This window comes from Pelodiscus sinensis, chromosome 1 (genome assembly GCF_052426305.1).
Source record: "Pelodiscus sinensis isolate ZL-2025 chromosome 1, ASM5242630v1, whole genome shotgun sequence".
NCBI classification, from domain to species: Eukaryota; Metazoa; Chordata; order Testudines; family Trionychidae; genus Pelodiscus; species Pelodiscus sinensis.
Genome location: NC_143052.1, coordinates 250,176,481 through 250,248,569, shown reverse-complemented (window position 1 = coordinate 250,248,569; position 72,089 = coordinate 250,176,481). Strand labels below are relative to the sequence as shown.

Here is a 72,089-nt window from a genome sequence, read left to right as displayed (position 1 = left end):
TGTTCTGTTTTTAATTTTTCTGACTAAGAATTTTTGTGTAATGTCAATGTTTGATAAAGTTATATTTATTATTTATACAATGCCTTTAATGAATGAATCATAGATCATATTTAATTATTAGTCCAAAAATGACAAGAACTGAAATTCATGAATGGCGAATTATTTGACCCCTCTAATTATAAGTAAGAAGCACAACACAGGTGTCTTCCTGTAACTAACTCTAATACTCCTGAGAACCTGAATATATTCCAAGTTACAATGTGTTTCTACTCAAAAAATAGTTTGTGTAAAGTAAAAACACAACTTCACAGCACAGTGCTTATTCTAAAATATAGCTGGGTGCTTACAATCACCTACATGTAGAAAGATGGTTTATGTTGTGTTTGATGTTGGTAAGGCACCATAATTGGCCTCTGCAGGGTTTTGGCTAACAGGAGTGAAAAAAGTAAATATAGAGCTTAGTACATTTTCTCTCAGGATAGGACACTGATTATTATATTTGCTAGGATCAAAGACTGAAGATGAAAAAGAGCAAGGATGTCACCAGCCATTTACAAAGGCGAAGCCATCTGTCATGATCAGGAATGCTCTTTTTTTGCTGTTTGCTATATGGGGGGAGGGGGGGGGGGGAGTGAAACCAAGAAGGAGCTCTGAATTTCAGATTATACTCAAATAATTTTGCTTCATCTTGTGCATAACATGAACAGTTAGTCCTCTCTGCACAGTGACTAATGCAGTATACCTTGGATTGCTTTCAGTCAGCACGATGATAGTTTTGTCTACTTGTTGTATCTTTAAAAAAAGAAAGATTTCTGTATATCATGAAATTTCCAGAGCTGGCTTATTCACCTACACAGTCTTGATGAATACTATTTTCTCTCAGATGGCAATATGCTGGTTTGATAGAAAAACTGAATTAGTTTTTTAATGCAGTATCTTTACTATTTTTTCTGTTCAGAAAGGGGAAAATGCAATGATTTGCCTGTAAAAGTTAGCTTGTGAACTCTGATCCTGTAAATGTTTATGCATATGCCACACTTACTAGTCTAACTGTGCCTTTGAGCCTTCCTGGTCTCTTTGAGTGAATCCCCACTAAGATCTCAGGCCTCAAGCCCTCACCTCTCTCAGAAGAGAATTATACAACCAGACTAGCCTTGGGTTGCACTCCCTCTGTGTATCAACCATAATTACCACCACTGTCCTGACTTTCATTCAGCACCATTTCACTCGGGTAGGACCACATTTCCTGTAAACCACCAAGACCTCAAAGCTTGTCTCCCATAGGCCATTCTCTTAACTCACAATCCATTACCCCTGTGTCTGGAAGAGTCTCCTTTAAAACTGCTTAATCTTTTTGATCACTCCACTTCCCAGAGACTGTTACTTTTTAACTGTTTATAGCCCCTTTATCTAACTGCCAGAATTGGCAGAAAATGTAGGTTGACCCGGACAGTCCGGTATTTGAGAGTTCTGTCTGGGAAAAAAATTAAGAAAATACTGAACACAAAAAATGTTCGGTATTTTTTAATTAGGTAAATTTTATTATTATTAGGAGTATCAGTATGTAGTTGCGAACTGCCTGGCTGGCAGACATGCTCACGCTGCGTGAGGGGCTGGACTCGCTCGTGCTTCACTGGGACTGTGCGCAGGATGGCACCTGGATCAGTCCTGCTCCCTGCTGGCTGATTCTCTCCCGCCGCTCCTCCTCTCGGCCAGACCCTCTGCCTGGCCAGCACCATTGCCCCTGATCAACCCTGATTTCCACCGGCCAGTCCCCCCTATCTCTCCCAGACAGTCCCGCTGCCCCCACCAGCCCTGCTTCCTGTCGGCTGGTCCCCCACACCCGATCTCCCCTGGCCAGCCTACCAGCCCTGCTTCCCACCGGCTGATTCTCCCCCTCTCCTCCTCCTGATCTCCCTCGGCCAGCTCTACTCCCCTGACCCCCTCGCGGCCCGACCTGCTTCCTGCCAGCTGGTCAACCCCCCATCTCCCCTGGCCAACCCTGCTGCTCCGGACCCGCTCCCCCCCGCCAGCTGTTTCCCCCCACATATCCTCCCAGCCAACCCCACTCCCCTCCCAGCCTGTCCCTCTTTCCCCCATCTGAGATCAAGTGTGTCCGGTATTTTTTTTGAAGCCACCTGGTAACCCTAAGAAGAATACTTGCAATGTCTTGGAGATGACAGGTAAGGTCCATGAAATGGTAGCTTTTCCCATTGGCTTTCAAGGGTGTTCTGGGATCACTGTTTTCCTCTTTTTTCTTTCCACAACCCCCTATCCAGCTAGATCAATGCATTCATCCAGAAAAGTCTTGTAATCCATTGTGACATCAGCTAGCGTAGAATCTATACTGCATAATCATTGTGCTCCTTTTAATTCTCCAGTATGGTGTGCAATATGCCCTGCTTTGCTGTGTGAGCTGACATCCTGCCACTCACCCATCTCCAGCATGCAAGCCACCATCAGACGTGTATCAGAGTGCTATGCCTAGCTGCTCTTGAATAACATATGGGGGCAACACCCGTATATCCCAAATGCCAGCCTTGCACCCCAGAAATGTGCTGTCTTGTTCCATTCAGTTACTTATTGAGCTGTACAAGTTTATAAGGTTTGGCAATTTAACGAAGAAGTTGACCATGTACCAGCCATTGTAACCTGAGTAGATTTCCCCAAACTCTTCAGTCAAAAGCACACTGGTGTCGATTAAATATAAAACAGATTTACTAACTATAGAAAGATAGATTTTAAGTGATTAAGTGCTATTGATGTTGAAGAAGAGAGCTGATATAGAATACAAAAATTGCAACCTAATTCTTAAACTTTATCATGCTAATAACTCTAAAAGCATAAAGATTTTTCTCATCCAGAACTTCACAGTAGGTCTTGCTAATGTGAATTCCTGCTACAATAGTTTGGACCAGCCCCTCACATAATCTCAGTGGAGTTTCTTTGCCTTCACAAAGATCTTGCTTTCTCAACATCAAGTAAAAATGGGGAAAGATATCACTAACCCTTATCCCGCTGTACTCTTCTCTCTTTCAGGAGCACCACCCTGCAGACACTCAGTTTGTGGTGCATGTGCAAAATGGAAATGGTCTCCCATGAATGCAAATTCCATGCTCCCCTTTTTTGTCTACTGGAGACTAGAGCCATCTCTGGGGATGGCATGCAAGTCTTTTGTTCATAGTCCATTTGTTATTTTGAAGGGACCAGTCTGTGGGCATTTCCCAGACTAACAACGTTTCAGTAACAAATATATAATAAAACATAATTTCATATATATTGATCATACATACATTTAAACAGGACAATAAATGTCAACAAATCATAGCTTTTCAACTCACAAGGCATACTTTGTATAAAATATTATAACCATATGAAACTGGTGAACATGGGAATACAGACTATTATTTTGAGGTATAATGTGTTACACACATTATCCAATAACTTCTCACTGAGCAGGTCACATACAATATTCATGAAATTATTACATCTGAGTATTTCTAGCTTATTACATAGGAATTGCACTTTACTGAGTGCAAATGAGCAGTTCCAGTTGAAATCAATGGGGTTATTTACATGAGTAAAGCTAAACATATGCAATTTTTGTAAACTGGGGCATAAATTGCATATATACCCCTAGCTAGAGTTTAGATCACTTCATTATCATAATATATTTGCGTTGACATGTTGACTTGGAAATGTTAAGTACAGTTCCTGCAAATAATTGCATGTGTGTTGAACTTTAAAAAAAGCTCCATTGAAGTTTGTAGGTCTACTCACCTGTGTAAAACTAAGCCTGTACATAAGTCTTTTCAAGATTTGGATTTCAGCCTTTCCCCATGTCAGTGACAAAAGAGCAAAAGAAGAAAGTTTACAATGATAGTTTATTTTTAGAAAAGTTATCAGTTACAAAGTAAGGTCTCAAACTGCTCCCTTTGAAGTCTGTTGTAAAACTGCGACTGGCATCCATATGAGTAGCATTGGACCTCATGTCATCTAAAAGAAAAGAGAGAGCTGCTGTTTTTTCCCCTGCTGCAGTTAATTTTCAATAAGAAGAATCAGCGGGACTCAAAATAATTCACTACTCATTTTGGTGTTATTCTTCTCTTCCCTTTTCTCTTCACAACCTTGCCAAACTAAAATCCCTAAAAACCTCGTCAGAGGCGGCAACAGAAAATGGGACATGGATTAGGTTAAACATTTCCAGCTGGAGAGTGTGTAGCTATAAATTAGTCAACTCAAAGAAAGTAGATAAATGCCCACAAACATAAAATCCTCCCAAAACACAGTGCTCTTCATGACATGATATTCAGTTATGTGGTCACAGAAAGAAACTAACTACTGTTAGTGCTGAAGGCAGATTTTGCTTTGCTGTGAAGTACCCACTTGTGGTACAGAGGATATCAGTTACCAAAGAGGGGAGGCTCTTTTAGACATGTGTATAATTGCTGCTATCGATTTCAAAGCTTTTGGGGCATTCAGTAGCAGGCATTTTGTAAAAGACACTCAGGGTGACATTTGAGTTACTGCATGTTTGCAGATACTGAATAGTTTGAAATCTCTCTTTTACAAAAGACTGGTAGCACTTGTCTCTTAGCACCAATCCAGGAATATGTGATTCTAGTTCACAGGACAGAGCGAAAGTCATAGAGGTACTAAAAATGTTTCTTTGAGCTCCTCACCATGACTGGAGAATATGTGATAAACGTATAGTCTCTGAAAGATATGAATCCATATAATATTTTATGTAAGAATTAGTGCACAAAAAGATGTATTTATATAACACCTTCCATCCTCAAGATCTTCCAAACATTTTTCAAAACAACTGACACACACAAACTAGTCTTCCTCACTGAAATGCAGCCACCTCAGTGAAATATGGCAGCTTTTGGAACAGACTGCAGCTACATCATATAATAGTTTGGGGTAGGAAGTAAAGGCCTATCAAATTAGACTATCTTATGGTGATTTTCTGAGTCAGAAACTAACACAATTAATTACTCCCACTGGAACTTGGCTAGAACATTGGGGAGAATACATTTACTGCTGCAAAAAATGTGCCATGGGATCTTTAAGGTCTGCCAGAACTTAAGACCTTAATTATATCTCTCATCCAAAAGAACAGCACTGATATCTCCTCACAATGTCCTCTTGTACTCCCTTAGTTGGGCACTGACTCAGAGAGAAAAATATCACTTACTGGTATACCCTTGGCTACCTTTAAGTGTCTCTAGTTCAAGGACTGATCTAGTTCAGTTCTACTCTTTTTGAAGGATCCGATAGGGTGAAATTTTCTAAAACACATTGGTCACTTAACAGCCTATGTGCTATGGAAAATCAATGGGTATCAAGGCCACATAAGTGATTTGATAGTATTACCCACAGTAAAAAATGGACTATATGTTATGATAGGAACATTTATAACATTGATAGTTTCATGCATGGTAGAATAGCAATCTACTATCTGAACTCCAGAAATCACATATAGCACATATACCAAATATGCTCCTATCTTTCTAACATTACTGTGAGTCTCAGGGCTGAAACCATAGCAGTTCTATGTATTGGGTTATATAGAGCTAAATCATCTCACAAGGAGCACTTCAGAGTTTGTATCCCAGTCTCTCCCAGCTTTGCTCATTACATATGAATGCAACCAGGCATGGGTTTTAGGAGCACAAACCTATTCATTCCCATCCTCCTTCTGTTGTATCCTCCTCACTGGGAGAGGAACAGGAGTTGGTAGATCCAGTGTTAAGAACATAAGAATGGCTATACTGGGTCAGACCATCTAGCTCTGCACCCTGTTGTCTGAGCTAATGCTAGGTGCTCCAGAGAGCATTGACAGAACAGGTAATTATCAAGTGATCCATCCTCTGTTGCTTATTCTCAGTCCTGATAAACAGAGATGAGGGACACCAGATCAATGGGCAGTGGGCATAAGAGGAAGGGGAAAGTAATGCCTGTGCTCCCAGGTGGCAGAGGGAATAGTTAGGGCTGGGCACCACCCACTGAGGGAGGGGTGGGCTGCCTCTACAGTGTGGGGAGCACTTGGCTCCCTTAGGGCCCTGGATGGCAGAGGTGGAGTGTGTGTGTGGGGGGGGGGAGTTCTTTCCCCAGACCTAGGTTCACCCACTGCACATGACCAGATCATTTGGAACTCAGGGGCAGCAATTGTGAGTGGACCCTGTACAAGACATGAGCAGGGGAAAGCAGCTTCTTCCTCACCCTATAGCTGCTGCATGGCCAATCGCAATCCAATTACTCTTAGTAAAAAGCGATGGCATCAGCAGAAAGCTGTTATCACTCAGCACAGTGGCACAGGAAAAAAGAAGAAGACAAACAAAGCAAGAGATAACAGGCTATAAGATAAATGATCAGCACACAGCCTACTTCAACAGAAATCCTCATTGATTTCTTTAAAGTTGCACTTGACTTGTGTATGTAAAGTGTGAACAAACAAGAAGGTAAATCAATAAGAGGCTGCAAGTAAAATGTGGAAATATTTTCATACTGTGCAATAGAAAATAGCAATTACCCATAATCTGCTCATGTCTGAATCTATAGCATTACACTCCCTCAGCACCATAGGAGGCAGTGTCCATCAGAGGCACAGTGTCTCTGGCATCTCTTGGTGGAGCAGTGTACCACTCGATAGCCCCCAAAATGGTGGGGGGTTTCAGCCTTAATCTGTCTTCTCCTCATATGCAAAACAATCAAAGATTTACATGTCTCTGTTTCTTTTTTCACAATGGCAACAGCAAATATTCCATTGCTCCCTCAGTACTAGATTCTGCCACCTTAATTTACATGAGTACTTTTTTTGTGTCAGAAGTCCCAAAAGGGATACATTCTCTAGAGCTAACAATATAAATAAAATATATGGTTTTTCGGGTAAGTAAAATATTGAAGAATTGGGCCTCATATTTAATAGGGAAACAAACAAAAACACCCCATTAAAACACTTTTCACGGAATCATAGAAATGTGAGGCTACAAGGAACCTTGAGAGATCATTTAATCCTGCCCCTGGTACTGAGACAATATTAAATATGTTGACATCATCCCTGAGAGGTTTGTCCATCCTGTTCTTGAAAACTTCCAGTGATGGGGATTCCACAGCCTCCCTTGATAACCTGTTCCAATGCTTAACTATCATTATAAATAGACACTTTCCCCTAATATCCAACCTAAATGCTCCCTACTGCAAAGTAAGCCAATTATATCTTGTCGTACCCACAATGGACATGGAAGAATAATTGATAATGTCCTTTATAACAGCCATATTTGAAGACTATCATCATCCTTTCCCTCCAGCTTTATCTTCTCAAGATGAAACATGCTCATATATTTCAACCTTTCCTGATAGGTAATGTTTTCATTGCTCTCTTTTAGACTCCAGATTGCTCACCACTTTCTTAAAGTAGAGGAGGTCCAAAACTGGACACAGCACTCTTGCTGAGGCCTTGCTAATGTTGAGTGGAGCTGTAAAATTATCTCCCATGTTTTACATACGACACTCCTTTTAATACAATCCAGAATGACATTTGCATTTCTCTCAACAGCATCACACTATGGGATTATTTTCAATTTGTGATTCTTTGTAATCTCCTGATCCATTCCTCATGGTAAAGAGCTTCTTAGTTACCAGAATTACTTTTTGGCTGCACTACAATTCAGGGTCACCAACTCTTTCTATCCTTGTTGGTGAAGTATAGCTTCACCACATCAGTTACACTACATTTTTCCCATATCTTGACCTTCTCTTCCAGGACAAGAAGGTCCAATTTGAAGCCCTCATTTCAGAAAAAAGACATAATTAACAAAGTATCCTCAGAAATCTCTTTCAGTGATGCTGATACAGATTCTTACTCTATGGCTACTGCCATAGTTATATGCCAAGCTTCATGGCCAGTATTTCATTTCTGAGGCTGACAGAATCATCCAAGAAGAGGTCTTGTTGTCACAAGAAGGATGTTACTCCCTTCCAGCCCCCATCAGTGACCTCTTCCTAGAGATCATTTGGATCCATTGGATTCTACGCTGAACCATGCTATCATTCATCCACCCTATGGGGATTTTTATCACCCATTTGAGACCTTCTTGGAAGTGTATTATATTGGACAGATGGATACTGGAAGTAATTTTATCTGTCTACACCTTTCCATTCCTCCTCCCACCCTAAACCTCCCCTCCATTTTTCCATAATATATTGAGGAAGACCCAGTTTTCCAAAGTTGTGTAAAAAGCTACAAGGTGAACATATCCAATTTTCTCAGAGGGGCAGCCATGGTAGTCTGTATCTGCAAAAACAACCAGGAGTCCTGTGGCACTTTGGAGATTAACAGTTTATTGTCTAATACATCTGTTAGTCTCTAAGATGCTACATGACTCCTAATTGTTTTATCCTATTTTGATTACCTCATTCTAGGCCCATGAATTGGAGAGGGTGGTTACACAATTAAAAAGAAATGCAATAAAAAACCTTTTATCTACCCACAATATCCACATCAGACACACAGGGAAAAAAATGTCCTTAACACAGATATCTTACAATTGAAGAATTCAAGCAACATATGTAAGGTGAGGGAGAGGGATGTAATTACTTTATGTACAATTTTTCACAGAGTATGCATCTTATTTTGTTTTTATTGATTAAATTAATGCAGACCAACTATGTGAAATTACTCTTTAACCAGGCTATTATTAGTTGTCTTATTTCCTATGGTAATCATTCCCATGAAATTGACTACAGAAAACATTTTTTCTTGCAATAGCTGAAGATACGTAAAACCATAATGAATTTGTGGAGGGGAGTTAGGACTAAATGCAGTTTAAATATACTGCTAGCCTTTGTCTTGGGGCTTCTTAGGGTATGTCTAAACTGGAATGTGAGCCCAGGAGCTATGGGACTTGAGTCAGCCAGTGGGGTCAATAGCCATCGTGTGCCCCAGGGCAAGGTGTGTGTGTATGGGGGTGGAGCTCTGTGCCACCAGAAGGGGTGAGGCCTCAGGCAGAAGGGAGAACAGCGAGTCCTTTGCACTTCCCAGACCATGGCATCCCCTCCCCCCCAACCTTCAGAGCCATGTGAAGCACCGTTCAGCAGCAATTCAAAGAGGCTCAGGACTTGGGCCACCACCACTGCCATAATTGTGGCAGCTGCAGCCAGGAGCTCTTGGCCCTTTGAATCTGCAGGCCCTGGGGCAACTGCTTCCTGCGTTCTGCCCTTGCCCCTGCCCATTGGCCTGGAGTCAACTGATTGGTAACCTCTTCCGTAACATGGAGGACGAGCTTTTGAAGAACCTTTCTTGCTTGCACTTTCACTCCCCGGCCAGGAAATAGGCAGAGTTTCTGTGAGGTGCTGATGGATGTATTGGTGACATTTTTTTTAACTCCCAAAGGCACCTGATACAGGTGCAGGGGGAGGGGGATGCGTAGCCATGGAAGCCTTGAACTGGCTGGTGCTTCCACACTCAGTGTAGGTTCTGATGCCCCCTATCTAGGTTGGTGATTCTGGAGCAAGACTGTAAATAAGCACAGATTGGTGGGTTCACACTGTCATACTGATCATGGACTACCTCTAATTCATATGGACTACCTTTGTGAATGGAGCACATTTCCCTCACAGTTCACTGTTTACAGGTGGTTTGATAGACTGTAGAATGGTTTTGGCAGGGAGTACAGTGGTGCAGTGGGGATTTGGGTGAATGCAGCAGTCTGAGGTTAGTTATCTGTGCTTCCTTCTGCTACCAGTGAATGAGGGGGCAAGTCCAACCCCTGCTGCCAGTGCTCCCCTCTAGTGCCCCAGTCTGTGCAGGAGGAGAACTTGGGTGAAGGAATGGAGTGAGTGTGGAGAGGTGGCAGAGTAGGTAATGGGGCTTAGGGGAAAGAGTTAAATGTGGGTGGAGCAGGATATGAGTGTGGGAACGGTCCCAGGCCCCGCACCTCCCCTAGGAATACCCTTCTGGGTACAGCCCCTAGGAGGGCCAGTTGGGGGATGGGAATGGCTGCCGGGACCTGTAATGCTGTAAATGCAGCATACAGTGGCATAGGGCAAATTACAAAATTTGGGGCAATTTGGTGCCTCTAATTTTAGGTGGCTGCGTATTTTGCATATTGGTAGGTATGGTCCTGCTTCCATCAACATGAAAATATGCCATTGTTTAACTTTTGTCCAAAACCAATCACTTATTAGCAGTGATATTACTTTGTATCTTATATCCCTTTCTTAGGTAACATTATAGACAAGAGCTTCAGAGGGGTAGCCAAGTTAGTCTGTACAGGATAAACTTTAAAAACAACAAATAGTCTGGTAGCACTTTAGAGACTAAGAAAACATGTATATGGTATCATGAGCTTTCGTGGGCACAGCCCAACTTCTGTGCCCATGAAAGCTCATGATACCATCCACGTGTTTCATTATAGACAAGCTAATTCATGGGCCAGCACCAGAAGCATCTTTCTTAAATATCCTTTACCAATAGGCTTCAGGATTAGAGTATTTCTCTCTATTTCTTTGCCATGGAATTGAGAGATGGATCTCCCCTATTTCACTCCTCAGGACTCTCCAGCACATAGCCTAATTAGTTGGGTTGCATTATGGACAAAAGATGCTTCCATGATTAACAGGACAGTTCAGAATTACTTAGAGCTTGATAATAAATAAATCACATGGATGAATTGAAAGAAAAATGTATGTTTAAGGGACATCTGAAATAAAATTAGAGCTACTTCCTGTGGGATACTACATGAGGTTGAGGATGTCTCTGTGTGCACACTATAGTTACGCATCCTACAAAATCTGCTTTACTGAATACTTGAATACATGTTGTAGTGTGTCCTGCTTTGCCAAGTGCCTGCAGGCACAGAATGCTTTCCCCTTCTGCTTCTGTTTTTGTGAGCAGCCTCTGATCAGCCTTGTCAATCTCTTTTTTAGTGTTAGCAATCAGGTGACATTGTTAAAGTGGTATCATTTTAGATGTTGCTATATCTTTCTATGACAAAATGGTCTCATCTTGTCAGTTGAAGATTGTAAAAAGAGATCTGGTTTGACCAGCTAAGCAATAGTGTTCTGGACCATAATTCCTGGGAGTCCATATTACCCCAAAAAGATTTTACTCACCCCACAGTTTTTAGTTTGCTTATTTATTTACTGTTCAGAAAAGAAGTGTCCATTTCAAATGTATCATACCGCACGCTATGAAACAAAAGGAATTCCAAGCTGCCTGTTGGGTTTTCGCAACTGCAAAATCATCAGAGGACTGTTTCTTAAAATGATTTCTGAATAGGTTCATGTGCTTCTTCTAACAATGTAGCTTCAATGACAGTTAATGCCAACTAAAATACTAGTAGACTGCCAAGATTTTGCCTATCCTTTATATCCTAGGTAGAGTATCACAGCTAGATCTTTACAAGCTGTGTGCTGAAATATAAATGCCAACAAGTTTCCATATAACTTAATGTTTTCTTAGTTGTTTTATAGATCCTGTAAAAAAGCAAATTCAGTCTGCTTGCCTTGCTGAGCCGTTTTCATTGTGACTCAACCAGCATCATGCTGTCTTACTGCAAAAGCACTTTGAATATCTATTAGTGACTTCCAGAATTAATCAGTGAGGTTTCCAAGGCTGTGCTGCATCAGTCACAGAGAAGTACCTGGGAAATTTCAAAGACTTTAGGTGGTCAATCATTTAGGCTTTTGGGATTGGTGAATTGAAAGACTGCGGAGACCACACACAATGTTTCCTTATGTTTTTAGTTAGTTGGCTATTATAAGGAATTTACCCCCAAGGCAGAGGGAAAGATTTGCCCAGATGACATTCTCTCACCAGCAACAAAATCCATTGGTCCCTTGGGCATTAGAAATAATTGATGAGGAAGCTAGACTTTTGTCACCTGTTCAAACCTTGAACTGGAGCTCCCTTTCTTTTGTGGTTTTACAATATAGTCTACATTCTAAATATATTTGCTCTAAATTGGAGGAAATAACAGGTAAATATTACTTTGCACATGACCAGTTAATTCTGCATGGTAACGAATGAATTGGAAAATAACATGCTTTCCTTGTGTGCTGACTTGTCACATAATTTATATCAAAGGACTCTATATACTTAAGTACATACATTTTCTTGCTGATACACAACAGCCAGTGAGTACTTTTGTAGGATGGGCCACTGAGATGGGCATGTTGTAGTTGACAGGCTGCTCTGTTGTTGCAGAGAGATTGCTTTTTTTTTTTTTTTGCTGGGCAGGTGCTATTATATAATTTTAATGGATGATGATTGGTTGATTAAGGCTTTAGGTTGTAGATGTCTATTAAAGCCTTTGGATAGATCTATTTTTGTCTTTTATTTGTTCAAGTAAATAAAAATACTTATCCTATTGCCATGAAAAAGTAATACACACACATAGGCTACATCTACACTGGCCCCTTTTCCGGAAGGGGCATGTAAATTTCACTAGTCGTCGTAGGGAAATCCGCGGGGGATTTAAATATCCCCCGCGGCATTTAAATAAAAATGTCCGCCGCTTTTTTCCGGCTTTTAAAAACGCCGGAAAAGAGCGTCTAGACTGGCCCCGATCCTCCGGAAAAAGTGCCCTTTTCCGGAGGCTCTTATTCCTACTTTGCGGACATTTTTATTTAAAAAGCGGCGGACATTTTTATTTAAATGCCGCGGGGGATATTTAAATCCCCCGCGGATTTCCCTACGACGACTAGTGAAATTTACATGCCCCTTCCGGAAAAGGGGCCAGTGTAGACGTAGCCATATTGTAACATGTTGTAATATTTAAATTGTAACATGCTACAAGACATGTTATATATAAATTACAGCGTATATATAATAGCGTAGATTATATTTCTGGATGCACAGGAATATGTGTTCTTGATCTTATAACTCACTTGGTTAGGTCCAATAATGGTATCAGCAGAATGAATATGTGGACAAAGTACCTAGAAACCATCTACTTCAAGACAGACCCAAGAAAACCAACAATAGAACACCACTTGTCATCACCTACAACCCCCAACTTAAACCTGTCCAACACATTATCAATAAACTACAGCCTATATTGGAACAGGATACCATACTCAAAGAGGCTCTGGGAGACAGACCCATAGTCTCCTATAGACAACCACCTAACCTCAAGATGATTCTTACCAACCACCACAGGACATACCACACTAATACCAACCCTGGTACCTTCCCTTGCAACAAACCCCGTTGCCAGCTTTGTCCACATATTCATTCTGCTGATACCATTATTGGACCTAACCAAGTGAGTTATAAGATCAAGAACACATATTCCTGCGCATCCAGAAATATAATCTACGCTATCATGTGCCGAAAGTGTCCGTCTGCTATGTACATTGGACAAACATCTCAGACACTTCGCCAAAGGATTAATGCCCACAAAACAGATATCAGACAAGATCACAAAGAGAAAACAGTTTCTTGCCACTTTAACCAGAAAGGACACTCTCTAAATGACTTAGCCACCTGCATTCTGCTACAAAGACCTTTTACATCTGCACTTGAAAGGGAATCCTCTGAACTGTCATTCATGTTAAAATTCGACACTTGCCAACAAAGACTTAACAAGTCTTTGAACTTTCTCACCCATTACCAAGACAGTTTCCCCAATTATCACCTGTAATACCATTAACTCACAAACATCCCACTCTCCCTACCTTTAATATCAGCAATTCACAGACACTTACCTTCCTTCCTCCCCCTTCCCACCCCCCCGTATCCCCCTTCTGTTCTGCAATGTGATTTGTCCTTTTCATATTTGTTCATTTTTTTTAATTGTATCCTTTGGTATATATGGTTGTGACTACTTTCTTCCACTATTTGATCTGAGGAAGTGGGTCTGGCCCACGAAAGCTCATCATCTAATAAACCATCTTGTTAGTCTTTAAAGTGCTACATTGTCCTGCATTTTGCTTCACCATAGGAAAGATTCTGCAAAACTGACATTTCTTCTGGGACTTTTATTTAGTGCCAACTTTGCATATTACAAAATATCAAGCAAACATTATTTATCGAAGATGTTAGCTTTTTAAATCAATTTTTTAGGGCTTGAAGAATTTCACATGGGGTGTGTCTACACAGCAGGGCTTAACTTGAATAAGCTATGCAAATTAAGCTTTATCAATTGCATAGTTTATTTTGAAATAGCTTATTTCAAAATTGGGAGTGTCTACACAGCACTTATTTCAAAATACAGCGTATTTCCTTTGACTTCTCTTACTCCTCATACAATGAGGGTTACAGGAGTTGGAGTAAGAAGTCCTCAGCTTGACAATATTTCGACATTATTTTGAAATAACTGCCTGCCGTGTAGATACGGACTAAGTTATTTCAAAATAATGTTAGTAATTTCAAAATAACATTGCTGTGTAGATGTACCTATGATGTGCTAACGTGAATTGTTAAGGAGAAAGAATTTTGATTTCTTTCTTTCTTGTTGCTATGACCAAAGAGAAGAACAAAACATGAACCACACACCTGCATTGAAACATGAATGGGAAATAAGTCTAACCCTGTATGAAAAATTAGTAGAGCCAAAAGGATACATTGGTAATAAGGTCACAACAATTCTTGCTCCCTGTCTTGGATAATTTGGAACTAATGCACATCTCAGCTGATGCAAAGAGTATTCTCTTTGATTAAACAGCAGGGAACTAGGTTTGTAGTTTTACATATTATTCTATAGCTGCGTTCAACATGTCTCATCATTAATTGGAAGAACAATATGGCTTGTGCCTACAAGTAAAGCCATGTTTTTACAATAACACTCACCCCATAGAACTCAGTCTTCAAAAATAAATTAATTCATTAGAAAGGATCATATTTTTTCACATTTCTAAACATCTTTGTGATATTGAAAATGAATGTCTGCTCGTGAATTAGGTAGACATGGGTTGGTAAGCATCATTTATAATTTTGGTCCCCTTTCAAGTACTTAAAAAGTCACTGGGAATACAAAAATCATGACAGATTGCATGGAAGTTTGCAACAAACACTAGTTTGAAAAGCCTGTAACAATCTCCATCTGTTCGTTGCACACTTGAAAAGATTCACAGAGCCTAAAGAGTACTACTAAGATATGTGTGATGGCATTGCTTTTCTTGAGAGGATTGTTTAATTTTACTTGTGCTGTTTGGGGAGAGGAAGGTTTACTTCATAAATACTTATTAGGCTTTTATTTTGAGTAGCTACAACCATAAAGATGATGACGAGTCCTTAAGTCCGTTGACAGAACAGTTTTGTATCCAACAGTATTGTAATGTAGCTTCTCAGAAGCAAAGGTATATGAGAAATCCTTATAAAATAGTCATATTAGCTTTTTTTCAACTATAAAGTGTTAGGCAAATGTGATTTACATACTCTCTAAGGCCCTTACCATGTAAAATATGTACACACTTAATTTTAAATATGTGAGTGGACCCATTGATTCCAGGCACTGCTCCTGGGCTTAAGAGTTTGTAGGTATCAGCACCTTAGAGTCTATGCAAAGGTAACAGTTACAAGATTTAAAAAGATTTTCAAATAACTACCAAACATGGGCCTTACCTATCTGACTACTTGGGTACGTCTACACTACATGCCTCTGTCGGCAGAGGCATGTAGATTTGTTTGTTCAGCAAAGGTAAATGAAGCCGCGATTTAAATGATTGCGGCTTCATTTACATTTACATGGCTGCCACGCTGAGCCGACAAACAGCTTATTTAAAAACGAGGAATAACGGGGCTGCCGACAAAGGGCTTTGATGTCGACGGGGGAACATCCAGACTAGCGGCGAGCCGACAAACAGCTGATCAGCTGTTTGTCGGCTCAGCGCGGCAGCCATGTAAATGTAAATGAAGCCACAATCATTTAAATCACGGCTTCATTTGCCTTTGCTGATCTGTCTAATCTACATGCCTCTGCCGACAGAGGCATGTAGTCTAGACACAGCCCTTCTGTTCACATGTTAAGCTATTGTTAACTTATGTGTTTTAATAGGCATCTTGCATTAATCATTCTTCCGATATAGTGGTATATTTTCTGAACTTGAGGTCTAGACCCTGTGACATTGTTCTATATAACATATCTGCATAAACAGAATACATGACTAAAATGAGCCTATTATTATGCTTCTCTGGAAATTCATTTGCTTTTTCCTTTATCATTCATTTCTTAAGGTCTTGCTTAAAAGATACTCAGACATGGATTTTCACAAATGAAATTGTTTAAGAATACAAACTCAGTTATGATTCCACTGAAAATAGCAGAAATGTTAGCCCTTCTGTTGCCAATACAGACATTTAGCTTTTTAAACATTCCGGATTGTGAATTTCATGATAAATAAGCGAATTAGTAGCTTCCTAATATTTAGCTTGTTGATAGCCAACTGACTTTCTATTTGATAACAAGAACATGTTGCCCTTTTCTATTACACTGCATACTGTTTTTAGAGATAAAAATGTCTGGCTTTCAGTAGGCAGGAAATTTAATTACAGTTAAAATGCAACAGACCATTTGCTGCACAAATGTTGAACAGCTGACTTTGCCAGCAGCAGTACCATTATATTTTAACTCTGATACAAGAGTGACAATATATTATCATTTCAGACAGGACAAAATATCCTGCTGTTATTACTGTGGCAAAACTTCCACTCGTGCAAATACAAGATTTTCCTGAATAAGTACCGAGTGGTTTGTTTGAATAAGGACAACGGGATATAACCCAGATGTAATATAAAGTGATAGGAAAATAAGGCATAAGTACAGGCAGTCCCCGGGTTACATGGATCCGACTTACATCGGATCCCTACTTACAAATGGGGTGAAGCAACCCCGCACTAGCTGCTTCCCCCCAGCAGACCATGGAGACACAAAGCTAGCGCCCCCCCCCAGCAGACCAGGGAGACGCGGAGCGGCTTTTCTCAGCAGACACCTCAGCTTGAGAATAAAGGACTGAGGGAAGTGAGGTGTGGGAGAATAAAACTGAGCTCTGGAGAAATGTTTGGCTAGAGTTTCCCCTACAATATGTACCAGTTCCGACTTACATACAAATTCAACTTAAGAACAAACCTACAGTCCCTATCTTGTACGTAACCCGGGGACTGCCTGTATAAGTTAAGGCAGTAACCCAGTGAGCCTACAAGTCTCAAAGCCTGTAAGAAAATAGCTTTGCTAAACCAATCAAGGCATAAGGCCCAGAAAGGCTAAACATAAGCAGCTAACTACGAGTAACCTTAGGTCATAATTAGAATTCTATAATAATTACAATAAGAATGTTATAATAAATCAACCTGCTGACAGGTAGTCACAAAATGTCAGTCAGCTTTAGCTATTTTAAGTTAGTAGGGAGAGAAAATACAAATAAGGAAAAGGGGCTGACACCCTTGCTGAATATGCAGTAGGCCCTGCGGGAATGAGTGTAACATATTATAAAAGCTTTGGGAGATGCCAGGATGGTGAACTCTGGGGATGATGATGTTGGAGAGAACAATGAGCAACACTTCAGGACAAACCTGAAAGATTGGGGGAGGGAGAGTATATGGATGCCGAGATGCTCATTCTAATACTATCTCTACCTTCTTTGCTGGGTTGGACTGTTTATGACTTTGCTAACTGTGCTAATAAAAACATCACAAGGACAAACCACCTTCCCCTAAGTGTGAGTACCTCTCTTGTTCACACCAGTGTCCTTATAATAGGTCTAATACTCCTGGGTCTGGTCCTGGCACAGAATTCAGCTAAACTAGTGTTTTCCTTAGCTAATCAAATCAATCGATGTAACTTATGTGCAAGCAAGAGGCCAGGGATCACAGGGTGCTTTAAATAGTAGTGCTGTTGTGATTTTATCATGAGATCAATGGTATTTGGTGGAGTTCTTAAAGCCCCAGTATCTGAAATCCTGAGAGTACTTGAGAATCTCATCATATTTGTTTTTTAACTGAAAATTTCTAACTTTCATGGTTGTGGAGGAAAGCATGACAGTATGGTTTCTAGATGCTCAAAACCTAAATGATAAATTAAAGAGCCCTGAATTTGTATTGTTTTCTAATATCTTATGATTATTGGACCTATCTCGTGTTTCTGGGGTTTTACCTATTATTTTTGAATGTTTAGTTAGGCAATGCTGAGCATTTTTCACTCAACTGACTAATTACAAATATGACTGGTGACTGATAGCATACAAAGATATCAATTTTATGTACAAAACTGCAGTAAGTTTATAATTATGATCCCATTTAAGTATTTAAACATGTGGAACTTAAACATGGTTAATGGCATGTTTAAGTGCTTATTTAAAACAGGTGGGTTTTCAGTGGGGTTCAATAGGTATTGGTTCTTGGCTATAGGCCAGTGGTTCTCAACTCATTTCAGTCCACGGACCACCAGGCCAATCAAAAAATGTTCGTGGACCACCTCCTTATTGAGACATGATAAAGAACAGACAGCAAACATTTTGTTTGAAATCTATTTCTTACTCTCAGATTTTTGGTGCCTGCCCATGCCTTTAGGCATGTTCCTGTGGACCACCGAAAAAGTCACCATGGACCACCAGTGGTCCATGGACCGCCAGTTGAGAGCCACAGCTCTAGGCTATTTTACAATGTTATTAATGATCTGGAAGAAAACATAAAATTGTCACTGATGAAGTTTGCAGATGACACAAAAATGGGGGCATGATAAATAATGAAGAGGTCAAGTCACTGACAGAGAACACTGGATCACTGGTAAGCTGAGTGCATGCAAATAATATGTGTTTTGATGTGGCTAAATGTAAAGGTATATATCTGGGAATAAAAAATGTAGGCAAGTCAAATTCAATGTGGGATTCTATCCTGGGAAGCAGAAATTCTGAAACTGATTTTGGAGTCATGGTGGGTAATCAGTGGACCAGAAGCTCCCAGGGCAATTCTGTGGCTAACAGGGGAATCTAGTGTAGGAGCAGAGAGGTCTGTATTACCTCTGTATTTGGCACTGATGTGATCAGTGGTGGAATGTGGCCTCCCTCTGGTGTCCACAATTCAAAAAGGACATTGATAAATTGGACTAGGTTCAGAGACATTCCAAGAGAATGATTAAAGGATTAGAAAACATGCATTATAGCAATAGACTCAAGGAGCTAAATGTATTTATGTATTTAGCTTAACAAAGAGAAGGTTAAAGGTGAACCTGATGATGGTCTGTAACTGCCTACAGGAGGAGAAAATATTTAATAATTGGCTCTTCAATCTAGCAGAGAAAGGTATAACATGATTCAACAGCTGGAAGTTGAAGTTATACAAATTCAGACTGGAAAAAAAGGCATGCTTTTTATTAGTGGTTTTCAAAATACGGGTTGCTACCCAGTATTGGGTCATGGAATGTCAGGCACTGGGTCTCATTGCTGCAGGGGTAATCAAGCAACCAGTGGGGATGCTAAGACAGGCTACCTGCTTGTCCTGGCACTGCAAACTGTATTGTGCCCTAGTAGCAGCTGGCAGCAGGTGGAAGGATGGGGGGACAGGTAGGAGAGCTCACAGGGCGTCACACACTGATCCTGCCCCGAGCACTAGTTCTGCATTCCTGCTGGCTGGGAACCTGCTGCTGGCTGCTTTTGGGGCAAAGCATGGTCTGTGGTGCCAGGAGAGATTGGAAGGCTGCCTTAGCATTCCCACTGTATCGCTGACTGGGAGCTGCTCAAGGTAAGCCCCTCCTGCCTCAGCCCTGACCCCCTCCAAGCCAGAGCCCCCTTCTAAACCCCAAGGCTCTCATCCTCAGACCCACTCTAGTCAAATTATGTTGGGTTAAGGGCATCAACCAATCCTCTGGATGCCCTTAACCCATCATATCTGCTCTTTCGCAAAAAAATGTCGGAAGAGCAAACGCGTACCCTAGACGCGGAGGAATTTTTCTGAGGTACCTTTGGTATCCCAGAAGAACCCCATAGTCTAGACATAGCCTGAGACTTCTTCATTTTTTTAAAAAAATCTGCTCTAATGATCTTCTTTTGTCTAATTGTGACAAAATGTAGTATGAGTAAGTCTGTTTCAATCAGACTAATCTAAAGATGCTGGATTTTTTACACCAAATATAACATTTTCATGATAGGCATTTGAGTTCCCTATAGATGTTTGAAAGTATTTGATTATTTATTATCTATAGCTCACAAAACTTTAGGGTTGTAGTATTGTAACTTAACAATTCGTGAGTTGTCAGATCCAGTAGCATGCGAAAGAGCTGGATTTATACTTCAAATGCAGAAGGGAAATCATGAGTGCTTACTAAATTCCACATCTTCACAGAGATACCAAATTTCTACTTTTGCAATAATGAATAATGAAAGACAAATAACTATCAATGGAAATGAAAGTTTCAAAAGTTGGCAAGGTACATGAAAAGCATTTTTGCTCTACTGTCATTTTTAAAACATTTATCCTTAATTAGAGAGGAAAAACTATTCCAGACAAATACTTCTTGAAAGACTTTTGATATTGCTATAAGATTAGCTAATTACAATAATATAATTCTAGGTAACAATTCAGCTCTTTTTTTCTACAATCACTGTCTAGAATTATTTATTTAAACTTGAAACCTGGAGAGACTTTTGACTCCTTAGACATTATCAGTATCTTTGTGCCCCACAGACACTGTATAGTTAGAGATTTCTAAGATTATTAAACACCTAATTCTTCCCCCGGGCAGAGTGATTAATTAGCCTTCAGAAATGCTGCTAACCTGGAAACTTAAAATATACATTAGCCTCTTGTGTGTATTCTTGTGACCACGTTTGATAAATTCCTGACATGCATAAAATTACATTGCTTTGATTTATTGTTTTGTGTGTTTAAAATGTTTTTGCAATTTTTGTTTCTCCCACAAGTATGTGATGAGTGAATCATATGGGATTTTATTGTGCTTCTTTATTTTTCATGTCACTCTTAATGATGATGATAATTAAAAAAAGAAAACTCCCCTGCTTTCTCCCTCTGTGAAATGGGAAACGTTTTTCCTAAATTGAGGCTACTGTGAGCAATGTACTTTGCTGATATATCAAATTGCACTATAAAATACTGACTCTGCAGGCTTTATTATTCCTTATTTAAAGCACAAATGTACACCACTTCTCATATTTTATGGACATTCAGTATTTTGCCAGCAATGTGTCAGATCCATATTTTTATCTATATAAAATGTCATTTTATTTTTATTACAGACTATGGTCATTTTGGACCCAACCAATTTTATTTTTTCTCTTCCCAAGAATTGTGTGTCTACTTGATTAATACTTTTCTTAGTAGATTCCCTTCCTGTGACTGTAAATACAGAATTGTTTTTATATTTATAGACATTTTTAGTTTATTTAAAATCCCAGCAAGAGGTCAAATTCAATGGAATTTGTCATTTTTCTTGATAAGCAAAAAGTAATGATATGTTCCATTACTATCAAATTACCTGTACAATGTCAAGCTGCTTAAGTTAACATTGTCTTTTTCAATATTCTAAAATACATTGTCTGGAAAATAGAGAAGTACACAAGGTGCTACACATCTGCCAACAGTTGCAGGAAAATGTGAATTGTGATTAAATAATATATGCTGTGGCCAATATGGACTGTTGCCAGGCCCTCTCAGAGAATAAGAGGCCCGGACCACTTTGAGTTTAGAGGCCCCAGCCTAGCCACAGGCCACCGACGTATCTAACTTCTCATCCACAGGATCATACTGAAACAAAAATAATATATAAAAATGAATACTTGAGATATTTATTTATTAACAATTAAGTCATTATACCAATAGCATGTATATTAAAAATGTAACTTTAATTTTGTGTTTCCACTGCAAGCAAAACTCTTCCTATTAGGAATGCTTTTCTGGCTTTGTTGTATGCAAACTTGTTTATAATTGAAGAAAAATCTAATTTACTTGCAACATCACTGTTAATGTCAAGCGTTGTGAGCCCATTCAAATGCTCTTGTCCCATTGTAGGACGATGATAATTCTTTACTTGTTTTAACATGTTGAATGGACATTCACATGATGCAGGGAGAGTGACAAAAATACGTAATGCAATTGTGATATTAGGAAATACAGTTGAATATTTCTTGAAGCAGTTCTTTTGGCGTGTAGTCCCATTTAAAGTTGGTAGAATGTATACATTTCAGGAAAACTATCTTGTCATGGAGATTGCTTGAAATTTTGTTGTTGTACCTTTGTTGAAACTATTCAGTCGCTGAATATAGATCTTCATCACTTAGTTCTCTGAACTTCCAAAGGAACCCAAAAAAGAGTACAAATTTGTCACAGTCACTCAAATTGACATGTAAGACCAAATTTGATGGAGTCAATAATAACAAAAAAAAATTGACTCAGTAGTGCCTTTCTGCATCAGATTGAGATGTTAGGCTGTGATTGGTAGAAAACTCAGATGAAATATCAATACACTGTGCTATGATTTGGACTCAGAAAGGATTTCGTCCCATTTATTGTGGATCTTTTGAATATCTTTAAGAAGTTGGTCAATATTATTCCTCTCAACATCTAATATAGCAGTGTGTGCTTTAATTACAAGATTAGTTTCATGGATAATTTTTAGCATCTTTATCCACATGGATGACATTAAAATGCATTCAAATTTGGCTGTATACTTCTGAATTAACTTAAGCTCAGCATGAGCCTGTACTTTGAGAGTAAGAGTTTCAAGTTCACTTAAAGCCTTTCTCGCAGAGTCCAAATGGTGTGCAACTGGTTTAATGCCATCAATTTACACTGACCATCTCATTGTCAACATGCCATGAAGAGAAACAGGCAGATGCTGCTTCAGAATTTCCCACTTTCGAGGCCTGCTACTGAAGAGGTTGTACAATTGCTGGATTGTTCCAAAGTATGTGATTGCTTCCTAAGTATGGGTATGTCTACACTACCACCCTAGTTCAAACTAGGGTGATAATGTAGGCAACCGGAGTTGAAAATGAAGCCCAGGATTTGAATTTCCCGGGCTTCATTTGCATAAAGCCGGGTGCCGCCATTTTTAAATGTCCGCTAGTGCGGACTCCATGCCACACAGCTACACGCGGCACGGACTAGGTAGTTCGGACTAGGCTTCCTAGTCCGAACTACCGTTACTCCTCGTAGGAAGCCTAGGAAGCCTAGTCTGAACTACCTAGTCTGTGCCGCATGTAGCCGCGCGGCACGGAGTCCGCACTAGCCGACATTTAAAAATGGCAGCACCCGGCTTTATGCAAATGAAGCCCGGGAAATTCAAATCCCAGGCTTCATTTGCAACTCCGGTTGCCTACATTACCACCCTAGTTCGAACTAGGGTGGTAGTGTAGACATACCCTAAGTGATTACTTCCTTGCAGGATGCAGCAGAATCAGCACCGACAAGATTTAGTGTGTGGTTGCCACAACTGGAGAAAATACAGTTTGGATTTTGATCAAGAACTGCTTGTACTCTGTTGAAGTTCCCAAACATATTGGATCCATTCTCATAGACTTGGCAAATGCAGACTTGAAAATGTAATGTGAAGTCTTCTAGTATTTCTAATACATGAGTGGCAATTTCTTTTCTAGTTTTTTCATGAGATTATTGAACAAAATGAATCATTCTTCAACTGAAACCTTTGAACTTCCTACAATTTTAAGATATCAAACAGTCATATGAGAACAGTCTGTAGTTGCAGCAATAATAATTGAAAAGTACTTTGCATGTCATATCTCTTCAAGAATTGTTTGCACAAATGTCCCACACAGCTCAATAAACTCATTTTGTATTCTCACAGACAGATAATGGACTTGCATGCATTTTCCTATTTCTTGTGATTCATGAACACACTTAACATGGCTTGATAAAAGTGGTTCAGACATGCTAAGAAGCTCAGGTATACCAAGATAGTTTCCATTTGTAGGGTCATCAATACGTTGACTGGAACCAAACAAAGCCAATTAAACTATCAGCTAGTGTTGCTATCCTAGCTGATGTCCATGTAACATCATTATCTTTGTGCAATACTGAGGTTTCATGTACAGGTATTCGATCTTTCAACTTCCTCCAACCTCTACTGATGCTCCAACCTGATGCTTCTGATGCCACTGTTGTTACACTATTGTTATACTGTGTCTTAAGTTCTTGCTCGTGCTGCATAGCATCTCCTAGAGAGCCTCATTTTCTCCTGCAGTCTCTAACTCTAGAATAGGTTCTGCATCTATCACTACTGTTGACATCTCTATGTCTAGATTAATGTCCTCCTCATTTTGAGGTGGTGGCACTGAAATGTCATTTGTTGGTACAAAGTTTTCACCATCAGAACTGTAAGTGTCACTGTCAATATGGTCATAGTCTAATGCCTGAAGCATCTTTTCTAGAAGAAATGATGTCATTACCTTTAAACTCTTAACTGCTGCTTCACTCTGTATATTTTACCCTCTCTTACTTGCACCACTTTCAAGTCTTCACTTCATTTCTCTAAAGGGGTTCTTTTAAAACAGAGTAACACACAATGAATTAATTCACTAAAGGCTATTGGGTATACAAAATTTTAATTATATATACTTCACAATGAATATTATATAATAATGGTTTGGTGGTGTTATTTACTCCGGCCCTTGTAGCCTTATTTCAAAGTCTTGAAATTTCTTCTGCTAACATGTTCCCAGTATTAAATTCCTCTAATAATTTGTGAGTTATTATGAATATGAACATGGGGTGGTTGCCAGATTAGATAAAAAGTTTATTAAACAACTAGAATTAAAAGTTTATTATCACAAAAAAATCCTTTGAAGGTGAATCTAAAACTGGACAAAGAGGTAGCTTACGGCTGAGCCTGATATGGTTATTGTATATGAAGACACACAAGAAAAAACAGAAATACGAAAATCTCCTATGCAGAGATAAACATATAATTGAAAGGTTAAATTCATCCTCAGACCAAGCAAAATCACTTTACAGTAACAGAATTAATCATGACTTTCAAAACCTTTAAACTATGCAAAGGCTGTAAACACCATTTCATAATGTAGAATCACTAATCACAAAAGCTACTCCAGTCTTCAGTCACACAGATGAAAACTCAGATGTGACCAAAAAATTGACAAAGGCTTGCGGTCCCATAATGATTTAAATCAATTTTTTGTAGGTGCACATATAGGCTACGTCTACACTGGACACCTATTCCGTAATAGGCATGCTAATGTAGCACTTGGGAAGAGGCAAATGCGCGGGGGATTTAAATATCCCCCGCGGCATTTGCATTTTCATGGCCGCCGCTTTTTTCCGGCTTGTAGATAAGCCGGAGAAAAGTGTCCAGACTGGCGTGATCCTCCAGAATAAAGCCCTATTCCGGAGGATCTCTTATTCCTACTTTCAAGGCTTTATTCCAGAGGATCGCTTGGTAAAATCTGTTTTGAATACCAGAGTCTACAGCAGGGGTAGTCAATCATTTTTTATTAGGGTACACATTTCTTGGTCAAAATACAGTTGAAGTCCAAACTCCAAAGAAACATTTTTTCATTCCACAATAACAATGATAATCAGGGCTCGCCCTAACCACAGCGAGCCCCGCTCGCCAGCCGCGCTGTCTGGCGATCTGCGCATGCGCAGATCACCCCAGCCCGGCTCTTCCGGGTTACAATCTAATCGCCATGAGCGAGTAGATTGTATTATTTGTCGAGCCTTGATGATAATACATGATGAACCTCCAAAATCTGGGACTCTCTGGCCCACCAACATCCATGATCCTGAAGACTATGGATGTTACTGGACCAAAGAGCTCCGGTGCCCAGTAGTGTGAAACAGTTGGGAGCCTCATCCCTGGGGAGTCCCAGGCAGATGTGCCAGCAGAGGGTCCAGCAAGCCCCATTCCTGAGGAGCCTTATCTGGGTGTGGCAGCAGTGGGGCAGCCAGTGGCAAAATCAGGGTAGCCAGCAAGCCCCGTTCTGAGAACCCCAGCGGAATGTGGTAGAATTGTGGCAGCAGATAAGCTTTGTCCCTGGGGATCCCTGGACAGACAGCTGGGGAGCTTTGTTCTCAGGGAGCCCCAGTAGGCCGGAGCCCAAGGTCTGCAATCTGGAGCCCAGTGGCACTGGGGCTGGAGCGGAGCCAACTTCAGGGAGGGGGAATATCCTGGGAGGCCACTGGCAGGGGACCTCCTCTGATCCAGCAAATTCTCTTTTTCAGAAAGGGTCAGGTCCTGAGGGTGCCAGACCAAGAAAGTCTGACCTATAAGTAAATACAAAGATTTTGTCTGGTCAAAAATGAGTGGCAGTCTGGATTTGGCCGTGGTTCTCTGATTGACCACTCCTGGTCTTGACTTTAAATATAAAAAAATCTAATATTGCCAATAAAATTATTGCAACTAGGACTAAATGTGAATTCTTTCCAGAAACAAATATGATTAAGGGATACAACCCTAGTCCCTCAGGATATGTCTACACAACAAAGTTAATTCAAATTAACAGCTGTTAGTTTGAATTAACTTTAATAGTCGCTAAACATACAAACCGCTAGTTTGAACTTAATTCGAACTAGCGGAGCGCTTAATTCGAACTAGGTAAACCTCATTCTACGAGGACTAACGCCTAGTTCGAATTAAGTAGTTCGAATTAAGGGCTGTGTAGCCACTTAATTCGAACTAGTGGGAAGCTAGCCCTTCCCAGCTTGCCCTGGTGGCCACTCTGGGCCAAACCAGGAAAACTCTTCTGTCCCCCTCCCGGCCCCGGAGCCCTTAAAGGGGCACGGTCTGGCTACCGTGCCCATGCCAGTTGCAAGCCTGCCAGCACCCAGCCAGCAGACCCTGCACCTGGCACGGGATGAGCCAGCCACCCGCTGCCACCCAGTCATCCGCCTCTTCCCGGGACCAGGCTGGCGGCTCCCAGGAGTCTGCCCGGGTCCGCAAGAGGCGGGCACCCTCCTGGTCTAGTGCGGAGATCGTGGACCTCATCGAGGTTTGTGGGGAGGCCTTCAACATCCATGATCTCCGCACTGGCCACAGGAACGTGGCCGTATACAGCTGCATGGCTGACAGCCTTGCCTCCAGAGGCCACAGGCAGACCCGAGAGCAGATCCGCTGCAAAATTAAGGACCTGCGGCAGTCCTACTCCAAGGCCTGCCAGCCAGGGGCTGACCTGGAGACCTGCCCCCACTTTGAGGCCCTGGACCACATCCTGGGGGCTCACGCCATCCATGCCCCCCGGGTGGTGATCGACCCCGGGTCAGAGGAACCCGTCCCGGACACAGAGGAGGAGGAGAATGCCGAGAGCCAGGAGCCTGCAGGGAGCCTGCCCAGGACCCAGGACCCCCAATGCATCCCACAGAGCACATTGGCTGTGTCGTCTGAGGCCGAGGAGGGCTCCACATGTGAGTACCATCATGCTCCCCTTATGTGTATGGAGAGGTGGGGGGAGAGGGAGCCCAGAGACCATGCGCCTGGGTCTTGCCCACCATGGAGCAGCATCTGGGTGTCATGCAGGGGATCTGGCATTGCAGAGGGGGGCTGGGTTTCACCCACCCTTTTCCCCAGGGAGAATTGACCACTGCTCTTGTTTCACCACAGCCGCAGCACCTGGGACTGCAGGGCACACCACTCCGCCTGCAACAGCCACCCGCACCTGGGCCAGCAGGCATGCCAGGAACCAGGAGGAGTACCAGCGGTGGCACCTGTGGCTCCTGGAGCACCAGCTCTGCACCCAGGACCACTGTGTCCAGGAGGACCTGCTGCTGCGGCAGCGGAGTTTGGAGGCACTGGAGAAGCAGGGCCATGAACTCAGAGGCCACCTCCAGACTCTGGTGGACAGGTTCCTGCCTCCTCCTGCACTGACCCCTGTGGCTGTCCCAGCTCTCGCTCCTCCTCCCACCCCTGCTCCTCCTCCCACTTACTCTGTACCCCCTGTCCCTCCTTCCTCACCCTCCACACCCACTCCCCCCGACGCCCCCGCCCCCGCAGTGCTGCGAGATGGGAGAGCCAGCAGGACCCCCGAGCCTGAGCTTTCCTTTCCCTTCCCTTCCCTTCCTCCCCTTCCTCCCCTTTCCAGCTCTCTCCTCCCAGGTTTCCCCTCCCCTCTCCCATCTTCATTCCTTCCTCCCCCCACCCCAGTTATGTAAAATAAAAAGAGATTTTGGTTGTCAAAACAGGTGTCTTTATTTGACATTAGGAAGGGGGGTTAGGGAGGGGAAAGGGGAATGTGGGGGAGGGTAGAAGAAGGCCCCAGTGGGGCATGCAGGGAGAGTTCAGTCCTCCTCCTCCACCAGGAAGCTCTCCCGCAGGGCTTCCCGGATCCGGGGGTGTGGGGCTGATGTAGTGGCCAGCCATGCTCTCAGCCTCAGCCATCCAGGCTGTCCGGAAAGCCTCCCCCTTTCGCTCACACAAATTGTGCAGCACGCAACATGCTGCCACCACGGAAGGGATATTGTGCTTGGCGAGGTCGAGGCGGGTGAAGAGGCACCTAAATCTGGCTTTCAGTTGACCAAAGGCCCCCTCGATCACGATGCGGGCCCTGGTCCGCCTGGCATTAAAGGCCTGGTGGGAGGGGTTGAGGTGCCCCATGTACGGCTTCATGAGCCAGGGCTGTAGGGGGTAGGCCGCATCCCCCACCAGGCAAAGGGCATGTCCACGTCCCCGACCCTGATGTGGCAGTCAGGGAAGAAGGTCCCGGTCTGCAGCCTCTGGAACATGGAGGAGTTCCAGTACACCCGTTCGTCGTGTGCCTTGCCGGACCAGCCCACATTAATGTCCGTGAACTGGCCCCGGTGGTCACACACGGCCTGCAGGAGGACGGAGAAGTACCCATTGAGGTTGACGTACTGGGAGGCCTGGTGTTCTAGAGCATGGATGGGGATGTGTGTCTCGTCAATGGCCCTCTCGCAGCTGGGGAAGCTGAGGGCGCCGAACCCCAAGATGATGGCATCCGGTTCAGTGAGGCAGACCACCCTGTGAAGCAGCACCCGGTTGATGGCCTTGACCACCTGCAGAGAGACACAGCAAACCACGAATCACTGGGGCGCCCGGGTGGCTGGGAGTGATCGTTCCCTGGCACTGCCCCGTGCCCCACTCCCGGAAGCAACCCCCCCGGGCGGCATGTAGTACGGCTGTGACAGACCAAACCCTCCGGTGCAGGGCACTTTCGCCTCCTCCCCCACGTTTTCCCTGGGGCGGCTCATCCCCTCCTTGCAGCCGCCCTCCCCCCCGGCCCAGTGGCCGGTGAGTGTCGTACCTGCATGAGCACTGCTCCGACGGTGGATCTCCCCACGCCGAACTGGTTCCCAATGGATCAGTAGCTGTCCGGCATGGAGAGCTTCCAGAGGGCAATGGCCACACACTTCTGGAGGGGGATGGCGGGCCTCATGCGAGTGTCCCATCACCACAGAGCAGGGGCGAGCCACTTGCAGAGCTCCAGGAAGGTGTCCCTTTTCATCCTGAAGTTCTGGGTCCACTGTCTGTCTCCCCAGCGCTCCAGGACAATGCGGTCCCACCAGTCGCTGCTGGTGTCCAGACGCCAGATGTGGTGGGGCACGCTGGTGTCTGGGCGCTGCTGCCGCTCCTCCACAGTCCCCAGGGAGGCCAGGCAGAGGGGTAGGGGACTGACATGCACCAGGTGGTGCCAGGCAGCCTCCATCCATTGCTAGGAGGCTTGCAGCAGCAAGTCCAAAAACTGCACCAGAAAGCCCAGGGCGAGCTCTGGCTCCATGTTGCCAACTGCGACGGTATCCCCAAAGGGAACCACTGACACAGACAGGCACAGAGAAAAATGCTTTTCTGTCCCTCAGCGAAATAGGCAAGCAAGCAGAAAAGCTGAGAACCGGCTGTCCAGGGGGTCTCTTTAAGCACGAGCCTCAGATAGCCTCAGACAGCAGACACACAAAGCAACTACTGACCTGATACCCTGCTGGAACCGGTTTCAGCTGCCCTTAAATACGCCCCAGCGTCCAATCGGTGTGGACGCGCTAATTCGAATTAGCAAAACGCTAATTTGAACTAGTTTTTAAGTCTAGATGCACTAATTCGAATTAGTTTAGTTTGAATTAACTAATTCGAACTAAGTTAGTTCGAATTAGTGCTGTAGTGTAGACATACCCTCAGTCTTCTTAAACCTATGACTGCCAGAACTGGGGCTGACAACAGGGGATGGATTTTGTTTCATTTTTATAATCATTCTATTACTTCAAGTGAGGGAGTAACAGTTTGATTTTCGTACTAGTTGAAAAATTAAAAGTAAGAAGGAATATGAATATTTTACCCATTGTTTCATCTGTGTATGCCATTTTCCTCAGGGTGTGTCTAGACTACAGGTTTGTTTGTTTTTTAAAGTGGCCTTTTTTCAAAAAAATTTCCCCTGTGTTTAGACTGATGCCACGTTCTTTCGAAATTAAATTGAAAGAACATGGTGGTTTTTTCGACGGCGGTAAACCTCATTTTACGAGGAAGAACGCCTTTTTCCAAAAGCTATGGTTACCAAGAAGACAAGGTACATATTGTGGTTGCCATACAGCAGGAATAACAGGGAATCAACACGAAGAGGAATGATGCTTTTATTTGTACAATTGACCACAGAAGTCATAGTTTGACATTGGTATTGCCTGGATGGAATAAGGAAAAGAAGATGAGGAAAAGGAGGTAGAGAGTCCAGTCAATTTGCCAAAGGGTACACAGTAATCAGGAATAGAACCAAGGTTTCCCAATTCTGTGGTAATCCGCTGGCTGCAGCTGCCTAATCCAGGGTAGGTAGAAAAAACTTCCTGGGGTGACAGTAGGCACTCCATTGTGAGTTAAAGAAGCAGCCAAAACTATGAGTTTTGTGTCTATCAGCCTGATTGAAGAATCATTTTTGCATTCAACAAAACAGCCTTGTCTCCTCTGTAATGCATGTGAATGCTACACTAATTTTGTGTGTTAACAATTGTATTTTATCACCCCCTCAAGAATAAATTACATTTTCACAAAAATATACAGACTGAAAAGGAAGTAAAAATTTAGCAGAAAAAATAGAACATGAAAAACGGCCTCTTTGTTGAGCATCTGTGTTAAGAAACAGTCTTGAGTTGGGGAAAAAGGTAGAGTATGTATTTAACCATTGGCCCTAAGGTAGTATGCACAGCATGAGATTTAAACATTTGTGTAATGTCTGTAGGTACCTTCAAAACAGGGCCATACACTTCAAGATGAGAAAGTCAAAAGCTAATCAAAGGTGAAATAGCAAAAGCAGAACCATTTTAAACACCACAATTTTGACAAGCTACAAGAAGCAGAGTAATGATGCCAAATAAACAGATCTAAATGGAGAGACATTTAATCCTATTAATCTTCTTGCTTCATCAAGGGAAAAATGTTGGACAGGAGGAAATATTTTCTGTGTAACACTACAGTAAATGTTCCATTCTGTGCTACATGTTGAATGGTGACCTACTCAAATTACTTAGACTAAGAACCATGAACAGAATTTCACACTTTGTCTGTCTAAGAAAACAGCTTTATCAAGCACATGATCTAAAATGTGCTGAGATTTCTTTTCATAGTCTTGTTTCACTTGGACTGCTACAAGAAAAAAACAAATAGCTGTTGTTGCTGCTAATGTAGATAGTGTGGGAGGAGGACAACAGATGAGATTTATCTTTTGCTGCACCACATGTTGCTTTTTGAAAATGTGAATAATTATTTATGCTCTTGAATGAAAATCTTCTTATTTGCACCTGTTTATGCCATTTAAAAAAAATTATATAGGAAAACTATTTAAAGGAAGTTTTCTGGTTTTGCCATCTTGGCAGATCTGGCTTTATATTGGTCAGGTTCATAAAAAGAAACAGTAATGTAGTTTGTCCTCTTTGTCTAGGGCCCAGGAAAATGCTTTCCTAATGACTACAAGTATTTATCTTACATTGTGATGTCACAAATTGTAACAATATGTTACTGTGCTGTCTCTTGGAAAGGATGGAGTCACAGCGTTCCCACAGTCATGTATTACAGGTTCCAGAAAGTCTCTCACACACCAGGCTTTCTTATTCCCTTGTGTGCATAGGAAATAATGGTAAGTAATTAGTGTAGACAGTGATAAAAAGCACACTGCCGCAACTGGCCAGCATGACACAAAATTCAGACCAGAACAGTGCCCGCAAGGAGGAACTAGCATAGAGATTTCCACACTTCAGCAATGAGTTGGCAACATTATTTAGCAGACGGGGATACAGAAAAGAGATTTCAGAGGAATAGAGTGTGGTGGATTACTGGAAAGAATATTCATGTCCTGGAGTGCAGGGCCTAGTGTACTGAAACCCAGCAGCAACATGGGATAAGTAGGACCAAAATCAGACACTTAGGAGAAGGTACATGACTACAAGTTCTACGTATTTCAAGCCTTTTCCCAAACTCAGAGAGCACAGTGGAATTTCAATAACAGGGAATACACCTATAGGTTTTTATAGAAATGTAATAGATATCTATAGCAATGACTGTAAAACATATACACTTTGCTTAAGATTTATAACATTACAATACCCTTTGTTGAACCACCCTGTAATATTTTACAGCAGGGATATGATTCTCTTATAAGTTCTTATACCTCCAATAAAATTATAGAAAGGATATAATTTTTGTTACATACTATATAACTTTTCCATAACGGTTCATGTAATTGGATGTTCTCACTAGAAAAGGGTGATTTTTTTTGGCCTAAAATCTATTGTGTAAAAAATGTGGATTCAGTGACATCCAGACATTTTGCAAATTTGTATTGGTTTCACCAAATCTGTAGAAGACTAAATTAGAAGTATATCTTGTTAGGGAGAAAGGGAAAGGAGGACATTAGTAATTTGGGTAATATGTGATATGGAGAAGAAAATTTTCCATAAAAATAAATCACGCGTATGCGTCCAAGATTAAACCTGTTTTACAGGGTCTCGGGGTTAAATCTTGTGTTCTTTATACAGCTAAAATTCCCATTGAATAAAGGTTACAGAATGTGGATCCCAATTTGTAAATGAAGAACTGTGCTCTTCTCTTTAAAATTCTCCCTGCTTTTCATAATTACACAAGGCCATTTTATGGCTCATGATCACCCATGCATAAAGGAATAAAGTTATATTGGCATTGGCTGATTGATCTGCCCTCACTGATTATGTTTTTAATTGGAAATAATTTTGATTATCCCAAACAGTACTCTATACAAAAAGTCATAAAGGAAAAGAGAAATATACAAAGGACACATTTAGATATGCAAATTCTATCTTACTATGTAAAGATCTAAATATAGGAAATCAAAATTATTTAATATTTTGGCGGCCAGTGGTGTATCATTGGCAAAAGAGAGAAACTCATTTCACGTGATACCAAAATTTAAATAGTAACTCCACATTTTTTCATACATTTTCTTTTTTTTCCTTATAGGGATTGTGGGACTTTCTTTTCAAGTGTCAGCCATGTTAGACACTTTTAATATTGGCTGGATAAATAGTTTTCCATTTATTTTGCATAAATTTCTTGACTATAGCTAGAACAGCACAAAGGTCAACTTAGGACCAATCTGCAGAACATAACATTAGGACGTCTAAATACAAGTTGTCAACAGTTGTGTTTACCAATATTTGCTAAGCATACAACATACAGTTTGTGAAGATGAGGCAGATGCATGTCATAACTTAGTCACAGCTGATGTGACACTTCACTTCTAAACCATCGTCTTCATTCTGCCAGAAAACATGGCTGCTAACAACTGTGGGCAAATATCCTAGTGTAGACCAGGCCGAAAAACAAATGAGGTGAGATGGAAAACAGAATCCAGAAAAAAAGTATGGGGGGGTGCGAGGAGAGGGGGAGAAATAAGCTGTTGGGCAAAGAGAAGGCTTTTATGACAGTGTTAGACATAGGCAAGTAGATCAAAATTTCTCTGATATGTAAAAAGAGTAAATGAAACTAATTTACCACTTTCAGAATCTTGTTTTATATTTATTTTCAGTAAAGCTGATCAGGGGGTATAAGCTTCAGAAAGAAAAGGAACAGATTTTAGAAAATTTGACCAACTTGTACATCAAGTCTATTCCCCCTATAGTTTACTAAAGTTTGTGTATATACAGGCAGTCCCCGGGTTACGTACAAGATAGGGACTATAGGTTTGTTCTTAAGTTGAATTTGTATGTAAGTCGGAACTGGCTCCAGATTCAGCCGCTGCTGCTGAAACTGACCAGGGGCTGACTACAGGAAGCTGGAGGCAGAATGCTCTGCCCCCAGCTTCCTGGAATCAGCCACTGATCAGTTTCAACAGCGGCTGAATCTCGAGCCTGGGACAGAACAGCTGGGCTGCCAGGTAGGTCCCTGCAGGACCAACCCGGCAGCACCCCAGCTGCTCTACCCCAGGGTCCACAACAAAAGCCTGGTCTGCTGGGGGGGAGGGCACACTAGCTGTGCCCCCCCAGCAGACCAGGGACACGGGGAGCAAAGCCACAGAGGCGGCGGGATCCCGCGCCTCTGAGGCTTTGCTCTGGCAAAGCCTCAGAGACGTGGCACCCTGCCGCCGCTGCGGCTTTGCTCCCGGTGTCCCTGGTCTGCTGGAGACAGTCCCCAGCAGACCAGAGGCACCGGGAGCAAAGCGGCAGTGGCGGCGGGGTGCCACGCCTCTGAGGCTTTGCCACAGCAAAGCCTCAGAGGCCCGGGACCCCGCCGCCTCCCCGGCTTTGCTCTGGGTTTCCCTGGTCTGCTGGGGACCGTCCCCAGCAGACCAGGGACACCGGGAGCAAAGCCGGGGAGGCGGCGGGGTCCCGCGCCTCTGAGGCTTTGCCAGATCAAAGCCTCAGAGGCGCGGCACCCCGCCGCCGCTGCGGCTTTGCTCCCGGTGCCTCTGGTCTGCTGGGGACCGTCTCTTGAAAGTAGGAATAAGAGATCCTCCGGAAAAGGGCTTTATTCCGGAGGATCGCGCCAGTCTAGATGCTTTTTTCTGGCTTTTCCCCAAGCCGGAAAAAAGCGGCGGACATGTTTATTTAAATCCGCGGGGGATATTTAAATCCTCCGCTGATTTCCCTATTCTGACTTACCTGCTTTGCATGACTATTCCGTTTTATGGGGTCAGTGTAGACGTAGCCACAGAGTTCTTCTGCAACTGACCCCTACAGAGGCATAACTGCTTTTAGCGCTACAGCTATTGCACAAGAAGACAAGTGTGGATGCTCCAGAGGGGTTTCTTGCACACGCAGTGTGGACACTCTCTTGCACAAAAGCACATCACTTTTGCGATGTGCTTTGAGGTGTGGATGTGCTCTTCCACAAGAAGTTTTTGTGCAGAAAGTCTTGCACAAAAGGTTTCTTGCGCAAGAAGCATATAGTGTAGACAAAGCCTCAGTGTTTACTTAAACTTCACACTTTGATTGTTCATAGCATAAAATTATACACCTTTTGTACGTGTTAGTTCAGTAGAATTACTGTTGAGTGTGTAAGTCTTGTGTGGAAAAAGTCTTTCACAGAAATTAAACAAATAAATAAATATATAATGTCTAGTCCAGCTCTTGTTACACTTTTTAGATTCAATAAAGGTATGTCTACGCTACCACCCTGGATCGAACTAGGGTGGTTAATGTAGTCAATCAAAGTTGCAAATGAAGCCCGGGATTTAAATATCCCGGGCTTCATTTGCATCTTGCTGGATGCCGCCATTTTTAAATCCCCGGTAGTTCGGACTCCGTGCCCGCGGCTACACGCGGCATGGAGTAGGTAGTTCGAATTAGGCTTTCTAATTCGAACTACCATTACTTCTCGTTCCATATTTAAATGGATATTTAAATCCTGGGCTTCATTTGCAACTTTGATTGACTACATTAACCACCCTAGTTTGAACTAGGGTGGTAGTATAGACATACCCTCAGGGACTGTGAAACATCTCTATTGATTCAAGTAACCACTGCTGAATCCTTTGATTCTGTATTCCAAAATTATATTACTACAAACCCATTTATATAGGTAGGTACTGAAATATGTCCTAACCTTCCTGTGTATGGGTAAGAGAGCTGTGGGTAAGAGATAACTACTCAGAATGTAATACCCCAAATAGAAGGAACAAATTTTTCTTCAGATGCTTTCCTGAAAGAGACTTGAGAGGGATCCACTGGTTTTTATCCTTTGTATAGAGTCAAAGAATTTTAAATTTTCATGTATTGCACTCAACCAAATTGCTGGAGCTGAGTGTAAAGAAAGAAAAAAATGCCGTGAACATTTATTGTAATAAATTTACTTTGTATGTATTTGCTTTTCATAATATTCTAGACAGTAAGTTTGATATGTCTCTTTGAAGAAATAGCACATTTAAAGAATTTTTGGAAGAACATTTGTGGAAAGTGGATTTTGAATTTGTAATCAATTCATAGCCAAAACTACAATTCTCAGAGCAAACATAAGCCTTTAAATTATGCTTATACAATAAACTGTCTAAAGTTAAAATAATTTGAATTTTTAAAATCAAATAACTGGTTCTGAAGGAGGTACAGAGCTAGATCTACCTTACAGGGCTGTACATTATATTCATAAATGTATTATAGGGAGCCAGTACTTATCCGCTATATTTAGATAGTATAGTATGTTTAATTACAAAGGAGTCTAATAGTTTCTACATAATCAACTCTAATACAGGTTGAACCTCTCAAATCCGGGACTTTCTGGTTTGACAGCATCCATGATCCAGAACGTGGATCTGGACCAAAGAGGTGAGGCGCACGAGTTACCCAGGAGTCCTGCTGGTGCTAGAGAGCCTCTGCTGGGCAGGCAGGGACAGGGTCTGGCCTATGTTGCGTGGGGAGTGCAAACCCAGGGAGCCTCAGTACTGGCCAGCCTTGGCTGGGAACCCCCAGAGGCAGTGGTGCTGGCAGCAGCCAGGGGGGCTCTCCGGTCCTGGCCGAAACTTTGCAAGAGTGGGGCTGCCGGAAGCTGGAAAGTCCCAGTCCAAAGAGGCTGACCCCAAATGCCCTGGCATGGAGCCAAAAGCAGAATGGGGAGCCCAGGCTCCGGGGACCCCCACAACCCAGAGAGGAGTCTTGACCTCCCCTGATCCAGCAAACTCCCTGGTTTGGGATCTCTCAGGTCCTGAGTCTGCCCAACAGGGAGGTCCAACCTGTATGTCCATGCTTTGCAGCAAGTCTTTGAAATTTGGCAAAAGGAAAGTTGAGCTAGAGATCTGCCTTTTTATTGTTCCTCAAATTTCTGTAAGGGCTTTTCTAAAACTCTGGAAAATCCCCATTTCTCTTCTTTTGTTTGTGTTGTTCAAGATCAAAATTTGTATCATGCCACAATTAATAACTGAACACACAAATGTTCCAAAGTACCAGGATTATGCTGCTAGAAAAGCAGCAGCAGCAACAGCAACACTGGGAGTGCCTGATACCTGGTGGAAATGCAACCAGTTTGTGGAGGGAGAAAGAGAAGAATTGGGATCCCTGCAAACATTTGCAGAGCTAGCATCTGACTTTAACAGTCCCTGATGCCAGCTGACTTAAAAGTCTCTTATGTGGTACTGCAAAATGGAGATCTGGTGTTAGCACTTATCTCAAATAGTTCCCTGGGGGTACAGGATGTTGACAGAGGGCATTAAATAAAGTGTTCAAACATTTGCCACATTCATATATTCCTTAGCTTCCCCTTGGTAATAGTGTTACCAGTCTGCCATTCTAGCTTCCACTTAGGGTATGCTCTATGTAAATCAGGAAACCCATGAGAAACTGATGAAATGGATGTGAGGTGGGGAATATTTTTGTAGTTCTCACTGCCCTATTAGACTAGTCGGGTGTATGTTTATATTTATGGTCTTAGCTCTGTCCCCATATTAACGTTACACCTTATGGTAGGGGAGGGTGCTTTGACATTTTCCATATGGGAAAGGAAATCCCCATGGTACAGAAAGTAGGTAGAAATAGATAAACAAGTAGAAGGAAAGAAAAGAATGTGTAAAATAAAACTCGAGGGAAACCACTTCTGAGTATGACAAACACCAAGGTAGAGTGTGTTCTTTTTGGCTGTCATGGACTCCCTAATTAAAAAGTAAATATGGGGAGAAGGGAGGAAAATACATGCTCTACGTTCTGGGACAGTTTTTGTTTTCCCTCTCACACGGTACTTAGAATATTATATGTGAGGTTCTTTTGGCCGTCTTGATTGCAGGTGATGTGGTTTTGCAGAAGAAATGAGACGAAGGGTTGAAAGGGCAGTGAAGAAAGCAAAGAGAAATGTCTCCTTTAAAAAATTAATTGAAAAGCAACTAATGAGCATAGAAGACTAAAGAGATTAGAACAAAGCAGGCAGTTTCATTATCTTAAATTGTTTCAATCAGTGTCCTTTTGAAGATAATTTAGCTAATTAGTTGCAGATTATTATGAAAATGATTGATAACACATTTTGTTTTCTGTTCTATTACAGGGAAGGTAGTACTGGTCATACTAAATCAGCCATCTGGTCCTTCCAGTTCAATATTCTGTCTCTCACAGTGGCCACTGCCAGATGCTTCAGCAAAAGGTATGAAATACTCATGTCTCCCGTGATGGATGTACAGAAGCCAGATTTTATGTTATAAGTATACTGTATGCATATAGATAAGGTATTTTATATGTGTGTTTATATATATAATATATAACATAAGGATTTTCCAGACCCACTCAGACCCATGGGCTGCCTCATTTAATCTCCTAGCTGTGACAGTGGCCAATGTCAGATGCTTTAGAGGAAAGTGCAAGAAACTCCACAGTGGGCAATCATGTATGTAGTAGCCCAGTGTCTGTGAGTCTGTAATGCCGAAGTGCTGGCTGTTCCCCCTGGGGGGCGCTGTTGTCTGAAATGTTGTCTGTTCCCTCTGAGCAGCCCATGCTGCATGGGAAATGCGGGGCCCAAACGGCCACTTGCGCTGCTTGCTCCCCCGCGGCGGCCCAGCTGAGCAGCGCAGAAGTCAACCGAGTGCCACGGTGGGAGGCGAAAGGGGGCGGGGGTGGTGACGTGTGGCGTGACAGTGGCTCCAGGCCCCGCCCCCTGGCTGTGAACATCACCGCCCTGCCCCCCTTCGACTCCCACCGTGGCGCTCGGTTGACTTCTGCGCCGCTCAGCCAGGCCGCTGTGTGGGAGCAAGTGGTGAAAGCGACTGTTTGGGCTCCGCACTCCCTATGCAGTACAGGGAATGCAGAGCCCAAATGGCCATTTGGGCTCCATGGTCCCCCAAGTGAGAGGCAGGAGGGGGAGGAGAAGAGAAAGAGAGACAGAAAGAGAGGCAGGAAGTGGAGGAGAGCTGGGGTGGGGGGAGAGGCAGTAGGAGGAGAAAAGAGAGAGAGAAAGAGAGAGAGAGAGAGAGAGATGGAGCGAGAGACCGGAAACTCAGGAGAGAAGACCGATGTGGAGGAGAGACCTAAAAATCCCGTCTTATGATGGGCTAATTGGCTAGTTATTATATAACATACAAAAGCGACAAAGAGTCCTGTGATACCTTATAGTGCATAAAGTGCCACAGGACTCCTCATCACTTTTGCAGATTCAGACTAACACGGCTATCCCTCTGATACTGTAACATGCTGTGACTCACCACCATGGTATCTCCTGCTGGTCACTCAGGGTATGTCTACACTACCCGCCTAGTTCGAACTAGGCGGGTAATGTATGCATACCGAACTTGCTAATGAAGCCCGGGATTTGAATTTCCCGGGCTTCATTAGCATAAAGCCGGCTCCGCCATTTTTAAAAGCCGGCTTGTTCGAACCCCGTGCCGCGCGGCTACACGCGGCACGGGCTAGATAGTTCGAACTATGTAGCCATTCCGATCTATCTGTACGTGGAAGGGCCAGGAGGGTCTTGGGGCTGGGACATGCTGCACCAAAGTAGCCATGTGCTCTGGCTCCTTTGCTGCAACAAGTGGCTGTGAGGGTGCCTGTCCCTTTAAGAAATGGCTGCAGACAGGAACCACAGACATGCAACCCATGCCCCAGATTGTCCACCAGGGCTTCTTCCTGGAGGCCAATATTTTCGAAAAAATGGCCTCCCCCCGTCCACACTCACTTATTTTCGATGGATCTCCATCGAAAAAGGCGTTCTTCCTCGTGGAATGAGGTTTACCGCCGTCGAAAGAAAAGCCGCATTCTTTCGATTTAATTTCGAAATTTAACTCCTTGAGTAACGGTAGTTCGGAATAGGAAGCCTAGTCCGAACTACCTAGTCCATGCCGCGTGTAGCCGCGCAGCACGGAGTCCGCACTAGTGGACATTTAAAAATGGCGGCGCCCGGCGAGATGCAAATGAAGCCCGGGAAATTCAAATCCCGGGCTTCATTTGCAACTCCGGTTGCCTACATTACCACCCTAATTCAAACTAGGGTGGTAGTGTAGACATACCCTTAGATAGTGAACAGAGGTGAGAAAGCATAGATTCACACAGAGAAGTTTAACCCAACAACCAAAACAAAGAAAAATACCTTGATCGCGACTAAATATACCTTTCCCTCTATTCACGATCCCTGCTCATCCATACTTCAAGGCCCAGTTCACTCCCATGTCTAATATTTCTTATAGGCATGGTAATTCTGAGTACTGCATCTGCTTCCTCCAGCCCTTCTTAGAATTTACACAAAAAGAAAAGGCAGCACTGAATTCCATTGGTTCTTCTGACTCCCTGCCAACACCTTTGCTAGCTACCTGAGTTTAACCCTTTAGTCACCGGTTATAGCCAGCAGTACTACTGCTAGTAATCATCTTTACCTGTTCCTAGGCCACTTCCCCATGAACAAAGAGCTTTTGAAGAAATATGTGCTTCAATGATGGAATCATAGAATAGTAGAACTGGAAGGAACCATGGCAGGTCATCAAGTTCAGTCCACTGCCCTAAGAGCTGGACCAAGTACCAGCTAGAAGTCTGCATAAGGTTGAATAAAATGGGAAAATTGTGACTTTGAGAACTTAAAATATAAAAAATATAAATCTCTAATCACTTTTACAGGTTTTCTTCCCCATTTACAAGGTCTAAAAGTTTCTGGAGATCTAAAATCACTTTTTATTTGGGAAAAGAAGATAAGCCTATAAGGCTATGTCTAGACTACATCCTTCTTTCAAAAGAGGGATGTAAATTAGACATATCGAAATTGCAAATGAAGCCAGGATTTGAATGTCCCGTGCTTCATGTGCATAATCATGTCACGGCGTTTTTTCGAAAAACGCTATTTCGAAAGTGAAACCGTGGTCTAGACGCAGTTCTTTCGAAAAGAAAAGCCTTTTTCAAAAGAGCCTGTAAACCTCATTTTTTGAGGAGTACAGGATCTTTCAAAAAAGGCTATTAATTTTGAAAGAACCACGTCTAGACCACAGTTTCACCTGTGAAATAGCGTTTTTTGAAAAAATGCTGTGACGTGATTATGCAAATGTAGCACAGGAAATTCAAATCCCAGCTTCATTTGCAATTTCTATATGTCTAATTTATATCCCTCTTTAGAAAGAGGGATGTAGTTTAGTCATACCCCTATGTTAAAATTATATTAGCAAAACCCTAATAGTGACAAAAGGGTGCTGAGTATGAATTCCCTCAAATTAATTACTTGGCTTGTTGCAGCTCAGAACATTTTTTTGCTAACCAAATTCCCACCCACCTAAATCTCACTTATGAATCCAGTTAGCCTCAGTGAGCACCAAAGGTGTGTCTAGACTACATGGCTCCATTGACAAAGTTTACTAGACATAGCAAAATGAAGTGGAGATTTAAATAATCGCCGCTTCATTTACATCAAAATGGCCGCCGCGCTGTGCCAATCAGCTGATTGTCAGCACAGTGCGGTAGTCTAGACGGGGATCAGCAGACCCCAGAACCCTTTGTTGTGAGATCCTGTAAGCCTCGTTTCACGAAGCATAAAGGATCTGATGACAAAGAGTTCTGGGGTCGGCTGATCCCCGTCTAGACTACCATGCTGTGCTGACAATCAGCTGATCGGCACAGCGCGGTGGCCATTTTGATGTAAATGAAGCGACGATTTAAATAATTTTGCTATGTCTAGTAAACTCATCTACATGGCTCCATCGATGGAGCCATGTAGTCTAGACACAACCCAAGAGCTGGTTTTCCCTGGCTGTCTGACCCAATGAAAATCCATACTAGCAAGTCCCTCTTGGGCATGTTATCAAGCAGTTGGGTTCTGCAAAGTCAGTTCCTCCTGACCTGCTACTGTCAGATCCTAGTTAAGTAATGTCAGCCCTTCACCATCCATTATGGCTAGGTGTTAGTTCAGTAAAGTCATCTCAACTGTTAACAAACACAGTCCCACACAATTAATTGCACAAAGGAGCCAGGATCTCTGGGAAGGAAATCCAAGCAAAGCAAAATCCCTAAACAGAGAACCTAAATTATAAGAAGAGTTTTTGTATCTCTTGGTGAATATGATTTCACTGCACAGAGGCTATTATTTACATAGTGAAGAGGGACACAAAGGGGGAACCATCCCGACTCCCACATGATTCCTTCCACCCCTAGTCCAGGTCCCAAATGATCTCCTCATTGCATCCCCTCACCATCTCACATTACCTAGGGTGTTGTTTCTATTCCAAGAATGCCTATCTTTGTTTGATGCAAATTGCATCAAAAGACTTTAGTTGTCTGGGCTGATTATTTTCAGAAATCAGGAGCCATAAAAAATGGCAAGTTTTGTTTAATAGTCAATTGATGTTTTCTGTACTGTAATTTATTGCCACCATTAATAATCACAGCTAGATTTAGTGTCCATTATCATGTCCTCTAATAACAAATTAAATATTACTTTATTGTCTGTGGTAGAGTGTTCTACTCTGGCATAATGATGTTCTTCAAAGCCAAAACATTTGTATAGGGTTATGGAAGTTCAAAGAGCTTTGCAAAAAATGTGGAGATTTTTAGTTCTTCAGTAGTTTTATATCAGGGAATAGTTGCCAATGGAACCTCTCAGGCTTTTGAGTTATTATTGGAATAATACTATTTTCAGTGTAGTCTGAGGAAACTGGTTCTAGGAGGTATTTTTAAAGAGTGGCTTATGGAGAATTATGTGTGTGTTTTTTTCCAGGCCAAGACAAGCTTCTTTATAAATTATCATGTCCCAGTCAGAAACACATGAAAAGGATAAATTTGTGCATTTGACCAATCTTGAGTATTATAGAACACTCTACAAATATATATTCAACAGACAGTGCCTATAGTTTGGGGTAATTCTTATACTCACCCTGGGCTGCTCTAATGTGAAACGATAAAGCATTTGTCAGCAGGATAATTACATACAGGAATTGGTTTATTTTTTAAAAATCATTCCTGAATAATTGGTTTAATAGCTAATAGAAACCAACTACTCCAGAAATGTGGTCATGAAGGTACAGAATGCCTGTTAATGTTGGCGTTGCACATTTGTAACCAACATCAGGGGAAAGATTTGAATGTATTTATTCACAGGTCAGATGAAGCAGCTCCTGAGCGTTATCTGTTTCTGTTAGATAAAACTTTTTTTCTTTCTTTTGTTTGTATGTCATTGACTTCTGCACTCATTAGATGATTCTGTAAGCAGTTGACTCTTCCATAAACTTATTAAATATAACATAATGAAAACTATTAATATTGAATAATTGCTTCATAAGGTTCCAGCTTAAAATGAACCTTGACTGAAAATGCATTTCAGGAGTTTAAGGCCACATTTTAAAAAAACTGACTATTGTAATTTTTAAATGATCAAAACTGACCTCTATATTTAAGGTAGACGCTCCTACAGAATATTTTTCTATTTTGCTTTTTCTTCCTTATCCCCTGATCCATATAGATTTGTAGGCATTTCAATAAGTCTGCTTGCATGCTTCAGACACTTATGCAAATACTTTACTGAATCAGGACCCTAGTTACAGTGGTATTGTGTAGTGCAGGGGTGGGGAACTGCTGACCTATGGGGCCACACACAGTTTGTCAGGGCTAACTGCTGGTAGGCTTGTTGGAGGGTTAGGCAAAGGGGTCACTTGCCGTGGGGCCTGGAGTTTCAAAGGGACCTGGACTTCCTGGCTGCTGCCAATGCTATTGCGGTGGTGGTGGCGTCTGAGGCCCTAAACCCCTTTGAATTGCTGCACGCATGCTGGAACATGGCTCCACCGACTGGGAAGGGGTTTGCACTGAGGTTTGGGCAGGCTAAGGGCTGACTGCTCTCAGCCACACCACTTCTGCCTCAGACCCACCCTTTCCACCCTAGACCCCATCCCTTCCGGGGGCATGGAGCTGCCCCTCCCCCCCCTGCTCAAAGGCACGTGGTGGAGGTCAGCCTGCCAAAGGGCTACCAGATGCTTTGATTACCTGAGCATACACAGGCACAGAGCCCCGCAGCTCCCAGTGGCTGTGCTTTGCCACTCCTAGCCAACGGTAGCTGCAGGAAGCAGGGACCCAGCCCACACTGCTTCCCGCAGGTCTCATCACCTGGGAATGAGGAACTGAAGCCACTGGGATCTGTGGATGCTCCGGTAAACAAACTATCCGACTGCTTGTTAGCAGCTAAACCTGATGAATTATGTGTAGCTGAAGTTTCCTCAGCCCTGGAGTAGTGAGTTGATCAAAAGATTTAAAGGAAGCAAGTCATTTGTTTTTATAGGTTTTCTGACCCGGTGTGCTACTACCTTCACTGATGCTGTAGAGCAGGGGTTCTAAACCAGTGAAGTGTGCCTCCCAGGGGAGGTGTGAAGAGGATACAGGGGAGATGTGATGTGCCTCCCAGAAAATGTATCACAATTGCCTTCTCACTGGATAAAATTCTAAAGTTTAGATTTCTTCATAATTAAAATTATAAACATTAATTTTTTATTAACTTCTAGAGATCGATCCTCCGAATCACCAGGCACCAGTAGAGCCTTGGGTTCCTCTAGGTCAGAGGGTAGCCCGGCTGGCTGGCTGGCTGGGCCAGGCCTCGGCGGCCCAGGCAGGGAAGGCTTCGCTGGCCTGAGGGAAGGCGGCTGTGGGAGGCCTGGGCCAGGTCTCAGCCTCGTCAGCCAGGCGCTCTGGGCAGACCTCTGTCTCCCTCAGAGGCTGGACCCCGACTGAGCTCCCTGGCAGAGTTCTTATAGTCCTAGCCATATCCCTTAGCTTCCTGTCAGGTGAGGGGGCGGGGCTAGGCTGTGCACAAAATGGCTCCCAGGGGGCGTGTGAACATGAAATTCACTTTCAGGGGAGGTGTGAAGGTAAAAAGGTTAAGAACGCCTGCTGTAGAGGAATCCCTTTTTATTTGCATATTTATCCCTTTTGGTTTCCCCTTCTAACTTAATGTAACCTCTGTTTTCATTTGTTGGTGACTCTGAATTTTTCCTTTCACCAAAGAATCAATATGCTGCATCAAAATATAAAAGCATTAACCAGGTTCCATATTCTGTATTATGATTCTGTCCCATGGTTATAGATGAGAATGATAGTCTGAAATTTGTGCGCACACACTGATTGACTTGTTAGCTCTTCGTTTCCCACAGTATGCCTATAATTCTACAAAGCAGTTCTATTGAGAATCAGCATAAAATCTCAAAGGCCTGAGTCAGCATGGGTTTTAAACTTGGTCTTAAAGCAAGGAAATGTATCCCTTATTCAGCATGGCACTTAAGCAAATCATTTAAATTCTACTGAAGCACATGTTTAAGTGCTTTTTCTCAGTAGGGACTTGAAAAATAGAGTACATTTATTTAGAAAAAATAAACATTGTGTTAATCAAATATCTGATATTTAGCAAAACCAATAAACAACAGGTTAATTGCATGTCTTACTATGCTGTATTCCCTCATGTCTCCAGTTCTGCTCTTCCTGACTCCTCTGTGCTAATTCTTGGTTTACTGCATACTTTTCCATTCTAACTAGGGTTACCAGATGGTTTCAACAAAAATACCGGACACACTTGACATTACATCACAATCCACATTACATCTTATTTAGAAAATACTGGACATTTATATTTTCCCATTTATGTTTTCTCAATTTGTTTCCTGAACAGAAAGCTCAAATACTGGACTCTCAGGTTCAAAACTGGACACTTGGCAACCCATTAGAAGAAGACCCATTAGAAGTAGACTTTTTTTTAACCACCCAGTGCTGCTACATGTCAAATATTTATTTCATCACAAGTGGCCAAATCTCACCAAATATTCCATCATCATGTTCACTCATGTTAGTCTGTCAAGAGATTAACGGATATTTATTTTGTGCTGGCTGTAGATGTGCACAGAGAGCATTTGCTTTCTGTTATTTGTCTCAATTTGCTCAAGTGGTTGAGATGGTCCAGATAGAAAAATTAGGACAGTGGCAGCTTATTAGGAAATGTTTATATTGTTGAACTATGAAGCAGCAGCCATTCACTAACACATGTAAAATGCATTTTGCTTATCTTTTTGGGAACAGAAAGTTGAGTACAGCCTTTACCTTAGACACTTAAATTTCTCTCTGAAAGTTACGCTGACACAGCAGTTACTTCTCTTTTAAATATGTATGGGTGAGCCATGTGAAATGCCTGCCAAAGGTAGCTGAGAGAAAATAATGGCTAGTATTAAACATTTGACCTTGAAAGCAGTTCTGATTGAAAATAATTACCACAAGTTTTAAAACCTTTATTTCCTGTTCTGGTGGCAACATCCTTCTTGGGCTGTAATAAATTGCCCAATCATCATATCATCAGATTAACTTGACTCAACTGTTTATTTCACATTAGGCTTGAACATTACTAATGCACTGTGTAAAAATGGTATTAATTATCTATCATTTTTTAATCCAGATTTCTTTGGTAATATAATTTTTTCTTGAGTTTGCCCTTGATGTTTCACTGAGTCCAGATGTCATTTTAGAATGTGAAAGGCTGAAAATTATCTCTGACTTTCCTGCTGACCTCTAAGATATATTGGTATTGAACAGGTGTGAATGAATTCTCTTAGACCCCTTTGTTATGTCTATCTGTGTTGTCAATTTAGTCTACATTAACATCTGGGAATTGGATATGGGGACATTAATGGTCTTGTTAATTATAATTAGCTGTCAGTCTCCTCCTAGAGAGGTATTTTCGTCACTATAGGTTAATAATACTGGTTCATGAGTATACTTTTATATAATGAACACTTAAAATATATTGTTGAATATTTGCTTTTAAGTATGACAAAGATGTTCCCCCACCCTCAGTTTTTATTTATTTGTGGTTTGTGTTTCACTAAAGACTTTGCCTCAATGATAGCTTTGTAAGGTCTCTTGATTAATGTATAATGCCATTGGCTATTGGGGGCAAATGGTTCTATAAAAGGAAATTTTGCTAACAGAAAATAAAATTGAACCTTTGGAATGTCAAGAGAATATTGTCACAATAAACGGAAATTAAATAGGATTATAATAGAAATGCATTTGGAACACTAACATTGAAATGGTGTTAACATTTTGTTTTCCTACAACAATAAGTTCATACAATTTTATTTGCACTAGACCACACCAGGGGCGGATATAGGGCAGGGCGAATGGGGCGGCTGCCCCAGGCCCCGTGCTTCAGAAAGCCCCGCACATGCGCCGTGGCGCCGCTGCGCATGTGCATGGCGTCACTGCGCATGCGCCATGGCAAAGGGGGAGGGGCATGGAATTATGCTGCCCGGGGCCCCGCAAAACGGTCATCTGCCCCTGGACCACACTATCTTTTAAAAATTTAGTAATATGCATTTAACATATTTTGTGAAAAATACTGGGGGTTTTGTTTGTTTTGGAGGTCTAACAGTGTACTAGATTTTTGTGTGCGTGCTAACAATGTACTAGATTTTTGAGTGAGAGAAAAAAAATGTGTTAAAAATATTTTGCAGTTATTAATTCATAAAAGTCAAATCCTGCCAGCCAACACTCCTTTTGAATGGGAAGTTGTTGTACTTTGACAGGCTGCTGTGGAACTCTACTAACATTTTAAATACCTTCGTACCTCTCATCAGCTCACACAACTCCTCTAATGTCCTTTTATGTGTGTTTGTATTTGTCCCTTTCTGCAGGTGGTGATGGCCATCAATTCAGAGCTGCTCCACAGGACTGTCTGCCTCGGAAACCTGGATACCATCTTGGCTGGGTTTGCAGGGCTGGGTTTTCTGAACTGCAGTGGAGCACTTGACGGAACTCACATCCCAATCTGCGCACCACCCCATCGAGCAGTACAGTATATAAACAAAGAACTACTTTTCGATGGTGCTGCAGGCCCTGGTTGACCACCGGGGACAATTCACAGACATTGGTTTTAGGTGGTCAGTCTGGGCACATGATGCCCACATATTGCAGAACTCATACCCGTACTGCAGGCTGGGGCATTCTACTCACAGCAAAACTATGCAGTCGAGGATGTGCAGATGCCTACGTGCATTTTGGCCAATGCAGTGTACCCCCTTATGCCCTGGCTCATGATGCTATTCACCTGGATGTAAACAGGGAACTGTTTAATTCCCTCCTGAATCGGGCTCGCTTCCAGGTGGAGTGCACCTTTGGCCGTCTGAAAGGCAGATTTAGATGCCTGTTCACTTGGCTGGACATGGGGGAACACAACATCCCCGATGTGGTTGCTGTGTGCTGCACAACCTAGTGGAGAGGAAAGGGGAGGCCTTCCTCCCTGCATGGGGGACACCATGGGGGACACAGGCTGATGTGGAGGGGAGGCACTTTGAGCAGCTCCAGATAGCTGCCATCCAGCAAGCCCACCATCTGGGATTGTGCATTTGGGAAGCCCAGAGGGAGTACTTCTCCCAAGGAGGCTGATGAGTTTCCTCAGAGCCTTCCAAATGTGGGATTGCCCCATGCCCGCGGTGCCTTCCTCCCCAAAACCCCCTCCCGGCCCCACAGTCACACATTGTACGCATTCATCACACAGTGACAACAGAGACAGGTGTTGTTGAAAAACTGTTTATAGTTTATTTCACTGGTTTTTTTTGAAAAACTAAAATACTCTTTTGTTCAGAAAAATAAATTGTTTGTTAACAAAGTAAAGTGCTTCCCTTACTGACTCTTACAGGTGGGAAGGGGGATGTCAACCTGGAAGGGGGGAGGGAGGCTCAGGGCTGAGGGTGCTGCCTGGATGAAGAGCCCCTGGCACTTTGGCTGCGGAGGCCTTCTCGGAGACAGCCACGCATGCGAGCTGGGACAGTAGGGGGCTGGGCAGGAGGTGGGGCTGTATCTGGGTCTGGGATGGCAGGAGGCCAGCGAAGAGCAGGGGGTGAGGGGGGAGTAGGGGGTGAAGGGGCAGCAGGCTGAGCAGGAGGAGCAGGACCAGGCACTGGACCAGGGAAGGCCATGGCCTCCCGGAAAGCAGTGCAAATAGCAGTGAGCTGCTGGACTAACTCGTCCAGCAAGGACCTGCACCACTCTGCCTCTGCCTGCATCCTTTGGTCCTGCATCCTTGCAGGACTGAGATGTGCTGGCACACCAGGTCCAAATATGTGCACCAGTGCGGACAGGTTCCCTGCAGTCATCTGGGGGGGCGGGAGGAACAGGTGTGGCGCTCCCCTCCTGGTTAGCTGATCCGGCTGTGGAGGACAAGAGGGAAAAGTTGTCAGACATGCATGCTCACATTTTCGCTGAGAGAGCATGCCCTCCTTCTCAGCAATCAGTGCCTGTCCTAGGCTCAGGGATTCCTCATGTGGGTCTCAGTAAGCCATGGTATGGCCTGGCCAGCAGCCACAGCCTCCCTGAAGCCCACCATCCTGCCCCCCCTCACACACACCTCATTGCCAAGCAGCACAGACAAGTATCAAACCACAGTTGGAGTTCCCACAAATTGCTGAGAGGCCTGAAGCTGTGTGGCAATCCCAACATCCCCAACCCATGCCTGCACCTGGCATCACTGTCTGCAGGAACAGGTGATTCCTCTCAGCCATACAGGTGCAGGGGCTGGGCAGCCCTCCCTGAGGTCGGCCATGTGTGTGCCCCACCCCCAGGCTGTGATCTTCATGACATGTCACAGTACGGCACCATCCACTTTGCTCCCATCTGCCCTGCCCTGTGTGTGTTGGACCCTCACAGCACTCACCTGATGTTCCCTCCCGGGTGTCTCTTTCTTTCTTTCTTTCTTTCTTTCTTTCTTTCTTTCTTTCTTTCTTTCTTTCTTTCTTTCTTTCTTTCTTTCTTTCTTTCTTTCTTTCTTTCTTTCCCTTTCTGTCCTAATATGTTCTGCATCCCCAGCCACACTGGCATTTAAGAAGCATATGGAAAATGTATTGAAATGGTTCTGTGAAGCGGACTCAGTCTCAGACCATGCAGCTGTTGCTCCTCTGGCGTCAATGAGGTCAGATGGATATTTCATCCCACAATTCATAAGCAAAAAAGAAAATAAATCATATTCACCTTTAAATAACAGTGACATCAGCACAGGGCATTTCCTGGGGATTATGGCTGAAGACACAGCTGCTGAGTGCTATTAGCTCCTTCAAATCTTTCAGATCAGATGTTTTCTTCTTGTTTTGCTTTAGAAGAGTGATATTAGTTTAACCTCTAATTTAACTAATAGAAAAGAGTTTATAGAACTTTTAAGGAAAAATACAACTGTAATAGAATTTGGACTTAATATTATTGAAAAAAGAAGGAAGTATTTTATTCACTAGACTACATGGAGTTTGTAATAATTAGGCCTATTATATGGTGGGGTGAGGGAAAGTGAGGGAAGAGATCCAGATATTTTTCTCCAGAACAATGGCAGCATGATGAGAGTTTCAAGGAAAAATAATTAATAACCGTATTTATAAAGTCCAATTTATGCAATGTCTACTGAAGAAAAGCCCAAAGAGGGCATCTATGTCCCATGGAAGAGTCCTTGGAACATAGCTGCTTCTGGTGGGGGAAAATATATCATTTTGTGTACACCCTTCCCACCAGGGAGGGTGAATGAAGTCAAAGTCCTGTTCACCTTAAAAAAACTTAGGGCCTAATACTGTCTCTCTTGCTTTCCATGAGCAAAAGTAGTTTACGCTGTGAGTGGTCCCACCGATTTAGTGGAAATTTCAGTGTATCATCTTACCTAAGACTGAGTGTAATGCTAACGGGCAGAACTGAACCTGGAACATCTGAAGCTTATTACATGAGCCTCAACCACATAAGCTAAAAGCTAGCGCTCTCAGCTAAGGCTATAGAGCAGGCCCATTATTCCTTTTGTAAGTGTTCTCAGTGACACTAGGGCTTTGTTTGCCGGCAGAGAGCATGCAAATGAAGTGCTGATTAGCATTTTGTTGCACTTCAGTTGCATAATCAATTTGAGCTGTTTTTGAGCAAAAACAAGCAGTGTGGACGTTTCCTTTTTGCGCAAAACCCCCTTTTTGCTCAAGATCCTTATCCCTCTCCAGGATAAGGGACACTGCTGACAGAGAGGTAGACAGACAGACACCAGGCCCTTCTGCTGGGAGTGAGACTCACTTTGTGGGGTGGCGACTGTCAGGGCTGGATCCCAAACTGCCCTTCCTGCCGACTGATTAAACCAGCCCGTGACTCCACTTTGAGCTTCCCTGGCACCCTTTTTCATCTATTAATTGCTGCAGAGAAAACAAAAATATCTCATGCAATTTTTCCCATTATATATATACAATCCATTGTGTTACATTTCAGCGGCCCCATGAAAATGGTGGCCTTGGGTAACGGCCCGGCTCACGCACCCCTAAGACTGGCTCTTCAGGTGGCGGTTGGGGTTCTGCAGGTTGGCAGCCTGTGGGAGGCAGTCTCTGGCTTCCTGCTGCCCCATCCTTCAGCTGCTCAAGGGGGGGCCTTGCTTGGGGCAATGGCCACCCCATCCTGCAGCCGGTTGGAGAGGTGATCAGCAGAGTCACCCCAGCCTCCTTGCCCTGCAGTTGGTCTGGAGGCAGACAAGAATGCAGGGTCCCAGCTCTCCTGGCCACTCTCTTTGTGCTGTTGCTCCATTCAGTGGCCACTCTTAGTATAAGCGTCCCTCCTCTCTGTGCCCCTCCCTTTTGCATCCTTCCAGTCTCTGCCCCCTCCCTTTCAATGTTATAAAACACAGTCCCATTCCCAGCACTTCCTGTTGTCTAGGCACAACCAAATCCTGACCTTAGTTTAAGCTGGGGTAAGAGGAAGCTGCATATCAGATTTGGTGATCTTAACTTTTATGGTTAAGGAGAAGTTCTTGAACAAACAGACTCACAGACAGGCAGACTCACAGACAGATGCACTCTAATATATATATATATATATAATTATATTATTATAATTGTTGTAGTAAATGATAGTTACCAATATAGCTCCATAGTTACGTACATTAAATTATATCTTATGAAATTTCATACTTACTTGAGCGTGTCAGAATTTTTTGGGGAAAAAACTAAAAACTCAAAACTTTTGTATGAAACCTAATCATTTAGGGTATGTCTACATTACAAAGTTAATTCGAACTAACAGCCGTTTAATTCGAAATAGCGGAGAGCTTAATTCGAACTAGGAAAACCTCATTCTACGAGGAGTAACGCCGAGTTCGAATTAAGGGCTGTGTAGCCACTTAATTTGAACTAGTGGGAGGCTAGCCCTTCCCAGCTTGTCCTGGTGGCCACTCTGGGCCAAACCAGGGAAACTCTTCTGCCCCCCTCCCGGCCCCAGAGCCCTTAAAGGGCCGAGGTCTGGCTCCAGTGCTTGTGCCAGTTGCAAGCCTGCCAGCACCCAGCCAGCACCTGGCATGGCATGAGCATGAGCATGAGCATGAGCCAGCCACCCGCTGCCACCCAGCCCTCCACCTCTTCCCAGGACCAGGCTGGCAGCTCCCAGGAGCCTGCCCGGGGCCGCAAGAGGCGGGCGCCCACCTGGTCTAGTGCGGAGATCATGGACCTCATCGAGGTTTGGGGGGAGGCCTTCAACAGCCACGATCTCCACACTAGGCACAGGAACGTGGCCTTCTACAGCCACAGGGCTGCCAGCCTGGCCACCAAAGGCCATGTGCGGAGCCGGGAGCAGGTCCGCTGCAAAATAAAGGACCTGCGGCAGGCCTACTCCAGGGCCTCCCAGCCAGGGGCCAACCCAGAGGCATGCCCTCGCACTGAAGCCCTGGACCACTTCCTGGGGGCTCACGCCGTCCATGCCCCCCGGGTGGTGATCGACCTCGGGGCAAAGGGACCAGTCCCTGACACAATGGAGGAGGAGGAGGATGTAGAGAGCCAAGAGCCTACTCAGGACCCAGGACCCCTGAGCACCCCACAGAGCACATCGGCTGTGTCATCCGAGGCCGGGGAGGGCTCCATATGAGTGCCATCATGCTCCCCTGATGCATATGGGGAGTGTGGGGGGAGAGGGAGCCCAGGGACCGTGCACCTGGGCCTTGCCCACCATGGAGCAGCAGCTGGGTGTCATGCAGGGGCCCTGGCTGTTCCCCACACACCGACCTTGCCTTGCAGAGGGGGGCTGGGTTTCACCCACTGTGTCCCCAGGGAGAACTGACCACTGCTCTTATTTCACCACAGCCACAGCACCTGGGACTGCAGGGCACACCACCCCGCCTGCAACAGCCATCCACACCCGGGCCAGCAGGCGCACCAGGAACCTGGAGGACTACCAGCGGCAGCACCTGTGGCTACTGGAGCACCAGCTCTGTACCCAGGACCACTGGGTCCAGGAGGACCTGCGGCTGCGGCTGCGGCTGCGGCTGCGGCTGCGGCTGCGGCTGCGGCTGCGGCAGCGGAGCTTAGAAGCACTGAAGGAGCAGGGCCGTACCCTCAGAGGTCACCTCCGAACCCTGAGCTTTGTAACATATTGTAACATTCTGTTGCTCTGTAATCTCATTTTACATTCTTTAATATATGACGTTTTTATAATTTTTATTTGCTATTTTCCATGATCCCTGAAATGTGGAGACATTTAATATAAATATAGAGGTATATTATTTATCCTTTCTACCTCAACATCAGTGTTTACTGTAGTATATATTCCAAAATGCTGTTAAGTATATTTTAAATCAAGTTAAATCACCATATAAATATAATCCTTCATTAACCTGTTTATTGACATAGCAAGCTACCTGGTAGGACCTTTTGTTTGGAAATGATTCATTTGTAAACATATCTGACTATGACACAGATATTCTGGAAATGGTTGAAATGTCATAAGAACATAAGAACGGTCATACTGGGTCAGACCAAAGGTCCATCTAGCCCAATATCCTGTCTGCCGACAGTGGCCAATACTGGATGCCCCAGAGGGAGGGATCACAGCAGGTAATCCCCATGTGATCCTCCCCTGTCACCCACTTGCAGAGAAACAGAGGCTAGAGATACCATTTCTAACCATCTTGGCTAATAGCCATTGATGGACCTAACTTCCATTATTCTATCTAGCTCTTTTTTTAAACCTGTTAAAGTTCTAGACTTCACCTCATCCTCTGGCAAAGAGTTCCACAGGTTGACTGTGTGCTGAGTGAATCATAGAACCATAGAGCTGGAAGAGACCTTAGAAGGCCATCAAGTCCAGCCCCCTGCCAAAGGCAGGACTAATCCCAACTAAATCAACCAAGCCAGGGCTTTGTCAAGCCAAGACTTAAACACTTCTAGGGATGGAGACTCCACTACTTCCCTAGGTAACCCATTCCAGTGCTTCAACACCCTCCTAGTGAAATAGTTTTTCCTAATATCCAACCTAGACCTCTCCCACCGCAACTTGAGACCATAGTTCCTTGTTCTGCCATCCATCACTATAGTGAACAGCCTTTCTCCAGCCTCTTTGGAACCTATCTTAAGGAAGTTGAAGGCTGCTATCAAATTCTCCCTCTCTCTTCTCTTCTGCAACCCAACTCCCTCAGCCTCTCCTCGTAGGTCATGTGCTCCATCCCCTAATCATTTTGGTTGCCCTCCACTGGACCCTTTCCAATGTGTCCACATCCTTCCTGTAATTGGGGGGCCAGAACTGGACACAGTACTCCAGATATGGCCTCACCAGAGCCAAGTAAAGAGGAATAATCACATCTCTGGATCGACTGGCAATGCTCCTCTTAATGCAGCCTAATATGCCATTAGCCTTTTTGGCTACAAGGGTACACTGTTGACTCATTTCCAGCTTCTCATCCACTGTAATCCCCAGGTCCTTTTCTACAGAACTGCTACTTAGCCATTTGATCCCCAGCCTGTAACAATGCTTGGGATTTTTCTGTCCCAAGTGCACGACTCTACACTTGTCCTTGTTGAACCTCATCAGATTTCTTGTGGCCCAATCCTCCAATTTGTCTAAGTCACTCTGGACTCTATCCCTTCCCTCCAGCTTATCTTCCTCTCCCCCTATCTTAGTATTACCTGTAAACTTACTGAGGGTGCAATCCATCCTCTCATCAAGGTCATTAATAAAGATGTTGAACAAAACTGGTCCCAGAACCGAACTTTGGGGCACTCCACTAGAAACTGACCACCATCCTGACATTGAGATGTTGATCACTACCTGCTGGGCCCGACCTTCCAGCCAGCTTTCTATCCATCTTACAGTCCATTTATCCAATCCACATGCCCTTAACTTGCTGGCAAGAATATTGTGGGAGACCATATCAAAAGCCTTGGTATATCACATCCACCGACTTTCCCATATCCACAGAGTCAGTTATCTCATCATAGAAGCTTATCAGATTGGTCAGGTATGACTTGCCCTTCATTAATCCATGCTGACTATTCTTGATCACCTTCCCCTCTTCCAAATGCTTCAAAATGGATTCCTTGAGGATCCTTTCCATGATTTTTCCAGGGACTGAGGTAAGACTGACTGGCCTATGGGTCGTCCTTCTTCCCTTTCTTAAGGATGGGCACTACATTTGCCTTTTTCCAATCATCAGGGATCTCTCCCAATCTCCACGACTTTTCAAAGATAATGGCCAAAGGTTCCTCAATGACATTTGCCAACTCCCTCAGTACTCTTGGATATATTAAGTCCGGACCCATGGAAGAAAAAGTTTGTTTTGTTTATTTTAAACCTACTGCCTATTAATTTCATTTGGTGACCCCTAGTTCTTATATTGTGGGAATAAGTAAATAATTTCCCCTTATTCACTTTTTCCATACCAGTCATGATTTTACAGACCTCTATCATAATCCCCCTAGGTCTCCTCTTTTCTAAGCTGTTCATAGTGTCTGTGAACACTATTTTGTAGTCTGGTTCTGTAAAAACATCTTGTCTTCCTGTAATTTATTTTTCCTTTTTATATTTCCTGTTCTTTTGGTTATGATGGAGAATGTCCTGTTTTAATCCCCATATTTTTTCATTGCTGAACTATTAAATTTCAAGAAACAATTGGTGCAGCCCATTTAATTTAATCAAAACACAGAAAAACAATTACTGTCTTAGATAGTAAATCATCATTTTTCATTCTGTGATGATGTTAAATGTGTGGAAATCAGTTTTCTATTTTATTCTGTGTATTAACTAGAACTAGCATGCTGACCTTTGGTACTCAATTTCAGGATTTTTATAATGTTATTGCTTCAAGGACAAATTGCCCCTCTAAATCTTCCAGAATCTCCTGTACCACTTTTCCCCCTTGTTCATCAGTAATTTAATGAATTAGGAGATCTATTTTGGTGCTTCATTAGACAAAAACATAACTATTATTAGGACGGTCTTACCCTCCACTGGCCTTGACCATCATCCTAATAGCCTTGCCCCTGGCAATTTTTTACTTGCTTTTTTGTCTATATAACATGATTTTCTGAGTTTCATTACTGTCTTTTGATGACAGGACGAGGAGAATTCAGTTTCTCATTTGATCCTAGACCCACAACACAATTACAATGTGGTAGACATCTTCAGTCCTAATCATTATGACACAGTGAGTACTTCACAGGGCCTATGACAGAGTAAAACAGCCAGGACAGGCTGTTAAGTACTACTTTTCTATCCCATGACCCACCAAATGATTTAAGTGAAAAGTGCATCCTCTTTTTTGGGGCCGAGTGAGACAGTGGAAAAGCTGCTCAAGGCCTAGATCTTGCAGATTGTTTTTTGTTGTTGTTATTTTTTTACTTGTGACTTTTTGTGTTGGAAGAATCAAATGGAGACTGAAAAGAATTGGGCATGGCTTCAGCTCTTTTCTGAGTTGGTGAGATAGACCATCAGTACACAGGGAACATTTCAATCTCATCTAAAGATGTAACCACTTGGGTCTAATCTTTAAAATACATTTTCAGCTGGTTTTCTTCTATCACTATTCTTCCTTTGCTGTCCAGTATTAAGGTTGCCTAACAGTTCCCATTGTAAAACCACATTTTCACTTGCTTATAACTTTGCCAGTCTTTAAATGTTTGGGCTGAAATTTTCTGTGGTAGGTAAGTGTTTGCCTCAGACTGAAATTTTTTTTGGAAAATTTTTAGCCAGAAAGGTGTGGCTGTTTCAAGAAAAGGGGTAGTAGAAAATATTATTTTGACCACTCTAAAAAATTCTAGTGATCTTTCAGTTCATTGAAGTGGGAACTTGAAATTTACATGCTTTACTTTAAATATGTCTTGTTTATTTTTTTAAACTTTCAGATCATCAGGGTATATTTGAAATAGTTGGCTGTGTTTAGACTGGCATGATTTTGCGCAAATACTTTTAATGGAAAAGTTTTTCCATTAAAAGTATTTGTGCAAGAGAGCGTCTAGATTGGTCCTGGAGTCATCGTTAGAACTATGTGCTTTTGTGCAAAAACGCGTCTACATTGACGGAATGCTTTGGGCAGTTGGAAGCCGGTTCCGTTGCTTGCTCACTCGTCTTGAGATGGGTGAGCGGAATGTCACGGAAGTAGTGGCCGCGTGCTGCATGCTCCACAATCTTGTGGAGCGGAGGGGGGAGGCCTTCCTCCCTGCATGGATGGCAGGCGAGGGCCAGGCCTACGAACAGCCCCGCACAGTTGTCATCCGCCAGGTGCACCACGATGAGGTGCGCATCCCGGGAGGCCCTGACGGACATGTTCTCCCAGGCCCCATAGTAGGGTCGCCTCTGTCTCCCTTTACAACTCATTCCCATCCCCTCTCCTTCCCTCCTCCCCTCCCCTTACCTCCCAATAAAATACAACACAGGTTTTTTTTAACACAAACTGGGAACATTTTATTTGCAATGGGGAGGGGGGAGATGTAGGATGGGAGGGGGAAGAGACTTTGAACTGGGAGGGGGAGGAGCTACTGATGGGAGAGGTGGCCCCTGTGACTGCTTCTGTGGGGGTGGACCTGCACATGAGGGTCAGGCCACGTCAGGGCAGACAGCATGGGGAAGTGGGCAGGAGGGGCAGGATCAGGAGGGGCCATTGCAGGAGGGGCAGGGGCAGGAGAGGCAGGGGCAGGAGCAGGAGGGGCCATTGCAGGAGGGGCAGGGGCAGGAGAGGCAGGGGCAGGAGCAGGAGGGGCCATTGCAGGAGGAGCCATTGCAGGAGGGGCAGGGGCAGGAGCAGGAGGGGCCATTGCAGGAGGAGCCATTGCAGGAGGGGCAGGGGCAGGAGCAGGAGGGGCTATTGAAGGAAGGGCAGGGGCAGAAGGGGGCATGGGCAGTGCTAGGGGAGGGATGGCGGGTGCATGGGGCAAGGCCATGCCATAGTGGCATGGCCAATGTGTGTGGTGAGCGTGGATATGGCATCCACCATGCATACTCACTGGGCCTGGAAGGAGCCCCAGGCTTCCTGGCGCCACTGCAGGTCCGCCTCCACCCGCCGTATGATGGCTGCCTCCACGCGTTCAACAGCCTGCACATGGCGCCGAAGGAGCTGGTCCCACTGCCGGACCCGCCGCCTTGGTGATTGGGAGGCTGGGGGTGTTGCTGCTGCTGCAGGACTTGAGGGTCCCTGGCTTGTGCTTGGTCCCGCTGCAGGGAAGAGAAGAAAGGATGGGTCAGTCAGGCAGCCCAGCCACTGTCCCCACACCTCATGCCCTCCACCCCTGAGCCCAGGTGACACCACAGTAGTGTGGCTTGGGACCACTCGGTTCCCCTCCTGTCTCCCGTGTTGTATGTTTGCAAGGAGGACCGCCCCTGGAGTAGGGTCCTCCTCCATGTATTGTAACCACCAGTCTGTGTCCTGGCCTCTTGGGGGGGGGGGGAGGGCGTGTGTGTTGTGTTAACCTGTGGAACTCCCTGCCAATGGAGCCTGTGAGGCTTTGGGCTAATCAATGGTGTTTGACAGGGAGTGAGATGAATCCCCACACAGTGCCTGGGAGCACATATGGCAGAGGTGGTCTGGGCTCTAAGATTCCCATCACGTGGGACGTCTCCTGGACAGAACCAGGAGAGTGACTGGGGAGTGTCCCATCCTTGCAGTAAAACTCAGGTGACCTTAGGGACGGCCCAAGCGCTTCCCCCCTTCCCCTCCCACTAGCCCTCACACACGGTAGCCCTGGGACATGTGTGGCCGTAGTGGGGACTTCCCTCGGGGAGCCAGCCAAGGCACCAGGAGCAGGCGAGGGGCTCAGTGGGGGCCACGTTCATAGGGCTGTGATGCTGCGGTTTTCCCAGGAGCAGCTGGCTGTGCCTCACAGCCAGGCATGGGACAGTGTGACGTTCTCCGTGCTGCACCCTTGCGTAGGTGAAGGTTCTGGCCTGAGCCCCTTGGGCCCTGGCTGGTTCCAGCCGGCATCCACCCTTCCTCCCTGGTCCCGACGGATGTGGGTGATCAGCACGATCCCAGGCGTGCCCTGCAGCTGCCTGCCGCGGCCACATGCTGCTCAGTCACCAGGCTGCACGTGGTTGCACGTGCTGCATACTGTTAATGCTACACAGTGTGCATCTCATGAGGCCTGAGTGACACACTCTCCCTCCCCCCTCCGGGCGCCTGGCTCCCCCCCGCCCTTGTGAGTGCAAAGTGCAACACTCACTGGTGGATCCTTCCCCGGCCTCCGAGGACATACAGGAGACATCGGGGCTGCTGGAGGGGGCCTCCGCGTGGAGGGGGGCGCATGTTGGTGTCCACAGGGACAGAAGGTCCTTGGGGTGTTGGCTGGCCCAGGATGCGGGGGAGCCGCCGGTAGTGGGGGCAGGTGTCGGCTCCTGCCCCTTGGCCCTCACTGGCCAGGACATAGACCAGGCACAGTTCTTTTACCTTAGCCCGGACTTGCTCGAGGGTCCGGGCTGGATGGCCCTGGTGGGCAAGCTCCTGGGCCATGCGGTGGAAAATGTCCACATTGCGGCGATGGGAGAGAGTGCTGTGGAGGGTCTCCTCTTCTTCCCAGAGGTCCATGAGGGCCTCCAGCTGTCCCGGGGACCAGGATGGGGCCCTCCATTTTTGGCTCTTGGGGCCTCCTGTGCTGGGGGTGCAGGTGGCTGTTTCCCCCCCTGGAGCTGCCATCGTGCTCTGGGGTGGCTGTTGGGGACAGCAGGGGCTGCGTGGCAGAGCGCTCTGCAGAGGGCGCAGATGGGCTTCTGCCTCGTGGCCTCTGCAGGCTGCGTCTGCCTTTAAGGGGGCTCGGGTTACCAGGAAGTCAGGAGCTGGCTTGCAGGTATGAAGCGTCCAAGCGGCCACTAGGCTTTTTTCCATGTAGCCTGCTTTTGAGCAAAATGTCTTAGCTGCCTGTCTACACTGGTCCTCTTGCACAAGAACATTTGTGCAAGAGGGCTTATTCCTGAGCGGGAACGTCAGAGTCGCGCAAGAAGCCCTGATTTCATACATTAGAACGTCAGTGTTCTTGCGCAAATACTCACAGCCAGTGTAGACAGGCAGCAAGTTTTTGCACAAAAGCAGCCGCTTTTATGCAAAATCTTGCCAGTCTAGACACAGCCGTTAGGTTTTTATTATTTTCAATCCCTGTCTGCACTCTTCAAGTGCTAGGTGGATGCTGGTGAATGTAGAATTCAGTTATCTTTTAGTTAAGAATAAGAAAGCAGCTGGTATTGCATCAACTGTAAGTAAAGACCTTCAGAATAACTTTTTATACTTGCTTTCGTTGAGCTCTCTATTTGTCTAGAATACTTATTCATTATTTGTGTTGGTTATGCTTCTCAACTTCATATAAAGCAGGGGTCTGCAACCTATGGCTCTAGAGCCAAATGTGGCTCAGTATGGAACCAAATATGGCTCTTTTGTCATTCCCAAAATATACACCTTTTTAAATTAAAATGAAAAATTAATTAACATTTTAAAAATGCATAATTAGTCATGCCGAGATGATTTTTTAAATATTTTGCCTTTAACTGTTCATTTTAACAACCATTCATCCTCTCCACTCACTGGAAGTCATGCATGTATTCTCTTTTGCTTTGATTGATCAAGACATCTTTCTATCATCATACATGATGGTGAACTCTGCAACCCCCAACAGTAAAAATGGAAAAAAGAAAGAGAGATGACGAGTACTGAAATTTTCAAAAGGACTTGTATGCATTTGTAGATATGTCTGCAGATCTTCACTCTGTCTCATTTGTAGTGAGAGACTGTCCTCAAACAAAAACCAATGAATTTCATGACTAAACATGCAGTATTTGGTTGAAATACCCTGAGGATGATGCACAAAAGAAAAAAAAAGCTTGCAAGAAGCTGCAGTGAAAAATGAACATTGGACAAAATAGTCTGCTTGCATGGTCAAAAAAAAGTGGGAGCTTAAACTCCGCAAGTTTTGTGGACTCATACAGCAATATTCAAGAGGGGTTTGATGGGGCGAGGCAGCCCCACACTGAATCTGCAGGGCCCAGCCAGGTTTACCTGGTTGCAGAAGTCCTCTCCCCCCAGCCCTACCGAGCATGCCCAGGCTGCAGCTCCACTATAAAAGCCTGGGGAAGGGCTCAGTCTGGCTGGCAGCCCGGGAGGAGAAGGACCTATGAAGGAAGCTCCTGACCAACAGTGACCCAAGACCCCAGAAGAAGTCAGCAGAGATGCTGAGGTGAGTTGGGGCCCCACAGAGGCTGCCCGCCAAGGAGACGTCACCCCTGGAAGCACAGAAAACCTGACAAGTATGTGGGAAGTAGCTCCAGCAGACCAGGTAGGAAGTGGCCCAGGGCAGGAGCGGGAGCCATCTCTCCCACCCCGGGAACCTTGGTGTGTTTTGGCAGGACTTCCCTGCCAAGGGAGTGGCATGTTGTCCTGTCACTCACAGGGCCCTGGGCTGGGACCTGGTGGAATAGGGTGGGCCCGGGTCCCTCTACCTGGGGTGCGGCCCTGCTATAACCCTGTGCAGGCCTTGCCTTAAAGGGCCATACTGAGACTGTGTTTATGGACTCAGGCCAGATGGCCTTGCCTTAAAGGGCTATACAGAGACTACTCATGGACTTGGTCCTGTGAGCTGGGTTCTAGAGGGGTGGTCGGTGTCTGGGTTTGTGGATTCGGGGTCCCTCCCTGTCCACCAGAGGAGATGGGAGGGAATGCCCCACCACAAGGGGATTATATGAAGGGATGAATGCTAAAAGTTGGTCATGAACTATTTGAGTCTCTGAACAAGAACAAAATCTTACAGAAAATTCAAGCCATGCCATTACTGGCAAAAACAGTTCATGACAGAGCTGTGAAAATGGTCCATCAAATCGACAAAGAACAAATGCAAAATTTGAGTACAGCTGCTTATTTTTCATTTGCTGTGGACTTGACAACCAACATATGTGACATTAATCAGATGTGTATCATCAGTTGGATGATATATTTGTGGAAATGCTGAACATGAAAAAATGATTGAGATCTTAGCAAAGACATTCTTATAACTGTGATGAACTTTGTAAATGAGAAAGAAATACAGTTGGATAATCTTGTGTCTGTGTGTACGGACGTTGCATTTAGGTTGGTTGGCAAATAGAGGGCTTCTTACTCCTGACAGTACAGCTGAACTATACACTTTTGAAGTTTCATTGCATTGTGCATCAGGATGCACTTTGTGCACAATCTTGTGGACCCAAACTCAGAAATGTAATGCGACTAGTCATTCACATTGTCAACTGGATTCTTGCCCGAGCCCTTAATCACCATCAGTTTCAGTCACTGCTTGAGGAAGTAAATTCCGAATACTCTGATATACTAATGTACAATGTTCACTGGTTATCTTGTTGCAATGTTTTATCTTGTCTTGCCACCTGCATTTATGAGATTAAGTCATTTTTGTATATACAGGGTGTCCAACATCCTGAGCTTTCAGACTGTGATTGGTGGCTCAAGTGTTACCATCTCATTGGCATTACAAGTAATTTGAAGGAGTTGAACCTTAAGCTACAAGGAAAAGGAAACACAGTCCTGACTCTGCAGCAGGCAGTGTTTGGATTTGACAAAATTGATTGTCTTCATCAAACATATCAAGATGGACAGATTGGCACATTTTGAAAGATTATGAATGTTTTGTGATTCATATCAAAGAGAGAACCCAAATTATAACCTTGATTTGCAGCAGTTTGTGGGATTTGTTTGTGAGCTCCTAATGACATTCAAGTCTCGTTTTGTTGAGTTTTGTAAAAACAGTGCTCTATGATTATGATTTGTCTACGTAAAGTATCCACCGGAGAACTGGATTTGACAATCATTCCAGGCATCTCAGTCAATGATTGGAAATGGAAATAGCAGATTTCAAGGAGTCGGATAGCTATGTGGAAAAATTCATCAAGCTGAATTCTGATTTAGAATGCCTAGCTCGACAATGTGCAGAACTGGCAAAACTGCACAAATAGGCTGAAATGAAAAAATTGGAGCATGATGATAATCTGATTCTACAAACTCAAAAGAACTTCCTGTCAGCTACAACACCATACAGCATGTCTGCTTGACCTTACTTTCAATATTTGGCTCCACCTACACGTGTGAGCAGGCTTTCTCTTATTTGAATCACATCAAAGGTAATTTGTGCTCAAGTTTAACAGAAGACAACCTGAATGTGTGCACAAAGCTGAATTTGACCGATTATGATGTAAACTTCAAGGAAATGTGCAAAAAGATGCAACAGTAGAAGTCCCATTAAATAAAGTCCATGAATACAATGTTTCATTTATGCTATTTATGTATATTTTCAGTCATGCGAATGGGCATTCATATACTGGCTATTTGTTGACCACTTGTTCTAAATTTTGATATAGTTTGGCTGTTTGGTTTGAAAAGGTTGCCAGCCCTGATATATAGCTTACTCTATTGCATGACTAGTTTTTGTGATGCAGAACTTGCCAGGGCCACCCATTAGCAATAGTGTTAATGTAAATTTACTTCTTTTCAATTTTGTTTTAATAAGTTGAACATTGGCATATTATATAGATAATGAAGAGGAGAAGGCTGCAACATGATTTATAACAGGTTTTCCCCTTACAACTACTAAGTACTGTATATGTAGTACAGGATTCAGGCACAACAGAACAGGTAAATCATGAGAAATTAATTTAAGATATTGTCAACTCCTACAGAAAAATAAGAATGATTGAAGCTTTATCTAATTCACAATGGATTAGGGTCAAACCGTCTTGGAAATCCAAGCATTTAATGGTGTTCTTACAGTTAAAATGTCCAAGGAGTTAATTTAAAGTCCTTCATGCCCCATGAGGAAATAAAATCCAGTATAAGGAAGTTTTGATGTAAAGCATATGTAATACTGCATGACACAGTAGCCTGATTGAAGAAACCTATATAGTGCCAATGATAGGCCAAGTACTGGTATGCTCATTAGCTTATCAAAACATATATTTTATTCAAGCCTTCTTCCAAATGCATGCAACTTGGCATGTCTAATCTGGTAGGCTGTTCCCTCAATCATAACCTTTGCATAAGCGAGGGTATATCAACACATACATACTGTAATACATATGACAGAGTGTCTTAAAGATTCTCCAAGGATTCTGTTTCATTATCAGAAGTTTCAGCAGTCCTATTTGGATTGAATGGCCAAAATTTCACAACAACATGTAATCCTAAAGCAATAAGTTAGTGATCATTTAAAATATACAGGAAAAAATACTTATTTGGGTCCCTGTTATTGATATTGAATGGCCTGAGTTACCCATTGCCATGAAAACCAAAAAATGACAGATTTTTCAAGGGCTTACAAATAATTTGTCACAGTTATTTGTATATTGTAATCCTTGGCAAATGTAACAAAATTAAACTCAGTACTGATATGTACAGCATCCCCTTAAAGGTAAACCTGGAATGGTTATAATAACAAATCCAGATACTTAGTGAAATCTTCTATCACCCGTTTAACTTGTTCAATTTTATTTGAATTTTTGTAATCATGATAATTAAGGAATCATTACAAAAACTTAATCTAAATTGTTATTAACATATTCAATTTTCTCATTCAAGGTCACCATGCTAGCTCAAAAGTTTCTCTCTTCCATCCTCTCATGACATTCCATCTCACTACGTTTATCACTCAGATTGATAAGACTTTTGGCCTTTAGATTCTGAGCTGTATCTGAATCTTGGCTGCAGCAGGCAGGGAAATTAATGAGTGCATCACTCTGTCTTATATGCTAAGACTTCTTCCTTTAATAGTAATTATCGTGGCTCTGTTCATGCTGTTCTGGTTAAGGTGGTGTCCACATTTTATGATATAAACCCAGTGTTTCAGGGAATAGTAATTCAGCATTGAAAACATGTTGCATGCTGGAATTGGTTGGACCACATTTTAACTGTAAAAAGCTCACTGATACACCCAGTGAAATTATCCCACTAAAAATAAATGCTTTATTTTAAGTTTTATAAAGCTGCCAAATGTTGGCGCTCCACTTGGTTACATAGGATGAAGAAGACACAAGGATCCCTCCATCCTCCCCTGGTTTGTCTGCACAGGAAAAAGCCCAAATCTGTGTCCTTATGCTCCCTGAAAAGTAGTTTGCTTTTCCTTTCCCCCTTCCATTGGGGAAACAATTAAAAGTAATTGACTAGCAGTAGAAGCTGGTCTTGTGCATTTATAAGCTTTGATATTAAATGGGAGTTGGGGGGTAGATTTTTTTTTTTCAAAGGCACCTAAAGATATAGATAAGCACCTAATCAGGTTGTCAAAAGCCCTGACGTAGATGAGGTTCTGACTTCCAATTCATCTCTTGGTCCTAAATGCTAATTTCCGCAGAACAAAACACCTATTATAATAAGTATATGCAAGCAGAGTTTGAATGAACTTTCCCCTGACTGCTAGCTGGAAGTGGGAGAGTCTTCAGAAGCAAATTGCATTTACATGAGCACACCTACTCTGCTTAGCTATCCAGCAGATAGTGGTGTTCCTCAAAGTAATCAACTTTGCCTGGTAAATCACTTTGATATTGAATGCAGGGGTAGTGAAATGCTGTTATCAATGCTGTTGTCATTATTATATGAATAAAAGGGAACAGAACTGTGCTTAACTTGTCCTAAATGAGGGGGTCAGCCTCAACTGAAAGGACCTCAATAAGCCAGGCGCTCCACTGCCAGACTCTTGTGAAAGTAAGAGCCTTTTGTTATGTTTAGTGCTCAGTGAGAGATGAAATCACTTGTAGTGAGGGTGGTGTTTCTATCCAGCCCGTTGAAGATAAAAATGACTACTGAGGTCACAGCAGAGAGGCAGGTGACAGCATATGGTGCCTGATGGGTGGCCCAGCAACAACCCCTCCAGCACATCAATGACAATCTACAACCTATCTGGGAAAATGATCCCTCACTCGCACTGACTTTGGGAGACAGGCAACACTCGCTTACAGACAACCCTCTAACCTGCAGAAAATACTCACCAGCAGCCACATACCACATCACAGAAACACTTACCCAGGAACCTATTCCTGAAACAAACCCCATTGCCAACTCTGTCCACACTGCTATACAAGCGACACCATAACAGGATCTAACCACATCAGCCTGACCATCGGGGCTTATCTACTTGAACATCCACTAACGTGATATATGCCAGCCAGTGCCAGCAATGCTTTTCTTCTATATATATTGGTCAAACCCGAACAGTCTCTATGCCAAAAGATGAATAGATACAAATCAGACATCAGGAAAGGTAACACAAACCTGTAGGAGAACACGTTAATCTCCCTGGACATTCAGTAGTGGATTTGAAAGTAGCCACCCTTCCACAAAAGAATTTCCAAACCCACTTACAAAGGGAGACAGCTGAACTGGAGGTCATTTGCAAATGCATTACTGTCAACTTAGGAATGAATAAGGATCTTAACTGGCTAACACATTACAAAAGCAATTTCCCCTCTATTGATATCCACATTTCTATATCAACTGTTGTGAATGATTCTTCTACCCTGACCTGATTATCCTAGTTTACACAAATATCCTCTTCCTTTTGTTGTCCTTATGTATACCCATGCTTCTGAAACTCCACTCCAATTCATTGATGAAGTGGGTCCTACCCACAAAAGCTTTTGCTCTAATAAATATGTTAGCCTTTAAGGTGTTAGGTATTCCTCATTGTTTTATTAATTATTTACCCAAGATGTGTTATTTATTAACTGATTATTTATTTGGTTGTTGTTGTTGTTGTTGTTGGTTATCATTTGTTTGATTACAGCAGTGCACAAAAGCTCCAGTCACAAATAAGGATCCCATTGAACTAAGCATTGCTCAAACATATATAAAGAGTACAAACCTTTTTGCCCTTTTGATTCACATGTGAGCCTCTCCACCATTTAAAGACAGTCAAGTACATGTTTCAATGGCAGATCTTTAAATATTTTTCTCCCCTTCTTTTTGAATAGAGTGCCAGTCTTCCAGCTTTGCCGTGAATTGTACCAAAGAATAGCTCTCAGACTGTCATTCATTGAGGAGAGTTTTCTCATAAAGCAGAGAAGTTCATGCTCGTAAATGCTTTAAGAGACTCAGGACAGGAAATTGCTACTTATTTCACTAATACAGACCCTGTTGAAATTCACCTCTGGCTAAAAATCTTTATCTCCAGTGAGTGTCTGCATTCTGAGTAGTTTAAGATAAAGTGCTTAGGGTATATGAAACAGCATGTGTCCTCTCTGTGTGAGCTAGGTTATGATTTATTTGGCTAGTCTACTAAACTTTTTAGAGCTGATGAAGTAATATATTCTTGGTCAGTTGTGCTGGATCCTCTTAGCATAATGACTTTTATTAGTGACTTACATCCTGAATCACTGTGGTAGCACTTATCTGAACCACAATGGGAAGAGATTGTTAGTAGGCTGAGGGGGCATATTAATCACACAAATGTAAAAAATTGAACAAATCAACCCAAAGGAAGTGCTATAGCAATACAATTATAGTGCCATGCTTTTAACCAAATTGCCAGGACTGAGATGGGCATAAGCTGCTTTGCTTATATTTATTCTGATGATCTGTTAAATACAGCAAAGTGCAAATAAATTTGTGGGACACCATTAAAACTCACTATATACTTTTTTACAGCAAGGCTTTGAAGGAGATGTCACATTTTAAAATTGTTTTAATATAACAAAGCACATTTCCCTTGCTTTACTGCAGATTTCAAATTAATGGATGAGCCTGAATGAAAAATAATACCCTGGGAAGACTGCTAGGCATTATTAATGCAATTTCCAGGTAATTTTAGTGTGCACACTGCCTGGACACATTTATTTACCAGTGATTGCTAGTTCGGGGTGATGATTCTTTATGGATGCTGTTTTTGAAGAGTAAGTAGTTATTTTATGTAATCTAATAGTGTAATACATTTTGCCATGGCCCTAACAAACCTGTTTCAAACTATGTAAAAAAAGTCTTCCATCTCATGGGAAAATCCTTCACTTGCTTGAGTAGAGAGGTGCCAATTTCTTTCTGTCGTGATCATGTGATACACTTTCCCAACTTCTCAGAGGAGGATGTTACCCTATGTTTTATGTCCACAACAATATCCATCTGTTACTTTTCAGTAATAGATTGCATTACAGCCACAACATTGATCCAGCAACTGGCAAAGGAATCCTACGACTTTCACATCTGAATGCAGCGTAGGTCAATAATAACAGAAAATCATTACCAGTTGACAGGGGGTTAGTGGACTGGATAAAATGAGCTGGTGGTCTCAATCCAGTAGAGAGAATAGGCCTCTCTAACACAAAAACTCTGTCACAGTTTTCACTAATCAATGTTCTCAACAGAGAGGCCAAAGACAGGTGATGCCTGGAAAATGAATTACTTTGCTGCTGTTCAAAGCAGTCCATTCAGGTACAGCCTGATGCATTCAGGCATTGCAGGATGAGGAAACTTACACACTCTGTCAATTTAGGTTCAGTAGGCTTCTGGCTCCAGGATTTTCATTTTGTCGAGTTGTTTTATCATTCCATTATAAAGTAAAATAAAATAAAAATAATTCAATTTTCCTTTGATTAGGAATAACTGGAGTAGGGACAAATGCAGGACTATGTCTCTACTTGCTTCCAAGAAACAAATGTTAATATTTGGATCCTAGTAATAGTAAAGAAATGCCAATGATTATGCATAAGTGACTTTCTGTGTATTGCAGTATCCCAGTAGTTCTCAAACGTTGGGTCATTGATCTCTGGTAGTTTATGAAGCACTTGTTGATGGCTGACAGAATGCTTGACTCTATTAAGGTGTACACAACAAATGGAAAAGTTTGAGAATCCCTATAATCTTTCCCGTTGTCCACAAATAAAAATTGCCAAACACAGCTTCCATGCCAATACTTAGGTGAAATTTCAGATACAAAATATGTAGAGGTGGAAAGGAATTTTATGTGGTGCCTTGTGAATAATTTGGAGGCTGTAGAAAACTAAAATTAAGGTATTCAAAAATGTGCACAATTATTTAAGAGGTGGGGTTTTTTTAGATTTCATGAACACACTCATAGAAGTTTGATTGTTTAGAAAATTAATGTGCTCTATCCTGTGCTAAGGTATACAAACTTCAGAGGGGTAGCTGAGTTAGTCTAACAAAAAAAACTTAAAAAACAACATAGTCTGGTAGCACTTTAAAGACTAACAAAACATGTAGATGGTACCATGAGCTTTTGTGAGCACAACCCACTTCTTCAGATGACCAGACTAGGGTATACGGTTCATGCAAAAGTGTCACCTAATGATCTCTGATGATATTAAAAGTGAAGGAGAAGGAAAACATGGGGTCAAAACAACGCATTATTTTGTAATCTTGGCTGTTCCACTTTGAATTTTTTGATTTATTAGGGGACTGTGCCTTCTGCTTGCTGTGCTCACCTACCCCCTTCTCTCAGGATACTATCACTTAGCTAAGAGATCCTGTTGATGCTGATGACGTGATGACATCATTTGTCACCCAGCAGGAACATTCTGTTGTCCGTCAGGAAAAAGATTTTATATATATAGAGAGAGATTATACCTGAGAATGGGGTTTGATATGTGAAAAATCCCAGGGGAGGGACACAAAAAAATTCACATGAAACTGTATGACATAAAACCACTGAATTTTGTACAACTTGAACTAAGATTTCATGTGTGTCCTAAGCAGAGTTTAGAAGGTGTTCAAAAAATGAGTGCATTAAGCTACAGCACCAGATAGCTTTATTTTATACTGCTCCTTTTTAAAGTTGAAATGGTTTTTGCCTTCCTCCAATTTTAGTTGCTTGCAACTAGGGAAGAAGGCCAAATAAATATTTTTACAGGGTTCATATTCCTTATTGTGTCAAAGCTCTTGTTAACTTTTCCTGTTTTCTGACCTTTAATTTGGAATGATTTTCAATGCAGTGAACAGGGCAAGCACCATGGAAATAAATAAAAAGGGGCACATGGGAGTTTTTAAAGGTTGACAAATACCTTTATTTCTCAAATACATATCCAGTACATATATAAGGTTGGGTTATATGAGGTGTAACTTCAACTGGAATTTTGTAAAAATTATATTGGCTACTAATTTGAACTGTCTGTTGGCATTCTCTAATCTCTGTCTTTCGCTGATCTTGGTGCCTGATAAATGCCTGTGATATTTTGTACCTTCATAAATGTTATGTACACTAGAAATAGCAGAAGTCAAAATGATGCATCACAATCTATTTTGACCTTTGAGGTTTTGTTCCTTTCCCCCAGATACCATTGCTGTCTTTTGTTTAATTTCAGAAGAAGACGTGACAACACAAGAGTGTTTGTTCAAGTGGTGGTCTGAATTTGATCTTAGAAAAACTTAGTGCTTTAGAGAATTCCAGATTTCAGAATGTAGTAAACTACACTCAGCGTCTTATTTATGGCTACATTTTTTTCTGTATTACTACGGTTTTCTATATAAAAACACTTTTAACATAATTATTTGAAAATCTTTTCATTAGCCTTGTACATTAGATTCTCTCAGCCTCTTTTTCAACTACTATGCTGATTTGAAAATGAAGTGTTTTTTGTTTTTGTGTAATCTGCTCTCAAGGATATAACTTTCTAGAGCTGTGGTCCTCAACCTTTTTACACCCGAGATCACTTTTTAAATGACAGAACAAGCCAAGATCTACTGCCCCGCCCCGTCCTTGAAGCTCTGTCCCTTCCTTGAAGCCTCACCCTTCCCTCTCTATTGTCCTCCTCTCTACCACTTGCTATCCCCAACCCTTATACTGCTGCTTCCTCCCTCCCCGCCAATTCTTCTGTAGGAAGAGGCTTTTCCAACATTTGGCCTGTCTAGACTGGACCAAATCTCAGAAAAACCCCTTCTTTTGGAAGCCCCCTTATTCCTCGTGGAAAGAAGAATATAGGGGTTACCAAAAGAGTATGTTTGCTCTTCTGCTTTAAAAAAAAGTGGAAGAACAAACGCATCCCTGGATGTGGAAGAGTTTTTTCTGGGATACCTCTGGAATCCCGGAAAAACTCCTGCAGTCTAGCTGCACCTTCACTGGGTTGAGACAGGATGTGTGGGCTCTGGGGTGGGAATGAGGCGTTTGGATGTGGGAAGGGGTGAGAGGTGCAAGCTCTGGGAGGGAATTTGGATGCAGGAGGAGGGGATGTTGGCTCAGGGAGGGGGATCCAGGCTGGGGAGTGTTGAGGTCAGGTGGAGGGTTGGGGTACTGAGCAAGCCACAGGCTTGTGGATTTGAGGGTGCAGGAGTTTGGGCTGGGGGATGAGAGGAGCTCCGGGCAGGGAGGTTAGGAGTATAATGGGCTCAGGACACTGTTTGTGGTGTGTGGATGGTGTAGGAGTTTTGTGGCAAAAGACTGAGGATGTGGGGGTGCAGGAATGTGTGGATGTGAGAGGCTCAGGACAGGAGGTTCCAGTGTATGATAGGCTCAAATCTAAGGTCTGGGGGTATGTGCAGGAGTGTTATGATGCTGCAGACAGATAGGGGTTTGCTGGCCAGGCTTCATTTTTAAATAAAATACGTCAAACACAAAGTTTCAGCATTGTTTTTATTTATGAGAACCTCTTTTGATTCAGG

General features: G+C 43.2%; 1 long non-coding RNA gene across 1 annotated transcript; it reads left to right on the top strand.

Annotated features, from left to right (window-relative positions):
* Window positions 1–36,577: 36,577 nt before the first annotated feature.
* LOC149525732 (uncharacterized) lies at window positions 36,578–48,825 on the top strand. Its single transcript, XR_016348790.1, has 3 exons — window positions 36,578–36,652; window positions 38,355–38,450; window positions 47,923–48,825. It is a non-coding gene; the product is annotated as an uncharacterized LOC149525732 (long non-coding RNA).
* The last annotated feature ends 23,264 nt before the right edge of the window (window positions 48,826–72,089 follow it).